Source organism: Lotus japonicus, chromosome 2 (genome assembly GCF_012489685.1).
Source record: "Lotus japonicus ecotype B-129 chromosome 2, LjGifu_v1.2".
NCBI classification, from domain to species: domain Eukaryota; kingdom Viridiplantae; phylum Streptophyta; class Magnoliopsida; order Fabales; family Fabaceae; genus Lotus; species Lotus japonicus.
Genome location: NC_080042.1, coordinates 75,108,142 through 75,172,092, shown reverse-complemented (window position 1 = coordinate 75,172,092; position 63,951 = coordinate 75,108,142). Strand labels below are relative to the sequence as shown.

The 63,951-nt window shown below is 36.7% G+C and overlaps 6 protein-coding genes and 1 long non-coding RNA gene across 21 annotated transcripts in view; 6 read left to right on the top strand and 1 right to left on the bottom strand.

The window, feature by feature from the left end:
* Nucleotides 1-11,335: 11,335 nt before the first annotated feature.
* Nucleotides 11,336-19,625, top strand: LOC130739577 (mediator of RNA polymerase II transcription subunit 25-like). Its single transcript, XM_057591906.1, has 8 exons — nt 11,336-11,422; nt 11,551-11,615; nt 12,753-12,806; nt 13,008-13,036; nt 13,261-13,329; nt 13,435-13,519; nt 18,845-18,931; nt 19,016-19,625. Exons 2-8 carry the CDS (start codon nt 11,553-11,555, stop codon nt 19,388-19,390), a joined length of 762 nt encoding a protein of 253 aa, XP_057447889.1. The 5' UTR covers nt 11,336-11,422; nt 11,551-11,552; the 3' UTR covers nt 19,391-19,625.
* On the bottom strand, nt 13,977-17,810 carry LOC130739579 (probable chromatin-remodeling complex ATPase chain). Of its 11 annotated transcripts, none has more exons than XR_009019901.1 (6): nt 17,213-17,804; nt 16,309-16,381; nt 16,084-16,157; nt 14,982-15,933; nt 14,799-14,876; nt 13,977-14,341 (listed from the first exon to the last, which is right to left on the bottom strand). XR_009019901.1 is itself a non-coding variant. In XM_057591910.1 (5 exons), exons 1-4 carry the CDS (start codon nt 17,234-17,236, stop codon nt 15,806-15,808), a joined length of 345 nt encoding a protein of 114 aa, XP_057447893.1. In that variant the 5' UTR covers nt 17,237-17,810; the 3' UTR covers nt 14,369-14,876; nt 14,982-15,805. The 11 variants fall into 11 exon arrangements, 1 of the variants encoding a protein (XP_057447893.1); XR_009019899.1 differs by lacking the exon at nt 16,309-16,381 and having other exon boundaries at nt 14,982-15,140; nt 15,592-15,979; nt 17,213-17,776; XR_009019903.1 differs by having other exon boundaries at nt 14,982-15,140; nt 17,213-17,766.
* A 5,231-nt stretch (nt 19,626-24,856) lies between the features above and the next one.
* Nucleotides 24,857-28,485, top strand: LOC130739574 (lysine histidine transporter-like 6). Its single transcript, XM_057591900.1, has 8 exons — nt 24,857-25,009; nt 25,128-25,273; nt 25,570-25,953; nt 26,972-27,365; nt 27,566-27,671; nt 27,796-27,887; nt 28,002-28,070; nt 28,162-28,485. The coding sequence occupies exons 1-8, from the start codon at nt 24,968-24,970 to the stop codon at nt 28,258-28,260; spliced, it is 1,332 nt and encodes a 443-aa protein (XP_057447883.1). The 5' UTR covers nt 24,857-24,967; the 3' UTR covers nt 28,261-28,485.
* A 741-nt stretch (nt 28,486-29,226) lies between these two features.
* Nucleotides 29,227-32,760, top strand: LOC130739575 (ATP-dependent Clp protease adapter protein CLPS1, chloroplastic-like). Its single transcript, XM_057591901.1, has 3 exons — nt 29,227-29,383; nt 31,609-31,759; nt 32,246-32,760. The coding sequence occupies exons 1-3, from the start codon at nt 29,326-29,328 to the stop codon at nt 32,505-32,507; spliced, it is 471 nt and encodes a 156-aa protein (XP_057447884.1). The 5' UTR covers nt 29,227-29,325; the 3' UTR covers nt 32,508-32,760.
* Nucleotides 32,761-33,840: 1,080 nt separating this feature from the next.
* On the top strand, nt 33,841-35,840 carry LOC130739573 (protein ASPARTIC PROTEASE IN GUARD CELL 1). Its single transcript, XM_057591899.1, has one exon. The coding sequence runs from the start codon at nt 34,081-34,083 to the stop codon at nt 35,611-35,613; it is 1,533 nt and encodes a 510-aa protein (XP_057447882.1). The 5' UTR covers nt 33,841-34,080; the 3' UTR covers nt 35,614-35,840.
* Nucleotides 35,841-37,053: 1,213 nt separating this feature from the next.
* On the top strand, nt 37,054-40,999 carry LOC130739572 (uncharacterized). Of its 5 annotated transcripts, none has more exons than XR_009019894.1 (9): nt 37,055-37,255; nt 37,586-37,624; nt 37,726-37,798; nt 38,379-38,506; nt 38,630-38,688; nt 38,773-38,814; nt 38,986-39,034; nt 40,526-40,647; nt 40,903-40,999. It is a non-coding gene; the product is annotated as an uncharacterized LOC130739572 (long non-coding RNA). The 5 variants fall into 5 exon arrangements; XR_009019891.1 differs by having other exon boundaries at nt 40,721-40,999; XR_009019890.1 differs by having other exon boundaries at nt 37,056-37,255; nt 40,526-40,999.
* Nucleotides 41,000-62,846: 21,847 nt separating this feature from the next.
* LOC130739571 (neryl diphosphate diphosphatase, chloroplastic-like) overlaps nt 62,847-63,951 on the top strand; it is a 3,165-nt gene continuing 2,060 nt past the window's right edge. The window contains exons 1-3 of the mRNA XM_057591898.1: nt 62,847-63,091; nt 63,190-63,466; nt 63,934-63,951. The exon at nt 63,934-63,951 is cut by the window's right edge and continues 358 nt beyond it. Of these exons, the coding sequence (XP_057447881.1) occupies nt 63,089-63,091; nt 63,190-63,466; nt 63,934-63,951 (298 nt within the window). The 5' untranslated portion in view covers nt 62,847-63,088. The remainder of the gene's footprint in view (nt 63,092-63,189; nt 63,467-63,933) is intronic.

Here is a 63,951-nt window from a genome sequence, read left to right as displayed (position 1 = left end):
CATCAACCAGCTCGACCATGCTATCAAACAGGGAACAGTTGTGCCCCCAAACCCGGCCAAAGAAAAAGGGAAAGATGTGGCTGAGGACGAGGATGAAGACATGCTCGACGATTTCGATGATAGCGATGGGGAAGATCTCAACATCATCTGCATAGTGTCTATCTTACCCGCTGAATTCGACAGGATCTCGGAGGTCACCGAGAATGAAGAAGACTACTACGACGAGGAGGAGCCAGATGACAACCCCTTGTGCTACTACGTGATGCAAAAAGGATCCGTCGAAGCGAAAGAGCTATTTTCCAGAGGCCAACGGAGCAGATGAAAAGCCACTTGAAGCCGTTATTCGTTTGGGCCAAAGTCGACGAAAAAGGAGTCAATAAAGTTCTTGTCGACGGAGGGGCCACGATCAATTTAATGCCTAAGTTTATGCTCAAGAAGCTAGGCAAAACTGAAGCAGACTTAATCCCTCACGACATGGTCCTTTCCGACTATGAAGGGAAGACAGGTTCTTCTTTAGGAGCAATTATGATGAACATAACCGTAGGAACGGTGGCCGTTCCACATTGTTCATCGTGGTGCCCTCAAAAGCCAACTACAACCTGCTATTGGGGAGAGAATGGATCCACGGCGTGGGGGCAGTGCCCTCAACTCTGCACCAACGTATTTCCATTTGGAAAGCAGATGGAGTCGTCGAGAACGTGCAAGCAGATCAGAGCTACTACTTAGCGGAGACAGGTTACGTCAGCAAGAAAAATTTCGAAAAGAGTTTAGCCACAATTGCTCCTCTAGACACAGTGGCCTCTCAATATTTCAACCCGTATTCGGAGTACTCGGTGACGTTGGATCCCATCAGGGGTTTAAACCTTAATGAAGCGTACAAACCTGATGCCATGAGTGGATGGCACAGCGATGAAGAAAAGGATGCCACAACTGAGTGGCAAAATGAGGTTAAAGATGATTAATTCGAGCCTAGCTCGAATTTCGGCTTACGCAGCCGAAAACAGAATAAGGACGGCCTTAGAGGCCGCAAGAATAGCCAAAGAAATGGCTACTGACGAAGCCAAGGCCTCAATTCTTCCTGTCGAAATGACATCTCAGGAGGAGGCAAAAGCACATAAGGATAACACGTGCATAAGGAAAAACGAGCAGAGTGTCGATGAATGCGAATTCGAGGACCTTTGCAATTTGAGGCTATATTGCATCTACGATGACGGCCCATTAGGCTTCGAAAAGCCAGTGGTCGACATGTCCAAGAAAATGGAAGCACAAGACCCTTTAGAAGAAGTGGACCTGGGTGATGGCTCAGAAAAGAGGCCAACATACATCAGTGCTCTTATTGACCCAGAATTAAAGGATAAGATGGTGAAATTACTCAAGGAATTCAAAGACTGTTTCGCTTGGGATTACGATGAAATGCCTGGCCTCAGTCGAGAATTGGTGGAATTGAAGTTACCCATCAAAGAAGACAAGAAACCAGTCAAGCAATTACCCAGGAGGTTCCATCCAGATGTGTTGGTAAAAATCAAGGGAGAAATTGAAAGGCTCCTTAGGTGTAAGTTTATTAGAACGGCTCGATATGTGGACTGGTTAGCCAACGTGGTTCCAGTGATCAAAAAGAACGGCAAGATGAGAGTTTGCATTGATTTTCGAGATCTTAACGCTGCCACTCCAAAAGACGAGTATCACATGCCTATTGCTGAAATGATGGTGGATTCAGCTGCTGGTCATGAATACTTAAGCTTGTTGGATGGTTACTCAGGCTACAATCAAATCTTCATAGCAGAAGAGGATGTGTCGAAAACAGCTTTTCGATGTCCTGGTGCCTTAGGGACATACGAGTGGGTGGTCATGCCATTCGGATTGAAAAACGCTGGCGCGACCTACCAAAGGGTAATGAATACCATTTTTCATGATTTTATTGAAACTTTCATGCAGATTTACATTGATGATATTGTGGTAAAGTCCCCATCAAGGGATGACCATTTATCTCATCTGAGGAAATCCTTTGAGAGGATGAGGAAATATGGCTTAAAGATGAATCCCCTTAAATGTGCTTTTGGTGTTATTGCAGGTGATTTTTTGGGTTTTGTGGTGCACAAAAAGGGCATCGAAATCAACAAAAATAAAGCTAAAGCCATTCTCGACACAAGTCCACCAACCAGCAAGAAGCAACTACAATCGTTATTGGGGAAGATTAACTTCCTAAGGAGATTCATTACCAACCTCAGTGAAAAGACCAAGTCATTTTCTCCGCTTCTTCGACTAAAAAAGGAAGATGTGTTCCGCTGGGAGGCAGAGCACCAAAAGGCATTCGATGAACTCAAGAAGTACTTGTCCAATCCACCTGTAATGGTACCACCCATCAAGGGGAGGCCAGTGAAGCTGTATATTTCTGCCACAGATGAAACCATCGGGAGCATGCTGGCTCAGGAAGATGAAGATGGCAACGAAAGAGCCATATTTTATTTAAGTAGGGTGTTAAATAGCGCAGAAACTCGATACACTATGATCGAGAAATTGTGTCTATGCCTGTACTTCTCTTGTGTAAAGTTGAAATATTATATAAAGCCAATCGATGTAGTGGTTTTTTCTCATTATGATATAATAAAGCACATGTTATCCAAACCAATCTTGCATAGTCGAATTGGTAAATGGGCTTTGGCCCTAACCGAATATTCATTAACTTACACCCCATTAAAAGCGATTAAAGGGCAGGCGGTTGCTGATTTCTTGGCAGATCACACCATGCCTAGAGAGATCATAACCTATGTGGGCATACAGCCTTGGAAGTTATATTTCGACGGTTCCAGCCATAAGAATGGAACTGGAATCGGGATGTTTATCATGTCCCCGCAGGGCATCCCCACTAAATTCAAATTTAGGATCAAGAGTAATTGCTCGAACAATGAGGTCGAGTATGAGGCACTGATATCAGGCCTCGAGAACTTGCTAGCTCTCGGGGCAAAGAATGTTGTCGTGAAAGGGGATTCTGAGTTGATAGTAAAGCAGCTTACCAAAGAATACAAGTGCGTTAGTGAACATCTAGCCAAATATTATGTGAAAGCAAGCAATTTGTTGGCTAAATTCGACGAAGCTGGAATAGGACATGTTCCTAGAATAGAGAACCAAGAAGCCAATGAATTGGGGCAGATTGCTTCTGGGTATATGATAGATAGACTAAAGTTAACAGAGTTAATCAAGATCAAAGAAAAACTGAGTCCTTCAGATCTCGACATTATGGTCATTGATAATCTAACTCCTGACGATTGGAGAAAGCCAATTGTCGAATACCTGCAGAACCCAGTGGGGTCAACTGATAGAAAAGTCAAGTATAGAGCTCTAAGTTACACCATTTTAGGCAACGAGTTGTTTAAAAAGAACGTCGACGGCACACTGTTGAAATGCTTAAGCGAAGACGACGCATTTATAGCAGTATCAGCTGCTCACGATGGCCTGTGTGGTGCTCACCAAGCAGGGGCCAAAATGAAATGGATTCTATTTAGACAAGGTTTGTATTGGCCAACTATCATGAAAAATTGCATCGAGTACGCAAAAGGTTGTCAAGATTGCCAAAAACACTCAGGAATCCAGCATGTGCCAGCTAGTGAATTGCACTCTATTATCAAGCCATGGCCTTTTAGGGGATGGGCAATAGACTTAATTGGCGAAATTCACCCAGCTTCATCAAAGCAGCACAAGTATATCATTGTGACAGTCGACTATTTCACTAAATGGGTCGAAGCCATCCCACTACAAAACGTAACACAGGAAACGGTGATCGAGTTCATACAAAACCACATTGTATATCGATTTGGATTGCCAGAGTCCATTACAACGGACCAAGGCACGGTGTTTGTGGGACGCAAAGTGGCAGCCTTCGCAGAATCTTGGGGCATCAAGCTTTTGACCTCGACCCCTTACTACGCTCAGGCTAATGGCCAAGTAGAAGCAGCCAACAAAGTCCTAATAAGCTTGATCAAGAAGCATGTGGGTCGAAAACCAAAAAGCTGGCATGAATCTTTAAGCCAAGTCCTATGGGCTTACCGGAATTCACCAAGGGAAGCGACAGGAACGACGCCTTTTCGACTGGCCTATGGCCAAGAAGCCGTATTGCCCGCAGAGGTATACTTGCAATCATGTCGAATTCAAAGGCAAGAAGAAATCCCAAGCGACGTTTACTGGAATATGATGCTAGATGAAATGGTCAACCTCGACGAAGAAAGGCTCTTGGCACTAGACGTCTTAACAAGGCAAAAGGATCGCATAGCTAAAGCATACAACAAAAAGGTTAGAGATCGATCTTTTATTACAGGGGATTATGTGTGGAAAGTTATTCTCCCGATGGATAAAAAGGATAGAGTTTATGGAAAATGGACCCCCAGTTGGGAAGGGCCATTTACAGTCGAGAAAACGTTACCCAATAATGCTTACGTGATCAAGGAATTGGGCAATCAGAGTCAATGTGTTACGATAAATGGCAAGTATTTAAAAGCATATGAGCCAATGTTGCACGAATGTAAAATCGAATGAAACATGAACGATAAAATTGCCAAATTATATTCATTAATCGAAAAACGTTACAAGTATGGCAAAATACAAGTAAAACTAGAAACCTAAAAAGGAAAAATGGCTCTGTATCCGTCATATTTAGCTTGCATGGGTGCTAATCGACCCACCAGCGCCACCATCTGGCCCTCAAGTCGAGCCTTCTTTTGACGAGCAACCAGGTCTTCAAGGGAGGCTGCAAGAATCGCGACAACTGACTGAACAAGACCTTCAGGATCTTGCTGATCCAAAGAGGTCTGGAGAAAATCGAATTTATCCCTCCACTCATCTATTTGGTGTTCTTGAAAGAACACCATTACTGAAAGTTCCCGGAACTCTTCAAACAGAGGCTTGGCCTCCAAGAGAAGCCCCTGGAACTCCTGAAGAGGAATTCTAACGCGCGCAACGATTGGCCTATGAAGTAGTTGATCAATGAGCCCTAAAAGCTCATCAAGGCCAGCAGAGGAGTCATACAGGTTCTGGAAAAGGTTCTCTTGGAAAGCCAAGTCCTTGATACGACGAAGAATTAGTCTGCTATCCATGGTGAAGAATGAAAGGTTCTTGGATCGCAGAAAGAAGGGAAGAATGGAAAGAAAAGAGTTGCTGTTGAAAGACGAGTAGAAAACTGCTTCATTTATAGTAGGGAAGTAACAAACAGACGTATTAATGCAAGCATGCAGTTACCAAAGCGTCAGCCAAACACGGCAAGCCACGTCAATAACTACCACAAGTGAAGGAAGTTCTTGAGTCGTTGAACAGAAACGTGATAAAAGCGTTATAAATTATCGTGGTTTTCCAAGAAACTTGGAAGCTGAAAGGTTAGATTAAGCACCAAGTTAAAAGGTGAGGCTTAGCAATTCAATGCAAGGAGTAATGTAGCGAAAGCTGATTCAACGATAAAATGCAAATCGAGAAATAAAGCATGTCGAGCATTGCCAATACAAAGTCATTCATTAATTAGAATCGAATAGAGTTACAAGACGGGAATGATAAAGTTGGCAACAAAGGCCATAATAGATCCATGGCCATTACAATAAAACAACAATTATGAAGCCTAAATTCTCGACTTGAAGGCTTCAAGCTGAACCCCAGCAGCAGCAATCCTACAATCCAAGCTTTGCTTCATACGCTGTTCCGCTGCTACTTCTTTAGAAAGTTGAGATGTCGAGAGCATCACGCTCGTGCACTCAGCAGCCAGCGCATTCAGTCGAGAATTCACAGCTGGGCCTTCATCAATCAACATAGCCTTTTGCTTCTCGAGTCTGGCTACCTCCCTGTGAAGCTCATCCAGTCGAGCATCAACACTCGACAACTCAGCTGCAATGAGAGTCCTCCTAGCAGTCAGCTTGAGAGCCTCTTCTTTTGCGGGCAATAGGCCATTGGTATTGGAAACCACTTGTGCCTTTTTAGTTTCAATAGATTGCTCCACTGCAATGGCTTTGTCAAGCGTGGCCACAACATCGACCACGAGAGTTTGCAATTCGACGAGAGCATCTGCCTGAATTTGATCAAGTTGTTGGCTTAAGAGGAAGGCAAGCAGTTCTTTCACTTCTTGGCCTAATTGAGGAGTGACTCGGACACTGCCAATAAAGCCAGTATCGAAAACCAGCCCTTTTAACTTAACAAGAGCCGCTTCAATCCGGCTATCATCGGGCACTCCACCAGACTGAGCAGTCTCAGCAATTTCAGCTTGGCGCGGCGGAGACTCGAGATCCAAAGTACCATCAAAGAAGCTCTGGAAGATAGAAAGAGGATCCTCGACCAAAAGAGCACTGAGCCTTTCACTAGAAGTATGAGAAGAAGCAGCCGTCTTAGAAGAAGCTGAACCTCCCTTAGCATGAGGTGAGATCAAAGCGGCTCTAGCATCTTGTTGAAATCGCTGAGGAGAAAGTCGAGGCTGTTGAGGGGAAGTTTGAAGCTGTCGAGGAGAAGGTTCAGAATGAGTAGAGGCCAGAACATCAGCCTTGGGTGGGGGCATTACGCCAATCACTTGGTCAGGCTGAATGATTGGATCCTCACCACCCTGCACTTCATCATGCGGCATGCTTTCTTCACGAGCAGGGGAAGGCAGGTTCTGCATATCCTGTGGAGGAAAATTAGAAAGGTTATCTCAACATTCTTTGGTATAATAGGGTTCACAACCAGGATGTTGCCAAGCAATTGGTTTCGAGTTAAAATAGAATGTCAGTTTGTCCCACACAGGGTCTGACTCAGTAGAGTCTAAACTCGAGCTAGAGGACTCTAAACCGCTCGAAGAACTAGATAGGGCAATTGGTGGAGGTTTAGAAGAAAACCACGTGGCCCGAGGTACAGCCATTTTAGACATGCCAACCCTCTGAAGAATCAAAGTAAAAATGATTGAGAAAGAGGAAAAGGAAGCAAATTGAAACAAGATGTGAGCTAATGATTCACCTTAGGGCCAGATGCTCTGAGGGGACTGGAACTGGTTGAACTCTTAGAATGGTGGGAAGAGGAGCTGCCAAATTTGCGACTAGACCTTTTCCCGGAGGTCTTCTTGGCTTGAGCCATCTCGACAGGAATTGGTGTAGTACCTTGAAGCAGAGGATTAGAAGCCTGCTCATCAACACCTTGTTCAACACCTTGCTGCACTTCCTCACGTTGACTAGCTGATTTAGCCGGGGAGGGATTTCCCACAGAAGATTCACCAGCGCCTTTAGCCCTCTTTTGGCTTGCAGAAGTAGTTGGGGTGGCTCCCCGTTTTCGACTCTGAAACAAAAGCAAATGATCACAAAGATATACACGTCGAGTAAAAGTCAGAGTTTCACAAGGTTCAGTATTACCTTAGGAATCTTGAGCTTATCAGCCAAGGCAACATCATCATCATCATCATCCTCCACTTCGACAATCGCAGAGGCCACCCGAGGAGAAGCCTGATGGGTCGGTCGAGGAATTGGTTCAGCTACAAAAAGAAAACAAAGGAGGATTAAGCCATAAATATCGCAAAGATGCCAGGTCGAAATGATTACCTTGACCAATAAGCGATTTTATCGATATGTGGTTGAAGATTTCAACCGGCACATGGAGAGGATAATTCCATAGGTAACGCTTGGTCCAGGTCACCCGCTTTCGAGGGGGCAGTGCACTGTGGTAAAAGTTTTTGATACTTACATGATCAACCCACTTAGGAAGCACTACCGGAAAAGCCAAAGCATACTTACAAGTAGGCAGTGGTGGGAACCTAAAGCCAGTTTTTCGAATAATAAAAGAAAGACCGTCCTCATCAGAAGGAAGGTTCAATCGGGTTTTCTTGGCTTTAGCTTCCCACATTTGCCTGAGAACTTGAGCTGCTTTGGCAACCGTTTCCTGAAGTCGAGGACCCGGAAAGTACACTACACCGAAGAATTGTTGAAAAGCGTTGATCTCAGATGTATGCATACCTTTGGTTTTCTTTGGGGCCTGCCTCTGCAAAAGAAAAACGTTTGTTATGCGCTGGAAGCAATCCTCAATTGGCGTCGAAATATCATGCCAATAAGCAGACCACCACGCCTTAAACGCCTGGGTGACGTAAAAGGATGGAGTGAAACTGAAAGGACTAAGACCAAGTAGCTCCTCATTGTTATAGTAACCAATGGTAGTGTCGAAAACACTACGTTCGGTGATGGTACCAGGATAGAGGATGAGGGATTTGTCGAACAAGGTATTGGGCAAATCTTGACTCAGCCCAAACTGTCGAGACACAAGCTGAGGATTGTAACCGCAAAGAGTAAAATCATTACTGGCGAAGTTGATGGTTAACACCCTGGGAGACAATATAGTCTGCCAAAGCTCGACTTGGTGTTGAGAAAGGTTCTCCGAACCGGGAAGATTAGGATATGAATTCCTTAGCCACCGAGGGCCGTAAGAGGGTTTGTGATACGGTGCAAAGCTCGAGCGGAAACGTTTCAGCTCGAAAAACATGGTGAAATACTTCTTAAAGTCAAACTCGAACGTGGAGGCATCATAAGGAGGGGTGAGAGCTTCAAGCCTGAAAGCGTCGATCCTTGTGTTAGACACCACAGGAGGAGAGTTCTTGGCTGGAAGAGATGGTTCGAAAACCGCATTCATCCAAAGCTGAAGAAGCCAGAAAGGACCAGCTGCATTCAAAGACGCCACTTTAGGATCTCGAATATCGGCGATTGCTTCATTGATCATTTGGTAGAGATTACCGAGCACGAGCCTAGCCATGGCGATAATTCGACCCTCGTGCAACAGATTGGCTAAAGGAAGAAGTTTAGCCGGAATTCTCAAAGATTTGGTGCAGAACACATAGGCAGAAAGCCAATACAGTAGAAACGCGACATGCTCAGCATCGGAGACTTCACCATTCTCGACATAATGATCTTTAATAAACTTACTGAAAGCAATGTTGTCTGTCGGAATGGCGATAGGATCAGTGGGAGCAGCAGAAGAATGATAATCGTCACCCACCACCCAAAGGCCAGTGATGGCAGCAACATCGAGAAGAGTAGGAGAAAGCATCCCAAAGGGGACATGAAAGCTATTGGTGGACCGCTCCCAAAAGAAAAGAGAACTCAGAAGCATGGCAGGGTTGTAAGTAATCGGCGACCTCGACAACTGAATGAGGTCGAAAATGCCAGTCACTTTCCAATGCCCAGACTTACTGGCCTCCACCCTGTTGAGCCATCTCAGATAGGCTCCTTCACCAGCAGATGGGTTAGGAGGCGCAGACCTGAAAGCCCTTTTGGGATCTTTCAGAAAAGGGAAGCGGTAAGAAGGTTGGAATGCAAGAATGAGCTCATCCCCACGAATGCTGGGGTGAAAATGCTCGTAGTCCTCAGGGAGACTGTTAGGCCTGCCCTTCTTCGCCTTCTTCAAAGGGCCCAAAATGGCACGTAAATTGCCATTCACAGAAATAGGAATAAATACCTGGGATTTCCAGATAGCCCGTTTCTCCACGTCATGGAATGGGAGTGCGCTTGGCTTCATTCATCTCACAAGCAGCAGCCAAAGGGATGACATTGTCAGAACCAGAACCAGAAGCCATGGAAATGTTCAGAGAATACACCGGGAAAACAGAAACCAAACGATGGAAGGCGGTCACAAGCAAAATCAGGCAAAAGTTTGAGTGTTCGAAAGCTTGAGGATTTGAAAGCGTGAGTGATTGAAAGAACGGTAAAGCTTGAAGTAGGCCAACAATGGCGTATTTATAGGCAAGCGAATAGTCGGACGTGAAGCTGCATTACAGGGTGATGCATAAAATTTTTGAAATCCAACGGTTATTTTATTATATAACCGCAAACCCTAATGAAAAGGCTAGGAAAAGGCCATGATTACTCTAAAGTAGAGACGGCACACGGCAGACGAGGTCAGACGCTAAAGCCTCTGATTGGAGCAAAAGTCAAACGATTGGATCTCTGATGGGACTTGAAATCAGAAAAGGAAAAGTCGCGAACAGCCGTCAAGCTCCGTCGAAATGCACGGGCAAAAAATGCTTGATCTCTCCAAGGACTGGTAGTCGAGAATCAACATTTTTGGGGGGCATCTGTTGGCCCAATATTTTGGCCCAAGAAAGAAAAATGCATTCAGCCCAAAACTCTCGAGGAAGTCGAATTCTGACTAAAGAAAGGAAGAGGAAGTTGCACCAAGTTAATGGGGCGGCAAAACTCGACAACAACAATTACTGCTAAACACAGGCACATGTAACACGTGCCACACTGACCAAGTCAAATTCCCCCCACGATGGTCGAAAACATGGCCAGGAAACGGTTGGAGCAGTTGAAGCACACGATCTCCACCACCATGCGCAGAACTTCCGGAGCAAGCATCAGATCGTGGGAGAAACCAGACCCACTAACACGCAGAACACGAAACTCTATAAATAGGAGAATCCAATTCAGAAAGTGGGTTCCCAACTCAAACTCTGAAAAATTCACCAGAAAGCTCTAATGTCCGCATCAATGAGACTCAAGGAGCAAAACATGATGATGAAGGAGTACGTTGCAGAACCAACACTTTAGTTTCCCCGCATTTCAGTTTGTTGATTTCCAGTTCTTCTGTGCAGTTTGTTTGTCGAAATCTGCAGTTCATGTAGTTTTCATGTTATTTTAGTTTGTTTGACTGTTTTGTAATCGACTCGTATTCAATAAATTCCAGTTTCATCTGAGCTGCTTGTTATTGTCGAAAACACATTCATGTACACACAACACTTTGGCAAAGCGTTTTCTCAAAAGGACCCTGAAATCTAAACTTCCTTTAGTCGAACTAAGAGGATATTTGTTTACCAAAAATCCGTGTAAACAGTTACTCAACTTTTAGTACGAGAATATCAAATTGCAATTAAATCCTTAGAGTTTAATTCTTTTCAATTAAATCTTTATATTTTTAAAACTTTATAAAAGACCTTAAGGAAAAATAATATTTGATCAGTAATTGTTAAACAGTTAAGATTCATACATATCTCCACATATTTTTTACCTTCATTTTCTATCTATTCATCTTTTCTTTATCAATCAAATCATCTTTCACAATTTTACCTTTTTTTTCATTTCTTTTTATTTGTCTCATTTCCACCTCTTCACACCTCAAAATTAAGAAAAGTGAGGTTTGAATAAAGAATTATTGTTTTTACTTTTTAGACTAAGATAAGATCAAGTCTAGAAGAAACAAATTTCAAATTTCAGTCGAGGAACATTTCCCGGACGCGCTATAATTGTAAGGGTGTGTGTGTTTGACGTAATTACCCTCAAATTCAAAGCGTGGGGCGCTGCTTCTAGGGGTATTTAGGGCATTCGAAAACTAGATCGAACATTTAAAAACCGCTTCGTTCGCGTTCCCATTTCTCTCTCGCTTTACTTCTCTTCTCTCCACCACGAACCACCGTCCACTCTCCGGCGAACTCAATTCCGGCGACTCTCCGGTGAGACTTTTCCCTGTTCTGCTTTCTTCCTCTGTTCTGTTTCGGTTAAACCTTCTTTTTACCTCGTTTTTCATTTTGTGTTTTTGTTCATGAATTTCAAATAATGTTTATGGTGATTTCTACCCCAGCTATGTCTCAAGAAGTAGAATCAAGCGTGAAGCCCGCACAATCCAGTTATGTGAAAATCTGGGAGGTATGTATGTCAATTTCCCCTTCTTTAACCTAAATCAAACTTCACCATTCTAAATTTGGTTAGTAATTCATTTTTTTGGTCACCAATTTGGATTTCATGTAGTAAGAATGACCAATTCTGCTATTTCTTACTAAGCTTAGGTTTCAATTTTGAATTTTTATTTGATGGACATTCAATTTGGATAAACTCAAGACTCATTTCACATATTGCAATTTCTTGTATTCAGTATACTGCTCTTTATATGATGGTTTCCCTATGGCAACATTTTGGCCATTACTCATTTATGTGATCTTAGATTATCACTTTTAAATCTTCTCATAACTCATTTATGTGATCTTTGAAGTCATACAATATACAATATTGTATAGAAATCATCATTTATATGCTGTAAGTGTTATATATTTATAATTATAAATTTATAAAAAATAGTTGGAGGGGCTAGACTGTAGGGATGGCAACGGGTAGGATCGGGCACGAGTTTTACAATTACCAAACCCAAACCCAAATCCTAGAACCCAAACCCAAACCCAAACACAAACCTTATGGGCGATAAAATTAAATCCATGTCCAAATCCATTGGGTTTCGGATTTACCTGAAACCCAAACTCATTAGTTACGTAGCAACTCAATCCAAAACTTACTTTCATATAAAAAAAAAGTGAAATTCATAGAAAGAAAAAAAAAACAAATACTATTCATCATCTTCATCCATCACTAAAGTGAGACAACACTAGTTTAGAGTTTACTTTCTCAAACATACAAAAGTACAATTAATCATCAAAAACACTAAGAACAAAGTTTATAAATATATATATATATATATATATGAGGGTTTTTTTTGTAATTTTATGTTTCGGGTATCTTTGGGTTCGGGTTTGGGCAGTATGAGCACGGATTTAACTAATACCAAACCCAAACCCATAAATGGCTACAGTAACGAGCAAAACCCAAACCCAAACCCAAATCCAGTCAACTCGAATTTTGTCCGTCAAATCGGATCAGGTTCGGGCGGGTACCCATGGGTTTGGGCAAAATTGCCATCCCTAGGCTAGAGTGGTGAGAATTTATTGGATTTGTCTAGCATGCTTATCAGATTATGCATTAGTTTTATAGAGTTAATAACTGAAAAATTTACAGGGAAGCTTATTTGGGCAAAGACAAGGACAGCCGGTATTCATCACCAAACTTGAAGTATGTTCTCAACTGCGTGATAAAAATAACTTTTTACTGATTTTAATTGATTTCAGTTCTGCTTTTCATTTGAGCAGCCTACTGTCATTTCCCAATATGGTCTTTTTAGTCTCGTTCTTTAACAAAGACAATTGATTTAACATTATCGCAACTCGTGAGTTCTTTGATGTGTGATTGTGATACATAATTTCTTTGTGGCAGGGTTACCGTAAATCTTCTGACTCTCAGATGTAAGTTTACTAAATCGATTTAGCTCTACTCAAAAGTCTAGAGAATATTATTTGATTGAAGTTTATAACACTGTTGTCCTGAAATTATTATTACTGTTTTTATTTGCTGTTGATTTGGTTTTGGTCTTTGAACGAGTTTTGTAGTTTCATCAGAGGGTTTGTATTCTCTTATAAATTCCTCTAAGTTTTCTAGATTTACTAACATATACTTCTATTGATCTCAGACTTGCAGCAAATTTGCCCCCTGTAATGCAAATAGTTCGGCTTCTATCTCAAGACCACATGAAACAAAAGTAAGATCTTATTTCAAATTTTGTCTTTGCTAATATATAGTGTCAGTGTATATTATTGGTCTTAACATTTTTCTCTTTACCTGTGTATGTGATCTGTGACATTAGGCAATATGTACAAAAGGCAGATTTCCTTGTTTTTCGGTCAATGGGCCCTCATGTATTTTTGGATCTACTGCGGGAAAAGGAGCTGGTAAGTTATTTGTAAACTTCTAATTTTTTTTATTTCACATAAACTTCCTCTGCTTAGATTTAGAGTAATTTTTCATAGTCTCAACGTCTACACGCTTTCCTGAACTTTAATCTCTTGGTATCTTCTTTCAAGCTTCTACCCCTAAAGAATGATGAAATTAAGGTGCAGTACTATGAGTTTTTCAACTCAACAACTTAATCCCAGCTGGTGTTGAATTAATAATAAAACTAGACAACAACCCGCGCGTTGCGCGGAAGAATATGACTAATTAAATGTGTAGTGTATCTGCGTATAAATATTTCTTATATTATTGGTGGTTGTTAAGACATACAAAGTGGTTAACTATATTTCGTGCATTACTGGAGTTTATGTATTATTGGGTTTTTTTTTTCAATTCACTAATGAGTGGTTATTGTCAAATTTAATGAAACCATTATTTTGAACTAAGAGCATGATGTAATTAAAATAAGCTTTTGATTTTGAAATAAAATAGTCAAATACATGACGTAAATTGTAGGAAATGAAATATAAGCTACACATGGAATTACTCTCTATTTTTTTTGTCTTGTTAATCTTTTTGGCTTCCTTGTGGTGTTTGTATTGCTAACTTTGGTTCTCTTCGATGTGTTTGTCCTCAAGGTTTGAATCAAAATTTGTTCTTCGTCTGCTGAAGTAATGTCATTTGTGCCGTTGATTTCTTATTGATCAAATGATGCACGCTGTCTCGACTTTTCCAATGCTAGCTTTTTTTTTCTTTTTAAACACCAAAGGTTCTTCTTCATCCGATGATATTTGTTGTGAGCAAATATTGAATAGCCAAGCCTGAGCATGTAACACGTCACTCTAACAAAGAACTTTTAATAAACATAAAGAGTAAAAGAAAAAGTTGGAGGTTAGATGTATGTGTATCTCCACACCAAAATTAATGTATGAGTAAGAGTGTGACATGTGCATTAGTTTACTCTTAAATCATAAGGAAGGTTTCAGAAGGATTAATTCAAAGTTACTTTGCTTTTTTTAAGCCCTTTCAATGACTTTTTCCTCAATCGTATACTGTGCAATTACCATGATATGAGATATTGACACAAAATGAAAGCAGGAAATAGGAGGCACCATCACTTTAAAATAGTTGTCAAACACAACGCTTTTTGAATTCCTTCAATACTTAAATCTTTGAATTATATTATTTATGTACAGTGCTTGTATCCATACTTCTAGATAGAATTATAATATTAGAAACATACCTAATAATGAGCAAAATAAGTATAAAATCACACACCTCTGAGCAGAATATGTAAACTTCAACTTCTTTCTTCTGGCGAATCCTATGAGCCTGATCTTGAGCTTATAGGTCAACCTGTTGGTTCTCGTTTTAACACCACCAATTATGAACGAACAATTAGTTGTGTACATAAGGCAATAATCTAAATCGGAAGGGTGCTGACATAAGTGAAATACTCACCAGTCACTGTGATAAAGAATGTCAATGTCAGCAGTAGCAAGATTAATGGCAACAAAAACAGCAATGGAAGCATGACGATGTTCTCCATCAATATTGTCTTCTATGCGGGAATGTTGGTATCCATAAAACATTAAATAATCTTCAAGTATATATAACAGCCTAGTCATATGAAGAAGAGATATACAATAAGCTAGAATTGAAACAAATACAGCAGGAAAAATAAGTTATTGACAGCCATTTGAAAGGATTCTAATTCTTATATAGAACCGACCTGGCCATAGTGCAGGTCGACATATATATTTTGACACTTCTAATGTAGCCACGTGAGGTTGGCTACATGGTTCATGGGGTGCAATAATTCCCTATCATGTACCTCTAAATATCTTAGTTGTTTGACTTATAATTTCTTTTTTATCCCCCTCAACTATTTGTCTATCATATATCTCCTTCATCTGGTCAGCTCTTCTTAATGGTGCTTCTACAAGTTTTTTTCATTGTTAGATTAAGAGATGATTTTCAGAGGAAATGTAGAAGGTGGGATTTGTCATAGGGAGGCAGAGAAATCAGCAAAAAGGAAACTTTTGAATCATCACTGCAATAACAAACTTACTACTAAATTCCTATATTCCTTGATATGTCACAACTCAGATAAATCCTTAAGTTGGTTTTTGTTTCTGGAGTGTTCTCATGGGTTTCTCAAAAAATCCTGGACTTGTCCAGTCTCGGAAGTGTGTAGGTCTGCAGGGCATTTGGTCCCTTACTTCCAATTTGGCCAACAACTCTATCGAATACATGATGCTCAATTCCATACATGCCCAAACCACCTAATTACCCGTGCATGGCACGTGAATGACAATGTCAGCAGTAGCAAGATTAATGGCAACAAAAACAGCCATGGAAGCTTTACGATGTTCTCCATCAGTATTGTCATCAATGCAGGAATATTGGTATCCTTGAAACATTAAATAATCTTCAATTAAATCTAACAGCCTAGTCATCTGTAGAAGAGATATAAAATAAGCTAGAATTGAAACAAATACACCAGGTAAAATAAGTTATTGATATCCATCTGAAAAGATTCTAATTCGTATATAGAACCGACCTGTGTAAATTTAAGTGCCCTGGAATCCCGTTCTTTTAGTTTGGAAAGTAATTTATCCAGTAGAACCATTTTACCTGCAAATAGGATATTTTTAGAAATAGATACAAATTTAAGATGTTATTAATCAGTTTAAAATGACTTCTGATGTATGTATAGATATAAATTAAATTTAGCAGTATTTGTAATGAGATGATCTCATGGTGTAGGGAGGACCAGGTTCAGCACCTTGGAAGAGATATGATTGATTACAACTTGGCATCTGCGCAGCTAAAAGCAAAGGGGGAATGCATTGTTCTGCCTATTATAAATAGTAATATATGATTAAAATCCTGAACCTATGATTATGATGGACATCATATGAAATATTTAATAATAGCATCCAATATCAGTTCAACTTCTAATGAGAAGCATTTTGACCACAATCGGATCAGGGAGCCCTTGATTAGTTGCTATTTTCCATTTGTGAAAAAAACATAGAGAAAGAAATTAATCTTTAGTTCATGCTGGGGTGGTATTAATTGCTCTCAAATGATGTAGAGTGCAAGTAGAGGACCAAATATTTATTAAAAAACAAAAGCTTGAGCTGTGCTAATAGGGAAATGGTGTCATAGGTAAATATCATGCAAAAGACAAATGAAATAGAGCAAGACTTGCAATCTAAATTTCTCAAATGGCAAAGGACACAAATAACATACCAGGTGAGATATAACATAGAAGAAGCTAAGTTTGACCAAAATGTTCAAAGAACTTATAAGGTCCAAAGCATAGTGATTCATATAAAGGCAGAAACATTAATTTCCCAAACCTTTCTCCCATCTTGTAAAAATGTTGTTTCTGCAACCGCAGCAAATATAGTTTTTCAATAATATAGAAAATTTGTATCAATCCTCCTCACTTAAGGTATATCAATCCTCCTCACTGCCTCTTTTAGTCATAGATCAATATTTACTTTTATGTAGATGTAGGTAATGATCGACATAATCCCAATTTACTAAAGGACTTGGATGACTAAAGGGAAAACTGCAATTTTTACAAGTAAAATATGTTCCCTCAATCCAGCAGCTGTATTGTATCCTAGTAAGATGAAACAAAACAAAAATAAGAATTGAAAATGAAGGGGAAAGATTACCTTTGTCGTTTCCATGATATCCATCGAAGTTGGACTCTGATATTGCTCCTGGAGCAATTGGCCATCGAAAATTGAAGGGGACAGGGTGCTGGGCTCAGCGGAGATGAAACTGCACAGCGGGAGGGGAAGCGAAAGAAGAAGGATTGTGTTGGAATTAACTTGTCACCGTTGACATAGTCGCGGGAGAAGGGAGAAGAGTCTGCGTCGCTTCCTCGTCCGTTGTCAGGAAAAGGGGGCAGCCATGGTTGGTTCATGAAGCCTGTATCACGGGAGGAAGAAGTGGTTGTGTCGCCATCGTCGTAGTTGCAGGCTGACGAACCGTGAGGTTCTCGACCAAGAGGATTGGGGAAGATGAAAATAAGGTTTTTACGGGGTTGATCTGTAGTTCTATTTTGTGTCTGTCGATCTTCTATTCTGTGTGTGTGGTTCTCTAGCTCTGTTCCATCCTTCAGAAATTACATTATGACACGTCATTCAAATCGCTGATGTGGGCTCTTTTGTTAGAGGAATAAACGTTGACGTGGCAACGCCACATTGCGCGCTTCAGCATTACTATATTATAATAGACTTGTCAGTCATAGAATTTTAAGTTGCTTGTCATTCTCAGCTGACTCTCAATCGTTTAGCAAGAGACTTGTTAAGATTCAATTAACATAAAGGCTTAAGCTACTAGAAAAAGATTCGAGAATAGTTATTTTTTATATCCAACTCTCCGTTGGGGTTATTGAGGAGAAATAGATTTGTCCCTCTACTTTGGATGACTTTTTAGGCTATGGCAACAACAAGACTAGAAATGTTTGCAGTGTGCATTGATTTGATCACATTCTACACCATCACTCCTGGTCTTGATCAACTCTTATTTTGGTCCTTAAATGTGTCTTTCTTGTATATATTGATAGGATTAGGTCCTTTTATTACTCAGAATAGAGTAAGCTCTCTTGATTACAGACACAATACCAAAACTTAGAGGGTCTGCAAACACCAAGTACGTAAAGGCCTTACACTCTCTTACATGACTAGACATGACCTCCCACTCAATCTCCTCTCCTATTTATAGACAACATATCTTTATTTCTCTGATTAAGTAATTGGTAACCTACATGCTTTCGCTTGATAGTGTTGGAAAATCTGTAGGTTCTGTCTACATTCATTAAAGATGCTTCATAATGTAGCCAACGTTTGGTCTATATTTACAATTTGTTAAGAAATTCAGTAACTTGAATATGTTCAAAATAAAGACGGTTCAAGTTATACTAACAATGCTGGAACCAATGCGATTCATAATCCTTTATCTACTCATAATATGTTCTTGAGATGTGTAGACACTATATAAGGAGTTTTGGATATCATAGCAGTTCATTGGATAGTTTTGTTACCAGACATAGGCGCTAGGCGCCGCAGTACCATTTACATTTCTATTATGAAATTGTAAGTACTTCTAGATTTCTAGGTTACATCTTGGAGTTTGTTAAGTACAAAATTCTGAAGTCACCTATTAGATTTTTGTGACAGTCATCCAAAGAATTACTTGTTTTGGTGAAAGTTAGGTCATACCTCTTTAAATTTGCGTGGCTTAGCATTGATTCATATCAGGAAGATTTGGTGCTCACGAAATTTATTATTTAATTTCAGTATGCAGCTATTCAATTACCATCCCAGACACTGATACTATCTGTTTCTGACAAAGCTTGCCGCTTGATTGGGTTACTTTTTTCGGGGGTAAGTTAATTGACTTTGGATGTTGTTATACTTCTGTTGATCGATTATACATGCCTATTTACTTGGAGCCTTGAATGCAAGCAGGATTTGGCTGCATTTGAGCCATCCAGTCAAGAGCAGCAACTAATGCAACAGCACCAACAGATGCTATCATATTTTCAACCCCAGCAGCAGCTTCTTCCTCACTTGCAGCTACAGCAGCAGCTCCAACAACAGCAACTTGCACAGCTCCAACAACAACTCTCGCAGCTGCAACTTACACTGCTCCAACAGCAGCAACTAACACAGCTCCAACAACAACAACTTGCACAACTCCAACAACAACTGGCGCAGCTGCAACTTACACAACATCAACACACACAACTCCAGCAACAACTCTTGCCGCAGCAGCAGTTTCAACAACTTCCTCAGCATCAACAGATGGTTGGGGAAGGAATGGGTCAAAAAACCTATGTTTAGTATATCACAAGGATCAATGAACATTGGCGGTGAGGGGGCTTCATTATTTAGCTCAAATTTGTATATGGATTTCTCTCAACTGAGGCGGATTATATTTTGTTGATAGGTTCAAATCGCAAATTAACATAGTATGGCCATATAATTTCCTCGGCCATTTAGCCATTAAAAAACTGATAGACCATATTCATAAAGCATGTTAAAAAGTTTTTGATGATAGCTACAAAGTTGTGAAAATCTTGTTTAAGTAGTGGATTTTGATAATGCTAGTTGCCTAAATAATGGTAGCTCTAGACAATAGTGATTAGATTTCAAGGCCACATAGTATGAACAAAAATGCCATAAAATGTGGGGTTTATAGTTTAGTATGAATTAAGGGAAAGTTAGCTTGCCATTGGAGTTAGTAGCCTTGCATATTTATTCATAATATAAGATCTAGGAAGTGAACAAACTTTTTGTGCATATTTATTTTAGGCTTTAACCTAAATAATTGACTAATTTAATAAGACATTTAATAACCTCAAACAAGAGAATATATCCTTTTATGATGTCTCATCCTCGGAAAACTTTCATCCATACGCTCAAAAGAAAAGGTTCAATTCTTAGTGGTTGGTTCACAAAGAAGAATAAAGGTTCAATTCCCTATTAATTTATAGTTTAAGTTGTATTAGTCTCATACAATGGGTCCTATATATTCTTTCTTAATTCCTTACTTCTTTCTAATTTCATGCATAAATTTCTAAGAAGTTTAAGGCTCACTGATATAGTTTTCTGAGTAAAGGAAGAAATAAAAGAAAAGTCTATAGGAATTGTAAGAAATAAGGAGAGTAGTAGAGAAAAACTGTGCGCAATGCTTAAAGGAAATTTTTAGCAAATTCCAGTGCAAATTTTGATAGTCGGTTTTGCCCTGTGATTAACAATTATCGAGATAGAACACTTTGAAGCTCTCAAAGGGGATCGGTTTTTTGAGGGCTGTTTTCTTTGTCTTTGCTACAAAAAATTGGTTTTTTGCCTGATGCGTTGTGGGTAGAAGCAAGGGAGGTAGCGGTTTGATCTTGGCCGCATAAAGCTGATTGCTTTTATAATCTTTATTCCTCCAACTAGTTGGTTCTTGAAGCCTTTGTCTTGGCTTTTTTCATGTTTTATTTTCCCCTTCTTATTTTTGCTTTCTAGCCTCATTGTATTCGGGTTGCACCCTTATGCTAATTGAATGCAATGTCATGGCTTATAAAAAAAATTATGTTTGATTGATTTATAATTCATTAGCAAATAATAGAAGGCAAGAAGGACGGCTAAATATTTGATATGAATGGTCAACCATTGACATGATGGAGCACATAAATGCAAACGAAAACATTTGTTTGATCAAAGACAAATAACAGTTGATGCACATTAAATTGGATTGATAACATATTAATTGTCATTATCGAACAAATTCTTCATTTTGTTATTCGTGACTCCATCTCAAAATAATATAAAAAGTTATTCGTGACTCTAAATTTAGTTCTAAAAAGTTTTGTACGTGCTTCAAGTTTGATCTATATGACATGTGAGTGATAATAGTTGCAATTTCTTATGTAATTACGTACTTATTTTTATCTATAACAAGCTAATTGACATCAATTGAAATAACACGTTGTTGACAATTCATTCATAGAACTATGCAACAAGGTACTCTTGCAACCGATGTTAATCAGAAAACAAATGAAGATAATATTGTTAACTCTTTCTTTTTGCTATGCCAAACTAGATATTCCTATTTTCCTAATACTAGACGTTCATCTTTTAGCGAATAATTATATTATTAAAAGTAAAAGTAAAAATAAAAATACACATCTTTGCTCCAACCATTCAGAGAAAGATAGTACAACTTCACCAACTTTAACATGAACAGCCCGCCATAAACTTTAATCATTGTGGCTTCTTTTTAAGATAAAAGTCAAGAAGCATGATGATTAAATGTTAGATCCTTTTACTCACCACAGAAAAGTTTCAATTGGCCAGTTGCAAAAATTGAACAAATTTTTCAGAGGGGGGTCCTTAGTTTAGGGGAAAATTGACACTTGAACTTGATCATCGTTACATTACGCCTATATGTAATCCTTCACTTACCCCACTAAAAGAAGTGGAAGTTTCTTGCTGCAATGCTTCCCCGTAAGAGCACTATTAATTATGTTTTCTTCTAAAAAATGATTCTCAAAGTTATCTTTTAGCAAAGGTTATCGATATTGCTCTACAAGTTTCCTGTGTAGTTGTAGGTGGCCAGGATTCGAACTAGGTACACAGAAAAACGTTAGCACATATGTGTTTTTCATGGAGGATAATCTTTTTTAAGTCAGCAACACTTATATCAGGCTGAAACTACCTCTTCTAATAAATTATTTTTATTCACAATATTCAAACTTAATACTTTATTTAAGAGAAACAAACATGTTTAATCTAACCCAATCATCTGTAGGAGATTGTTTCAAAAAATATCATCCGTCGGAGAGTACACATATATAATTTTGTTATCGCAATAACAAGTATCTTTCTATTTTTACTATCATTTCACAATATTAATGAATAATTAAATGTATTTTTTTAATATTATTCTTAACAATTCACATTAATTGAGAGAGAAATTAAAGAAAAATGATAAAGAAATTAAAAAATAATTCTTATAAAAATATACTACTAAAATATTAACTTATATATTCCTTGATTAGTTTATGTTACTATGTTAAAGGTCGAATTAATTCAGCGTGAGGGTGTGTAAAATAAGGTGTGAAAAAGACATAAGTTCATGAATGAGTTCACCTCTTTAGTCAAGCTCCTATTGGCAAACCGAGAGAAGTGCACAAGTGGCAAGCATGTAATGTAGGGTTATCATATGTTCATTATTATTAAAATCCAAAGAATCGTTTCTAATATACCAACCGCTTCATATAAATAATTTATTTTATCACATGTATTTTCCATATAAAACAGTCACAGTCGAACCTACAACATTCAAATCTATTTTCAAAAAAAAAAATAAATTCAAATCTTGGTAAATTAATTCTCATAACAGTAACATTTTCATGAGCCTCGAACTCGAGCATTTCAGTAGAACTAACTCTCAAACAATAATATATTTTTATGAGTCCATTCAAAAAAAAATATTTTTATGAGATTCGAAAATGAGATTTCGATCAAAAGAAATCAAGCATATAGGACTAACAACCATATATATTTTAAATATAATAATATAAATTATTTTTGTGACTTTACTCAAAAATTTAAGCTTTGAAATAACTAATTGTTTGATATGGTATCAGAATTTTTATAATTAAGCGGTTTATAATTCGTTTATTGCCCTCCTCAATTCTTCTAATAAAAAATTGAAATCAAAGTATATGGTGAACCTTTGCATTCTTCACACTTCAAACTCAAATGAGCTCTTATGTGACTGAACGTGTTAAAAATAAACAGCACTTTAAGGGCCCGTTTGGTGACCAAGACAAGATAGGATAGGACAGGATAATAATCATATCATGTTGTTATCTGTTGTTTGTTGCGCCAGCAGGATAGGATAACACTATCCTGTCACCTATCCTGTCAATCATGTGTAAAAGTTATCCTGAGAGGGGGAGTTAGGATAGAACAGGATAGGATACCAGTTATATATTTTCTTTCAGTATACTAACTCCAAATTAATTTATTATACTATTATATAATTTATAATAATATTAATTAATAAAAATAAAAATATTAATTTAACTAAAATAAATGGTTCATTTACTATACACAACTTTTTTCTTGTGTAAGGTTGCACAACTCTATAAAATACTTACTATAGCAGGTGCTTCCAGTCTTTTTCATTTAAAAATAAATACAAATGTATTTTCAGATTTAGCCCATATATAACATAAATCATGATTCTCACCTCATACTTCTTTTTTTTTTTTTTGGTTACAAGAGGAAAAGACCTCATACTTCATTAATTCATTCTTTCCCCTATCATTTATAAAATCCACAAATGGCCCTGGACAAATGAGATATAATTTCATAGTTTTTTTTAACACAACAGTTCCTAATCTAAGCTTCATCATACAAAGCATAAGCCAAAATCCATGATTACATTCTATTAGCCAAACAGTGAATCAGTATTGGTCAAATAGCAGCACACACACTAATCTACATTTCCCCTCAATAAATTTTACAAAGCATTTGACAATTGGAAAGCAAAATTGAAACTGGAATTATGACTTAGGGAAATATATAAACTTTGCAATAATCATTTGATCCAGATAGGAAAAGCCAACCCTTTTGACGCTGAATTGGTGGAAATGTCCTTCTTCTTTTTTCCAGAAAAGGACTCGTCGGAGAAGATGGCTGGAGCGGCGGTCGACGGCGGCGATGGTGGTCAGACATCAAATTGGTTGAGGGCTTTTGTCCTTCTCGCAGCGAGGATCATCGTAGTGCCCCTGGTTTCTTCATTGGCGGCAGGATTTGGCCGGAAAACAGTATAGAAGTTGGCGTCGTCGTTCCGTCTCCGTTTCTCGTTGTTTTCCGCTCTGTTCCGTCGTGGTTTGCCAGCGGTGGTGGTTACTGTCTAGTGGAAGGAAGAAGTGATGTGAGGAAGAAGACAAAAAGATGAGGGTGGTTGCTGCTGCAACTAAAAGAAACGAAGAAGAAGAAAGATGGTAGTGAGAAAGAGAGGCTCGGGGTAAAACATGTTAATATCAATAGATTTGGGGAATTCATATAATTTAAATAACTAGTGGGCCAGAACATAATTTTGTAAAATAAAAAAAATCCAAAATGAAATAACCGGAGAGGGTACCTGCAATAGTAAGTATTTCTAGGGTTGTGCAACCTTACACAAGAAAAATGTTGTGCACAGTAAATAAACCCTAAAATAAAAAATAAATAAAATTATTATTCATAAATAGTAAAATAGACTACCCACTTACAAATATTGATTTATTAATAATAATAGACTAATTTAATATTTTCATCTCCTATTATTTAAAAATTATTTATCTACTTATATAATAATTTAATTATAAAGTACTTTTAAAATAATAATATTCTTAATTTAGTTAACATTTATTGTTAATTATCACGTGTCACGACTAATTAAAAACCAATTGGTTAATTGCATAATTTTATTTAAAATATATGCTATCTTCAAAACAATTAAATAGGCTAATTAATAAAATTTAAATTTATTTTATTTATTTTAAAATATAGAATCATTCATGAAAATGTAAAGAAATTAAATTTAGTAGAATGATTAATTTTTAAATGTATTTTTTATTCAAATATAAATCTGATACATTTTTCCTTATCATATCCTGTCTTTATCATGTGCACCTCAAACACAGGATATGATAAGAGTCTATCTTGCTCTGCTCTTATCCCATCCTGTTGCTATCCTGTTCACATATCATATCCTATCATATTATATCCTGATCACCAAACGGGCCCTAAGTGTTTATGACAATTGTTTGCTTGACATATATGATACTTGTAGACTTGTAGTCCTCACAGGTCACAGCACACTTCTCTATAAATCCAAAACTCAAGGGAGCTTCTTGCCTTGCTCTGAATTGTATGTCAGTCAAAATGGTCTCAGCTTCTTCTCCCACTTCCAAGGTAATGGTTTCAATGCACTCTAGTTTATTTTACAGTATATCTTTAACAAACTCTTTGCTTTTCAAGTTTCTTCTTCTAAAATTATAAATTTTTGCTTTTCTTGCTCAACATTATGCAGAACTTGCAGGAAGTTCAGTCAGACCAAAAATGGGTGGACAATGGTTCACGAAATGCCAAATGGTGGTATTCAACTTTCCACACTGTGACAGCCATGATTGGTGCCGGTGTTCTGAGCTTGCCTTATGCCATGGCATATCTAGGATGGTAATTAAACTGCAAAACAATGGCCATCACTTTAAACTTTTAAACTCACCACAAAAGAAGTAACATGGATCCTCTGCAGCCATTTTCTCTGTTGCAAATTCTTGATCTTTGATTTTTACATTAAATGGTTCAAATTGATTCATTAAAATAAAAGTTAAATTGGTCAAAGGTTTAAAACACTTACCATTTTGCCGCAGAGACAGCAGAGAATCCAAATTCTAGAAGAAAAAAAATGTGACAAATTGTGCAACATTTAGCTGAAACTTTAACTTCTTTTTTTTAATTATTCTTTGCAGGGTACCAGGGACCTTGATGCTGTTGTTGTCTTGGTGCCTGACCTTGAACACAATGTGGCAAATGATCCAACTGCATGAGTGTGTTCCAGGGACCCGTTTTGATCGTTATATAGATCTTGGTAGACATGCTTTTGGCCCAAAACTTGGACCTTGGATTGTGCTTCCTCAACAATTAATTGTCCAAGTTGGGTGTAACATTGTCTACATGGTCACTGGAGGGAAGTGTTTGAAGAAGTTCATGGAGATTGCATGCACCAATTGCACACAGCTCAAGCAGTCTTACTGGATTCTGATCTTTGGTGCCATCCATTTCTTTCTGTCTCAGCTTCCCAATTTCAATTCTGTTGCTGGTGTTTCATTAGCAGCAGCTGTGATGTCATTAAGGTTCTTCTTCTTGGGATCCTCACTTGCATGTCCAAATTTTTCTTGAACTTTTAGATAAACATCATTGATTTTATTCATCAGTTTTTGGTATGCTTGCTTAGCAAGCTTGATATTTTACTATTTTAGATCCATGAAAAGTGATCCCTGGGGAAAATTATTATCTGGATTCTTCCCAAAGGAATCTATCCATGTGAAAACTGAAAAGCATAAAGACATGTCCCAAAAACCCCAAAATTTGATAGAAAGGGTAAATTCAGGTCGAAAGATAACAATCAATATACCCTTTTGGTTATTTGTGAACAAGCAGAGTCATGTGGCTTTTAAAGCTGCTGTTGGTAGACAAAATTGTACTTTCAGAAAAAAATCTTTACTTGAACCTAGGTTGAATTAATTAAAGTGAATCATGGTAGATATTTCATATGATAATTGGTGTGTGTTTGGTTTCATGTTTGGAAGTGTTAGAATCAAATCTCATTAACCAGAATCACTTTTTAGGTAATATAGGTGTTTGACAATCAATATTGGGAATTGATTTTTAAACCCAAAATCAGTTATAGAGAGTAGCTTTTTATGTGGGTTTACTCAGTCGTGAGATTTCGTAACTCATTTTCACAACATGACCTATAGATATCACTTTTCTCATCCAAACATAAATTACTTCACTTTCAAAATCTTTAACTCACTTATACCATCATTTTTTTTACCAAAATCAATTCTATCTATAATCAATTTTAAGAATGTCAATTCTAACAGGCACTCATTAGAGTTTACATAATATACAAGGCCTAACATAGTTTATACATATTTCCATATTATATTAAAATACAAATAATTCCAAATTATGCTACTTTGAAGGGCCTCAACAATGAGCCAGAGCCACCACTTCCCTTAATATCCAAAAGGTCATTTATTATTTGCTTTACCATTTTGGGATTAGTGCAAACAATAACATAATGTAAGGAATAGTGATTTATTACTTCAAATACATTACCTTACCCTTATTGTGCTTTGATTGCAGCTATTCAACTATAGCATGGGTGGCTTGCTTGGGAAAAGGCCGGGTTGACAATGTTAGCTATGCACATAAGGCAACAAGTGAAACTGATTTGATATTCAGAGTGTTCAATGCACTTGGTCAAATTTCATTTGCATTTGCTGGCCATGCAGTGGCCCTTGAAATTCAGGCTACAATTCCATCTACCCCTGAAAAACCTTCCAGAATACCAATGTGGAAAGGTGCTCTTGGTGCCTATTTCATCAATGCTATATGCTACTTCCCAGTTGCAATTATAGGATACTGGGCCTTTGGAAGAGATGTGGATGATAATGTGCTCATGGCACTTGAAAGACCTGCATGGCTTATTGCCTCAGCTAACTTGATGGTGTTCATTCACGTCGTTGGTAGCTACCAGGTATGTCTATATTTGGATTCTGGTTAGTACAGTGCAAACAGACGTTAACACTTGTTCCAAATTAAAAAAATTGAACTTTTCTTATAGATTAGGACGAAAACACACACTATGAATGAACACAAAATAAAATAAAGATTTGCTACCTTACATTATCTTATTCCTGTTTCTGACCTGATTCATGTGGAAAAAAAATTATTCAGGTTTATGCTATGCCTGTTTTTGACTTGATTGAGAGGATGATGATCAAAAAATTTAACTTCCGTTCGGGACTAGGACTCAGACTTGTTGCTAGATCTTCCTTTGTAGGTGAGATTTCCAAAACTATCTAGACAAATCACTGCAGAACAATTTTTTTTCTTTTTTCATAGTTGTTAAGAGCAGCTTGAAAAACCTTGAAGTAAGTAACCATAGCTTGTTAAAATTGTTGCAGCTTTTACACTAATAGTTGGGGTTACATTCCCTTTCTTCGGCGATCTTCTTGGTTTCTTTGGTGGATTTGGTTTTGCTCCCACTTCATATTTTGTAAGGCTCTCTTAACATCTCAATTCTATCTTGCTTATACTAAAATTGTCTAAATTTACAAGAATTTATTCAAAACCTTGAAGATCAATAATCTTGTGTATCAATTTGTTTCAGCTTCCTAGTATAATGTGGTTGATAATCAAGAAGCCAAAGAGGTTCAGCATCAACTGGTTCATTAATTGGGTAATGATTAATTCACTTTAGCAATTTTTCTTCTGAAATTAATGGAACAGTCTAATATACAGAGTTATTTCCTGGATGTGTGTTTTTCCAGGCTGCAATATATGTAGGAGTGTGCATTATGTTGGCTTCCACGATTGGTGGCTTCAGGAATATCATTGCTGATTCCTCAACTTATAGTTTCTACACCTAAACTGTATTATGTTATGCTAATGTATGGCACCTGCAGTTAATCAAGTTAATTAGGATGGACTCTCTGATAATCTAGTGTCCGTATTTGCTTTAGCAGCAAACCTTTTACTAGTCTTGCCACTGTCGAAGTTTTATTTTGTCCAATGGAGAAGTTAATGTATTGATAGAATTAGTTGTTTCATAATTATCTAATAACATGTTTGGATCGGTTTTCTTTTCGTCCGAATTAATTGTGAAAGTCAAAAACTACACTTTTCTAAATTAATTCTCAGTTTAAACTTTATAATCAATTATATAAAGATTTTCAATCATTCACGTGAATAAATGTATTAAGTTTGTGAGTAAAAAAAATTAAATGTCCTTTCTTTTTCTTAAAATTGATGCACATCTCTTCCTCTTAAATTTTGTTTTCATAAAGTGACAATTTTTCTTTTTTTTTTTTTGATAATTTAGAGGGTCCGAGACCCAAGTGACAATGTTTTTTAGTTATGATTCATTCATACTCATAACATTTTTCACTTCATTTCCAGTTAAAATGGTTGAGATCTAGGATGAACCAGCTTAATTAGTGGTCCCTGACTTAATAAAAAAATTCAAAGACAAAAGTGCCCTCAATAGATAGATTATTTCTGAAATCATCTTTAATCTCATTTTTCATCTTCTCCAACAACAACAATGAAACAACCATATGAGGTTTCTAGTGCAACGGAGAAAGATGGTGGTGGTTTCCGATGACAACCTTCTGGTGTCTATACGGGCTCCCCTCTTTCCGTGTGGCGGTTTTCCTATGTCATGATGCTCTTGTTTAGCTACTTTATTGTCTTTAAATTTCCATATGTAAAAAAAAATTAAAAACAAACTCTTTGATGCATATTCGAATTATGATAGTCTTATTGAGGTGATGTAAATGTAAAAAAATAAATTTTAATGCAAGTGAATAAATAAAAAAAACAAGTATATAGTAACTCATTATTATTATACATACAAAAAGAGGAGAGAAAGAAAATAGACAGAACGAAGCTGAAACAGAAGAAGAAGAAGAAGAAGACATCACCAACTCAGAAAGATGAAGAGTGCCATTTGTGGCAGAATGGGTCTCTCTCCCAACCACGTCTTCGCACCAGGTTTCTCCTTCACTTTCCTCCTCTCTTTTGATACCTCAACACTACTGCAGTTTAGGGAAAGTGATTCTCTTATAGGGTTTTCATTTTCTTGTTAATCCATCAACCCCACAAAAAAAGTTTCAATTTTTCGTTGAATTAGTTTGAATGTTTCAGCAATTAAAACTCAAAAGTAGTTCACAAGCTGCAATTCATTCATATTGGATAAAGTCACAATCTTTGGGAACTGGATGAAATCTGCTCCAATTTCTCCATTTACCTCATGTTTTACCTTTGCTGGAATTGCGTTTATGTAGTATATACTATATAGTACTCAATTGATCAGATTGATTATGAGTTTCCCTGTTTAACTTAAAGTGGTTCATTTCCAATAGTTGGTGACTAGGGTTATCTTAACACTGTTGAAATGGAAACATTAGAAATTAGAATAACTTTGCTTTCTAGTAATTTGGCAAAAAAATGAAGTTCATGTTGATGTTCCCGGGGGCGGGCTGTCCCATATATTATGTATATTTCCACCAGAAAAATAATGTATTAGGCATTTATGAATAATACATTACTACGTTGATTGATGTCCTCGACTCCTCGTATCAAGCTGATATTAATAAGTATACGTGGCTGATGCCTTTTGTTATGAGTAGGTTTGACTCGGATGAACCCTTTCAAGCAAAAGAGTAATGTTACTGGTTTATCCAAATTGATGGATAGGGAATATAGTAATGTTTTTAACATGATTTTTTTTTGTAATCTTCCATTTACAATGATGAATTGTTGGACAAAATACTTATGCTAGATTTTGTGGTAAATTATTTTGTCTTCATGTTTATTTATTCTTGTCGGCTAGTTGTTTTGTTTAGAATAAGTTTAACACTGAATGACACGAGACCCTTAGATCCATTTTTGTTAAAATCACGATTAGACTCATAAGATTGTGCGGTATACGATTTCTGGTGTGCTCTTCGGTCCTGCTCCTGCTTGAATGCAAAATGGTTGAATCATGTAGGATCACCATGCTCAAAGTGGACCGTAGTGCCTATGCAAGTTTGCACGCCGTGAACAACCCAGTACGGTTTGCGCAACCAGGTTGAAGAAAACCCTAAAATCCGTGTTCAAACAACCCTAAATAAATTCCTCAGCAGATCCTCATCACATAAATACTACTTGTTCTCCTATATTCTGCTCAATCATTTAGCTAGGTTTTGAGTATATTGAGGGATTAGTGGCAATCTTATGCAGTATTACAAAAACAGTGTGACCTTGTGTTATTGTTAAATCAGAACTTAGAGTGAATTAGATCATCAGAAGATAATAAAAAGCATTAGACTGGTTTGTGGTTTGTGGTTTGAGTATGTTAGAACGAAAGAGAAAGTGGTGTTGATTAAATAATGGATTTTGTGGATTGATCTTATTTGGTCTGGTTACAATGTGAATGTACTATCTACGTCTTTTTGGTTCATTTCTATGCTTTCTCTTATATGTTTATTTGATCATTTTCTGTAGGGAAAAATATATTCACACCCACTCGTTAATTCTAGTATCCTTCTTCAACATAATATTTCCAATGAACCCACGAACTACGAGCAATGCATCTATATGCCATTTCATCTGTTATTTAAACACTTGTTTTATCACACAATAATTATGCAATGACGAATACTGCTCTTTTTCACTAATTTGTGCATATGGGTCCCCATGATTCACATGAAAATAAAGATCTAGTACAGTATTTTTATGCATTCACTTCCATTTCTAAAGTATTAAATATGATGTTGAAATCGGGAGTTCAATTGCTTACCAGGCTTTCTGCCTTGCATACCAAATACTTGCAGCTCCTATACTGTTAAAGAAATAAATTCTTAGATCCAAATAAAAGGATTGCAACATTTTTCAAAATTTTAGAGCACATTTGGCAGATTTATAAGTATATGGCTTGTACCTGCATTTGTCCTTAAGTTTAAGGGGGTGTGTATGCTGCACAGTTTTCAAGTACCTATATTTTCATTCACTTTTGTGTGTTGCCTGCATTTGTTCTTTATTACACAACAACTTAGAAATTTTATTCCTAATAAGTGCTTACTAATTCTTATAAGTGGTACAATGCTTTTTCTTTTTCTGAATCATTTGCTTCAAAGTTATTGTGATTAGAAAATTTGTGTCCATGAAACCTTGTCTCATCAGTGCATATGGTCGAGTGCTTCAGGTATACTTATTGAAGATTTGCATTACAGGGGACAAATATTCTTTTTGTGTGGGACCATGTTCCAATGTTTGCATTCCCATGGCTGCATTAGCAACAGGACCTGGTAAAGGGGGAGGTCTGCTGGAAAAGCCAGTTATTGAGAAAGTCTCCCCTGGCCGTGAATCTGAATTTGATTTGAAGTAAGCTGAAGCTTTTGACTGTCGCAAAATTTGCATTACAACTTTGTTTTTCTAAATGTGATAATTCAGATATCCTCATTGCAATGTATAAACCATTGCCTATTAAGAAATTTTCCAATTTGCAATGGGAAATTAGTGAGAACTTTTCTAACGTGGTCTCTGTTTTTCTAAACGCTGTCAGCTTAAAATAGGTAAAAGTATCTTGTGGAATAAGGATGACAATAGTCCAAACCATTTTTTTCTCATCCCCTATTTCTTCAAATAAATTGGTTATTCATTTAGAAAAAATGGATTGAATGTTTGTGCCTTAACCTTCCTGATGAAAAGGAACTAGGAGATCCATTATAGTGATTTACATGCTGTGTTGTTCAGATATGCTGATTGGTTATTTTTCTGGGATACTATACAAATATTTAATTATTTCTGCCTTTGCTTAATAAAGTATAAAAAGAATATACTTGATCCTGGCATTTCTAAGATGTGCAGGAAATCGCGGAAATCATCACCTCCATATCGTGTAATATTACACAATGACAACTTCAATAAACGAGAATATGTTGTTCAAGTGCTGATGAAGGTCATCCCTGGAATGACTCTTGATAATGCAGTTAACATCATGCAAGAAGCACACCACAATGGATTGTCAGTGGTGATTATCTGTGCACAAGCTGATGCTGAAGATCATTGCATGCAACTAAGAGGCAATGGGTTACTCAGTTCAATTGAACCTGCAGGTGGTGGATGCTGATGCTATATTGAGAGATGGTAATTGAAATATTAGGTGTACATAAGCATTAAGCTCCCCTTGTGAAAGCTTAGAGAAACCAGAAAACAAAAAGACATTACTTGTGTAAGTAAAAACTTGTTAGTGTTATGATGGAGACAACAACCTATGATTAAGACATGTGGTAGTTGTGATTTTGAATAATGAATTGCACAACATATGAAACAAACTAATAGCCGTGATTTATGTCACAAACGTACAACTCCTTCCTTGTCAAGTGTTTTGTGAGTATAATAATCATGGGTTTTGAAAGTATATTCTTCAGCATAGCTGTTAATGCAGGTGCTGAATAATTGGTCTTTTGTTGTTTCGTATTGCTGGCAAAGAGAATAAAAGTTGTAATCAATCCATTGCCTTCCAATGTTGCATAATATGCATTGATGGCTCTTAACAATTGAACTTTCAATTTAAAGGTTCAAACAACCATTTTTAACTAATGTTGCATAATATGCATTGTAGGAACAAGCGCTTATTAACTAGCTATTTGAACAACTTATATTAAAGTAAGTCATTAGTTACACTTACATAAATACCATAAGATAAGCTCTTCATCATATTCTGTTTATGTATTGAGAGACCTCTTTGATTTAAGTGCTGCTTAGATGCCTTTACGCCTCTTAATTCATGCTCATAAAGGAGGGGAAAATACACAAAGTACTGCATCTGCTTGAAAAGAAAAAGTAATACATCTACAAGTCAACCGTTATTCTCATAGTTTTGTGGGACTTTCCTGCACAACGCATTCAGCAACCCCCAAAGCAAAATATTGAAGACCTTCCTACAAGATTTGAGATGGCATGATATTTATTTTTTGTTTGTTATTTTTTGTTTTGTTAATTACTGTAAAATTTTAATTTGATTAACTTTGAACTCTTTTAAACAAAAACATTGTCATAGCATTCTTACTTTCAAGATATTTTGCAAATATTTTAGTTATTAATAAAAAAAGTCATTGGCGCTTTACTTTAAAGACAAAACTAGAGAACAAAAACTCAAATCTCAAAAAGTAATTGCTTGGTGATGATAGCAGTTACATGACCTCAAAGATTTTGTCCCACGAATATGCAACATCGCGAGGTGCCTATGTAGTAAGTAGGTCCCAATCCCATGTAAGCAATGAAAAAACAATAATTTCAGCACAATTAAAAATTCAAATTGTGTTTCATAAGTTTCATTATATCAACAAATAATGTGAGATAATTGAAATCCTCCTATAAAGAAACTGAATAAAGGCCACGCTTATCCCAACAAGAGCACCTTTATCCAAGTCCTGCAATCAAGCACCGATAAAAGCTAGAAGCTCTCATCACAAGTCCCTTTCCACTTCCCCAAGAACCAAAGCACTCATCAAATGCAAGATTAAACAAAGATAGCTAGGCAGTGATTCTATTATTACAGAATCAAACATTATACTAATCATAAAATGCAAAGCTTATGTATGACACTATCAAATGTAAATAATGCTATGCTATGACAAAATGCCAAGCTTCCCCATATAATAACACACACAACACAAGCTTGACATGAATCACTGTAAATGCTTCTTGTTCCTATACTTTTGCAAATAAAAACCCCCCAAATCAACTTTCCCAGACTCATTCATTCTTTCACCAGTTTGGAAATGCAGCACACACCAATGACAACAAGAACAACACTCACTTCCCTCATTCTCTTCCTCTTCTGCATTTCCCCATTAACAACAACAGTCCACACTCGAACCACACCTCATACCCCCAAAACGACACTCCTCAACGTCGTTGCATCCATTCAACAAACACACAATGCCGTCACCTCAAACCGCCACCAAATACTGCAACAACCGCAGCAAACTGAATCACCCTCATCACTCTCCCTTCAACTCCATTCTCGAGTCTCCATTCAAAAACCCTCACACGACAACTACAAATCTCTCACCCTATCTCGACTCGACCGTGACTCAGCCCGAGTCACCGCCCTGCAAACTCGCCTGAATCTCGCCACCAACCGCATCTCTCAATCATTCAGCTCCGAGAAACTGAAAGCACCAATCGTCTCCGGAACTAGCCAGGGAAGCGGCGAGTACTTCCTTCGAGTCGGAATCGGAAAACCGCCGACTCCGGCATACGTGGTGGCCGACACCGGGAGTGACGTCAGCTGGATCCAATGCTCGCCGTGTTCTGACTGCTACGAACAATCCGACCCGGTTTTCAACCCGGCTTCTTCCACCTCCTACTCCCAGATCCACTGCGGAACGCCGCAGTGCAAGTCGCTGGACCTCTCCGAGTGCCGCAATGGAACGTGCCTCTACGAGGTTTCCTACGGCGATGGATCCTACACCGTCGGGGAGTTTGTTACAGAAACGGTTACTCTCGGGTCGAGTTCAATTGACAGTGTCGCCATAGGGTGTGGCCACCATAACGAAGGTTTGTTCGTCGGCGCCGCCGGGTTGCTCGGATTAGGCGGCGGGAAACTCTCTTTTCCGGCGCAGATAAACGCCACGTCGTTCTCCTACTGCCTCGTCGACCGTGACTCCGATTCGGCTTCCACGCTGGAGTTTGACTCAGCATTCCCGCGAAACACCGTCACCGCGCCGTTACGGCGGAATCCGGATCTGGACACGTTTTACTACCTTGGCCTGACCGGGCTCAGCGTCGGCGGTGAGGTTCTTCCGATTCCGGAGGCGAGTTTCGAGGTTGACGCTGTCGGTGAAGGAGGAATCATTGTGGATTCCGGCACGGCGGTGACTCGGTTGCGGAGCGAAGTGTACGACGAACTCCGGGACGCGTTTAAGAGGGGGGCGCGGGGGTTGCCGGCGGCGGAGGGTGTGTCGTTGTTTGACACGTGCTACGACTTGTCGTCGAAGACGAGCGTGGAGGTTCCGACGGTGGCGTTACATTTTCCCGATGGGAAGGAGTTACCGTTACCGGCGAAGAATTACCTGATACCGGTTGACTCGGTTGGGACGTTTTGTTTTGCTTTCGCGCCAACGACGTCGTCGCTGTCGATCATTGGGAACGTGCAGCAGCAGGGGACACGTGTCGGTTTCGATATTGCTAACTCTCTCGTTGGATTCTCTGCCAATAGTTGCTAGGAGTGAGTGGTAGATGTAGAACGGTAGGAATAGAATCTCGTGCTTATTTTCATTTAATTAAATGTTTATTTAACTTAATTTGAAATTATTTATTTTTATGCTTTTTTACCCTTGAAGTAAAGGGTTGAATGTTTGTAACCCTGAGTAATGTAAAGTTGGGCTAGTTTCTTAAATGTATCAGAAAAAATTTATTGGTCAGCTTCTACCTATGACGATTAATGTGCTAATGGTGAGATTAAAGATTAGTTTCACAATATGTAACCGGTTATCGGGATACAAAATGTAAAGTTGGATTAGCTGAATAGCTTTATGCAGTTGGGACAAAGAATATGAGATAAGATACGTTAGTAAATGGTAGCAAGGTTAGGGATATTAATGTGGTGATGGTGGATGAAAGGTTGGTGTGCTACTGACCTACTGTTACTAGTCACAACAAGAGTACAAGCTTAAGGATAAGATACACAGGCTCTAGCCAGTTCACGGATTCTCCATTTTTATGGACCAACCAAAACAGCTTCATTAATGACAGATATAAATGTGATGTGAGTGATATGGTAGTGGTACCATGCTTTGGGTTCCCGTGATCACTTGGATTGTCACTTGTTGTGAAAGGGACTTTCGATTGATGCTTCAAAGGTGTTTCAACTGCTCGTAATACGTTGGAGAGTTCTAGCACAATGGTGCTTTCTAAGTGATGACTCAATTGATGTAAGAATTCAGGGTTGTTAGTGCTATATTTAAAATGATCCTAAGAGACCATACAGATATGTAGACTAAATTATAGCATGTTAATTGTCATAGTGAAGAGATTGTGTATCTAACATGGTTGAAAAATCCATGAGAATGCCTTTTGTGTTTTTACTCGAGAGTGGAAGTGAAAAGCATCAGAGAGGGTGGAACGGCTCTCAAGGTCTAATAATAATACGTTTCAGAATAAACTCTCTAATAGGATAACAATTTATATATTACCGATTGAGACCATGTTTTTCATTAGGCAAAGTTAACTAACTTAACTCATAATAAGAAAATTAATAACAAGTCTCTGTTACAATACATGTAAAAGAATTAAATTAAGAATTCAGATAATTCCGTTAAAAAAGAATTCACATAATTGATATTAATAACTAAATAAATATATCATAATTAATTAATTGATAATGTTAATTCACATAATTAAAGGAGATGATTAATTATAAATAAATATAACAGTTAATTTTGAATAGATTAGTGTAAAAATATAGTATTATCAAATCTATCTATCTATCTATCTATAAACTATATAAAGGGAGAGTTTTTGCAGCCTTAGGGGTAATTTTGTCAATCAATAAATAATTTCAAAGCTTATGAAGCTTGACCATGGATAATTTGGTAAAAATGTCTTTTATTTCACTTGGATTGAATCTCAACTGTTTGATTCATAAGGATTTGAGTTTTTAATTGCATCAGTTTCACTCTTCCATTCCATCATCTGATACACGTTACAACTTTCTCACTTCTTCTTCCGTTCCTTTTCTCCTCCACCCAAACGATTTCTTCTTCCTCCTCATCCTCCACCTGAGAGACAACATGGTTGATTCTTACCCCATTACCAATGACTCAGTGAAGATTTCATCTCTCGCTACTGGAGGAGACGCACCTAATGGTAGCTCCTATTTCCTTCACCTGAATCTTGCTTTACGTGCTTCAGTTCGTGCACCCTCTAACATGGTCTCTTGCTGTGTGTTTTTAAATGAACTGATTAGAATTCAATTTTGATACCCACTTTTCCAATTCAAATTTCGAGACAATTTCTATAAAGTATTCGGCCATTTCAATTTGATATGTGCTCCACTTGATCGATCTGTCTTTGAGAAACATTTCAATGAAAACACCTACCAAATCAATACAACTGGAATTTAATAGTAAAATTAATCAATTTCTGTCCAAAGATACAATCTCTTCCTTTTTCTCATTGATTTCACTTTGTTGACAGACACCAAGCCCTAATTGGATCCGCTCTATTTCAACTCAAGTGGGAATGATCAATTTCCCTTCTTTTCTCGATATTTTTCTTAATGTTGTTTTTCTTCTTGGATTGTTCTGTTAGATTTATGGATCTATGAAATGTTGCAGTTCATAACCAGATGAAGAGTGTGAAGGATATCCAAAAAATCACCAAGGAATGAAATTGACATTATTGTTGTTGGTAAGAGCAGAAATCCTTCTCTCATTTGTTTCTATTGTTTGCAATTTCTCCTTGCATCAATTGATCCACTACTCCAGTGAGAAGGAGAGTTCTTTCATATTGGGGCCTTTTATTACCACTTGGATGTGCATGACCCCGAAAGAAGACAAAAGACCTCATCTTTTTCCAAATTCATGCTCCCTGCAGTTTACTGTTGGTCCCTTTTCTTTTGAATGACCTTCATTCATGCAAAATTTACTTTTAGCAAAGTGAAGGGCCTTCCTTGAGTGGTGTCGTGCAGATGAGTGTTAGTGTGAGTGAGAGGGGAAAAAATGAGTTCTTTACTGTCTTTTATTCTTCACACGGATCCTCTTTATAGTTTGCACCAACTTAGAAAACACTGGGCCACCCAAGTTTTTATTTATGATCTATAAGCAAACTTGAATTGTAGTCTCCCCCTTTCAGACTGTAGTGTTTTTTTTTATAAAATGTGATCTATGTACAAAGTCTACTTTTAGATATTTTCTTTATTAGTGGCTGTAATTGTAAATTTTGATTATGAATTGCAGCAAATTGTGTAACATGTCATTGATATTTGTAGGTATTTTTTAAGGGAGTTGTGTTGCTATTGTGGATTCAGGAACATCTTTTCTTGCCGATCCAATTTTACTTGCTTACATTATAGTGGTCAGTAGCGGTGTTTCTCAAATTTATCTAGACCATGCTGAGGTGATTTAGCTTTTCTTCCTTCTCTATGTGGCACTTTAGACATGGAGCACATTGCTCAAAGTGACTAATTTTAAGGCTAATACTGATTTTTATGTAACAACTTTGTTGTCTAATTATGACTAGAAGCATAGATGTGTCAAACAAGAATGATATATGCACCTGACATGTGCAAGCCTTTGAAGGTCTGATATAAACCTGGTGCTTTTTATTGTTATTATATAGTTTGCTTATTTAATTATGTTGGTTGACAAGCACATGTCTTGCAGAACACTAGCGGAGCTTTCTAAATTGGCTTATACCTTAATGAGGTGATTTGCCTTTTTTTTCCTTCTCTATTTGCCACTTTACTGCTCACCTTTGCTCAAAGTGACTAATTTTAAGGTTACATATTCATTTTTCTCACCTTTACCTTTGTTCTCCTTGCTTTTTCACTACTCTGTTCTTACACTATGTGTTGTTTTGTCGACTGTGTTCTGCAGGAATTCGGTCGCATAAGCTTTGTTCTTCTGTTGTGCCTTTTATTTTTTGGTGAGTAGAAAGACTTATTTCATTCTTTGGTCTACATAATCTATGAATCATTGATACATGTGTTTCCTTCATGTATTCATATTCATATAGGATACAAGTTCTGTTCAAGGATGTTAATTAGTTCCTTACTATACATGTATTCATATTTCCTTCATGTTAATTAGTTTTACTATTTCAACACACTTAAAAAGCCTTATTTAGTGTAACGATGGCACTGCCCAATTATTGTCCGGAAAGCTCATGTGGCCAGTGTTACAGTGTAAATTCGAGGCTCATAAATACATATATCTTAAATAATTAGGAGAATCGGCTTGGTTTTCTCTTCTACCGTTAAAAATAGTCCTGATATTTAATCATTTTTCGGCTTCTATTTTGAGCACTATTAAATCACTTAAACAAGAGTTACAGTTAGTAATAATGTTACTTTTAATTAGAAAATAAAGGTTTGACAGTTACAAGAAGTCAGGAACGAATGGTCATGAGTTATTATGCATTAAGGAGTATTAAGTGTGTTTAAGGGTCATCATTATTTGTTAGCTAACCACTAAACATTAGCTTTATGTCTATGAAGTATTTTTAATTGAGATGTTATATATTTATTGGTTAGGAAATACTATTTAATAAATTGAGTATCATGTCATGTAGCATATCCAAATCTTCCTTCTCATGTAGCACGTGCAAATTGAGGAAGTGATAAATTTTCTTCCTGGATTAAATTATGATTCATAAGGGAACATGAAGAACTTCATTTTTGTCTATGTGGCTGTTGGGCTAATGTTCCGCTCTATTTAGCACCAATTAGTTTGGATAGGCTGCTAAAAATGTTGATAGAAGAATGAGACTTGAAACACTTCTCACCACAGGTTGGAAGTAGAAGAAAGCGTTTATTGTTTTGATAACTAAAATCTGTTCTGTGAGCTATTCACCAAAAGAAACCAAAGAACCCTGCCATGTAATCTGCATCCTCTTATAATACAACCATTAGATAGACTAAACAAATATGTTACTGAGGATAAGTCTTATCACAACTTTCTAAATAGAAACTTGAGCCAATTTTTATAATTTGATTCTGAAAGTACCTCATTTGATAGATGAACAGTGTTCAAGCTGAAGAAGTCCAATAGGTTTTAATATTATAATATTAGGAGTAAGGTTGTTGATTCTATTAAAAGTTAAAACGTAACTCTTTTCAAGCTGCTATTACTGTTTTTTCTTGGTAACCTAAAGTTACTTATTGCCCTTTAGATGGCGTAGCTATGGATGATGTACTTTGTGAAAGCTCGAGACATATTAATGACCATGCTAATAATGAACCTGGAATGGCTTATCAGACTACTGGATTTTCTAGAAATATAAATAGCAATTCAAATCTGCCTCCTATTGATGATAACTTGGATAAGCATCAACGATTATCATTTTCCTGTCATTTTTGCTGCTTATCCAATTTTTGTTGTCATCTTTCTTTTAAGAATTATACTGAATCATTTGCAGATTTGGATTGCCTTTGGAATGAGCATCTGCAAGCTTCCCAAATGAATCTATAGGATACTCCTCCATTTTTCAAGGAGCTGCGTACTCGAGTACTGCTATGTACATGTTCTTCCCGCGTTAAGGTAATATTCTGAATTTTCAATATCAACAAATTTGTTTTTTTTTCCTTGAATTTTAATCGTTGTTCTGACGCAGTCTGAAGTAGCAGATCAGAGAGACTTGCGGGACATGCGATTTTAATACAAAACATGCTTTGTTCTAAAAGTTGTTTGATACTTGGATATTATGTATTAGAAATGTTTCACTTTTTTTAATTTGGCCTTTTTGAAGTCTCATCTTGATACTTACATATTCTTACAACTTTCTCTTATCTGTAGAGGGTGAGTTATTAATTGATTGAGGCATCCAGGAACAAAAATATTACTTTGACAATGACATGATATTCATCATTATATTAATCATGATTCTTGATCCTATTTTTTCTTCATGTTTTGGTTGAATGTAAGGTGGAAAAAAAGAGGATTAGTGTGAGGGAGATTAAAGCTTGCGTCATTTGTGATTAACTTTAAAATTTCCATCCATTGACCCTGAAACCTTTGCATGAAAAGAAAATGTTTCACAAAAGAAAATGTTTCACATTTTGCCTAGGTCGTTGGTAGAAAAAGAGCATAGCGCCAAGCGATGTTGAGTGGTTATGATAATTACGTGTATTTCGTTTCTCTAGAATAAGTTCTAAATCATTAATAAGAAAAGTTCGAGTTAATAATTTACATGTGTTTGATGAAATGTGAATTAATTGAAGTTTATATTTAGTTCTATAATTATTAATGACCGAAAAAGTAGACTATAACTAAGTTGAGGAGAACCTCAACAAAAAAGAAACTGAATTTCAAAAAAAAACAAAAAACAAAAAAGAAACTGACTTGAGGAAAATTGGTTTTATAGTGTTAGTTTCAAGTTTTTTGTTTTGTTAAAAGATATGAATTTAATTTCTATGCACTGTTTGTGTAAACTTTCTTTACACAAATATCCAATTGATTTCTGCCACATAGCAATTAAAGACTTAATTTAATTAAAATAAAAAGACACATAACTACTAATCCTACATGGTATACAATAATTAAATGACAGTGTAAAGATTTTTTACACCGTCAACGCATCAAAATTAAACTCAAAAGATAATCATATTTTTTAGTTAAATATTATTTTCTCAACTTTTAAGGTATTTTGAATGGCTTTTTACAAAAAAAAATGTTGCTATAGATGAAAGAGAAGAGAAATTGTCCCAAAATGATTATTCAAGTGGTAAGAGTTAGGAGACATATGGGTTGGTGGGGGAGATCCAGAGATCAATTTCTGGAGAAATATCTGTAAAAAATCATAATTTGACAAACAAAAACCTAAATCTTTTTTAGATAAATGCAAATCACTTTATTTTTTTTTATAAAAAAACTCTAAAAAATAATATCATCTTATTTTACAGTTACAAATTATGATTTAATTGTTAAACACAAAGGTACTCTTATTTAGATATTAAAATATAATTAATTTTGAATTGTGAATATGAAGGAACATTTACTGGGAAATTCTTACCCACTTAACGCAATCTCTGAGCTTTGAAAGATTAATCTCATGATTATCGATTGTTTGATACAACATATAATCCCTCTATCTTTGGTGTCATTAGATAAAAAATATGTTGCCTTTTGGAAAAGTTATTTTACTCATGCCAAGGAAAATATTTAACAAATTTTGTGTGGTTAAACAGTTAAAGTAATTTCTTTAATAATATTAAATTATTTAATAAATAAATATAGTAAAATATTTGAATAAAACTATAATATAGAAAATATCTTAATAAGAAAAATAAATTTAAAAGAGATGTACAATATTAAAATTGCTCATTTGTGTCAAACAAATGAGGAAAAACATAATTACCAGTTTTATTCTCAATTTAATTATGGGGATGAGAAAAAAATATATATATGATGATTACCAATGAATTTTATAAGCTAAAATGTATGTTACTTTGAGTCTTCAATTGTCCCCGAAAGTTAGCTTAAGTGGTAAGAGATAGAAGACATAAGGGTTGAATGGGATGAATGATGAATGGTTCAGAATTCGAAACTGGAGGATGAACTAATTTACTAACATTACTAACAACTAAAATTTGTATATAAAAAAAACCCTTTAAGTCTTCAACTTCTCAATAAACTAATAAATTTTTATATTAAAAAATGTAAATAATGCAAACATTTAGACAAACAAATAAAAAAACTTAAATAAATATAAAATTATTGTGCTTCTAAAAGAAATAAACACATTCATGGAAAAAAAACTTTCAAGTTTATTTTTTTGTATATCTAAAGTTTCTTTTTTTCTTTTTATTTTAAAATTTATTTTAATAAGCATAAAAAGTAATACATTTTAAAAAATTTAAGGCTATCCCACAAAAAATAATATCCCTGTTTGCATGGGTCAACAATGATGAAAACTCGTTGTCCAGAAAAAAACAATGATGAAAATCATAAATAAATTAATAATTTTGCTTCTACAAGACAAAACCAAACACATTCATGCCAAAAAAAAACTTCTGCCAAAAAAAAACTTCAAAACAATGTACCATTTATAAAAAAACACATTTAACACAAAACAAAACTTAAAAATTCACATTTATTATTCTAATACCAAAAATATCTTTTAGAAAATAACACATATGGTAAAAATACACATAATAAACAAAAATGAATATCCCCGTGCATCGCACGGGTCAAAAGTACTAGTGATACATATGTTAAGATGAAATCACACCGTTTGGATAAAATCTCACAATCTCACATGAACTCTTATTTTCACGTGAGACTTGAAATGTTAAGATGAAATCACCATCATGACACTACACTCCTGTATATTCATATTGCCTTCATATATAAACTAACTTATTTTATATGGATATACAACTTAATTGATGTTTGAATTTCTAAGTAGATGTGGAAATAAAAGAGTTCTCAATTGAAATTTACCAAAATTTAAATTGTTAATTAATGATAAATTATTAGCACAAAACATTAAATTATTTGTAAGTTAAGCTAAAGTTGTCTATCTATCTATCTATTTATCTATCTATCTATATTCTATATTCTATACTATATATAAAGAGAGAGTTTTTGCAATTTTGAGGGCAACTTTGTCATTCAATAATTATTACACAATAATCTAATTGTTTACCTGGGTATTTAAGTAAAAATACACATTATTTTATAAAGATGCAATCACAACCGTCCATTCCATTGCAACCTCTCGTCTTCCGTCAGTTTCTTCTATGCCTTGAGAACACTTTATGACTTAACAAGACGAGAACACTTTATGACTTTATATATGTTCTTCTTGGTTCAAAACCAATTCAAGAGGTATGTATTGAGTGATCAAATTTTGAGTCTTTCTTTTCTTTAAATTGTTTCTTTTTATCTGAGGTCAATTGTTGTTGCAGATCCACTCTATAACGCATTATTGCGGATATATTCATTTCCTCTTAATTTTTCTTGAAAAATTCAGTATATGGCTAGGATAAGCTTTTGTAAACATCCTCAAGGGGCTAGCCACACCTGACAAATTGGTTTCTAGCAGCCCAATTATTCATTCATATCACCATTTAACATTTGAATTGTCATTGGATAATATCTACGGGTATTTTTTGTAAGGTGGCATCCATTTCATTTTTTTGCTTTCTTTGTTCAATTGTGATGATTTTTTGTTTCCTTAGGTGTCATCCATACGTTTTATGTCAATTTTTAGTATTCTTTGTCCAATTGAGAATGATTGTTTCTCAACTTATTTCTTCTAAATGAATGAAAGTATTTGCTTTCGGAAAAAAATATGCATATAGATTTTAGACCTATATATGATGAAGGCATTTTTGTATAAAAAATGGATAAAAGGGAAAGAATTAATAATTCTCTATTTTAGAGGGACTAAAATCAATGAAAAATTAAATGGGGATCAAATTCAATAATTGACTATTTTAGGAGACAAAACCCATATTTAACCCAAAAATAAAGAATATACAATTAAAATAAAAATAAAAATAAAAATAAAATAAGTTTTAAAACTTCATTTCGGTTATATATCTATTGATTAACATATTTAAAAATAAAAATATAAACATCAAATTATTTTTTATATATTATACATTAAATCGTATTAGTTATGCAAAACTAGGAAAATTAAAAACCTTAAAGATTTAATTTAAATCACACTTCAAAGTTTATAATTATGGGATAAAAGCCTTTTCATTTCTACAATCTCAATGAGATGTAGACGTGGTTACGATTATATAGAAGTTATAAAATAAAATTACTATCGTTTTATTTTTTAGAAAGGAAAAAAATGTATTAATCACAGCTTTGAGAACAAAGCTTAAGAGGATACAAAATATGCATTTTTAACTTGGTACTTCACTTTATTTGTAAATTAAAAAATAAAAATGTAATTTTAAAATAAACATGTAATTTTAAAATTAAAAAAGGAAAATTGATTAAAATATTACGAAAATAAGTCTTAAAGATAAATATTAATTAACCTATTTAAAATATATATCTATATTTATCTATCTATCATCTATATGTATATCTATATTTATCTGTCTATCTATATCTATATCTATATAAAATTTAAAGTTTAGCAAACTCGAGGGTAAAATAGTCTATCAATAAACAATGTTTCATATATATTTTTCTTACCTATGGAATTTTAAGTAATTATACATATTATTTGGTATGCGATTTTTCAGAACTGTTCGATAATTAACAGACTTTAATCTCAGTCGTTCGATATTTCCCTTGAACTTCTTCCATCAATGTTAGTATATAACTTTCTACTATTAATCTCAAATTTATTTTAAAAGAATTTATTATTATTTAATTTATATGAGTTATGGAATGTCATAGGTCAAAATTAATATTAAATATGATATTAGTTATGAATTCCATAAGACACATTTTATTAGTTTAAATTTAGATTTGTTGAAATATTAATCAACTAATAATTAATATTAATAAAAAAACCATGAAACTTGTCTTCTCCCACTAGTAGAGATCTAGTAAAAAATACACATTGTTGATACAAAATTGAAAATTGCAAATAAAAAATTAAACAAAAACAAAATGATCTTGTAAACAAAAATAAATCTCCCAAATTCATGGAATTTTTGGAGGGATTCACGTTGTGTTTTTTTTTCAACGAACCACGTGATGAAATTGACAAGAGAAATGATTTACGTCACCTTTGGCGAAACAACATTTTGTTCGTGTAACACATTTTTTTTTGGATTTTCAAATGAGTTATGATACATTCACATCTCTTACATCTTTTTCGCCTTTATTTTCTATTTATTTCCTTCTTTTTTATCCATCAAATCATTTATCACATCTTTATTTTCTCTCTTTTTTCTTCTTATCTCTCTCCTCCTCCACCTCTTTTCACCTCTACTTTGAGGCAGGGACGGATGTAAGTAGATGGGGATGAGGACAAATGCTCTCACTTAAATTTGTTAAAATACATTAGAAAAAAATTTGAGTAGTAAAAGTATGTGGATTTTTATGATTTCTTTGATAAAAATTGCCCTCACTAAATTTGAGTAGTAAAAGTATGTGGTTTTTTATGACTCATCTGATAAAAATTGCCCTCACTTATGTGCCACATTGGTTAAAGTTGAAACTTTTGTACTTAGAGTATTTTTTTATTTGGTGTTTCTTGAATCTTGAGTAATGTCCATCAAATATTACATCATTCTTTCACGGCTTAAATACTCTAGGGGTCCCTAAAATTGTACCCCGTATCAAAATAAGTCCCTGAAAATTTTTTTTCCGATTCCGGATCCCTGGAATTGTTTTTTTAATCAGAATAAGTCCCTACGCCGGAGAAGACGGTGGTTGATGTAACACCCCGATTTCCAGGTGTCACTTTAGTAACCAAAAGTAAACTTTACGCGGAAAACAGGACCACAATGTAACACCCCGATTTCCAGGTGTCACTTTAGTAACCAAAAGTAAACTTTACGCGGAAAACAGGTAATTTTTTTTTTCGTTTGATTCCTTTTAAATCAAGCAATAGAGAAATAAAGACATAACCCCAACACTAACTAACCAATATACAAATATATACACATGTACAACCTCAGCTGCACTCTCCCGTCACGCGCACTCGCAGTGACTCCAAAGTAGTGTGCCCGTAGGCAAATAGTTACAGATCCAGATGTGTGAGTGAGAAAATTATAATTACAAACCACTAGGAGGAAGTCGGCCTCAAAATGGCCTAAGGAAAGACTCCTATAGTCCGAATGACTCACTGTGATCCCTCAATAAGAGAACCACACAAAAGCCATGCGTCGGGAACCTACCCCGTCCCAAAAGCAAAACGAATCAGAGCTCTACACAAATATGACGCCTGCCTAACTCTACCAACCCATAACTGCTCACACATCCGAGTCCTCGGCGAACTGAAGACGGCAAGTTGAAGCTCAGCTCCATGCGTCGTAGAACTTCTTTCGTCAGATGTTCACACTCGTCAGTCCGGTCCTCCATGACCCTTCCCCGGTACGTCGCTCGATGACCCACAACATCGATCACCCAAGCGGTGGGGGCATCCCGATCCACAAGCTCATATCTGATCCCCCCCGAGGGAGAGACCATCGAACACCAGTCGGCCATCGACATCTGGCAGCAGGCCGACCGCCCAAACACAAACATACAAACAAAGCCAAGGCGCTAGGGTCAACTTACAGAATACAATAGATATACAATCCACATGCGATAAAAGGGGTATATATATATGTTGTATATATACATATAAGTTATGCACTGCTTACCCTAAGGTTTATACATAGCATGTTATCAAATCTCTTACACAATTCAATCATAATAAGATGCATTGTGTGCCAGTGCAGAATATGCTGACACAAATCCGAATAACGTCACTCTGCTTGGCGACGGGACAAAACAACAACGTCACTCTGCTTGGCGACGGAACAAATCAACAACGTCACTCTGCTTGGCGACGGAACAAATCAACAACGTCACTCTGCTTGGCGACGGAACAAATCAACAACGTCACTCTGCTTGGCGACGGAACAAATCAACGACGTCACTCTGCTTGGCGACGGGACAAACCAACGGTATTGCCACTTATAGGCTGGGCACCTCGAGACGGTCGTAACACTGGCCTCGTGTTTAACCATTTCTGCTCGGGCGTCGCTTATCACCTTTGGCTATAGTCAAGACGGTACAAACTCTACATGGTTTGACCATTTCTGCTTGCTATGCCGAACATCAACAGGCACGATGCAACTCTACATGGATGATCGTTACCTCCTGTTGTGCCAGATATAGTCAGGACCGATTCAACTCTGCATGGCTGATCGTTACTTCCTGTTATACCGAAGTACTCTGCTTGGCACTTCATCGCGTATATGCACGTGTGCAATATGATTATCAAAACCAGAGTCAGTGTCGGTCAATACAACACGACTCGGAGTTAGTGTCGGTCAATACAACACAACTCCCACCACAAACCCCACAAACAAAACCCAGAGTCTGTGCCGGTTAATACAACACGACTCGAACAACACTACCAGGAGTACTAGAGTACTCGGTGACTTTCAATCATCACCATAGCTCACCTCAGTGGCTTTCCCCAATTCCAAACTCTCCAAACCCACAACATAAGTCGACTTTTCCCCGCCTTTCGTAAATATTTTTCCCCTTCAGTTCTCCTATGCTTAAACGTTAATAAAAATTGTTTCAATTCGAATTAGCCAAGTTATGAGTTTATTTCTCAAAGTCTAAGTTTCCCAAGTCTTTATTTTCCGAAAGCTCTATCATTCTAAGTTTCCAAAAGTCAACCACCCAAAATACATTTCCCGGGGAAAGTCTAGGAATTCCAACGAATCCCAACAAATGGCTAAGTCTCAAACCCCACATTTGAACTTGCCTAGGGTTGTTCATCCAACCCGAAATGTCAAAGATCCCCAGATCAATGAACCCCCACTCCGAAGTTGCGTCAAAACGCTCAATTCAACACATCATCAATATCATAAGTTATGAAACAATCATAACAAGAAATCATCATCATATACAACATCAGATAAAGCATAGGTCTAGTTTATCGACGCCTATCATGCAATCATAGCTAAATATAGCAAGTTGCCCTAACCTCGAGCTGTTCCAGCTTCGCAAACAAAGTTCTCCTCAAACAATTGCTCTGAGTCTTCCAAAGTTCCCTCAACTGAACCTCGGAGAAAAACAAAGCAGAATCCAAACAAAATCGATTAGTTCGATCGCAATACAATACATAAACGATAGACAAAGCATTAAAGCTTCAGAATAGGACAATCAGGTACGAAAAGACAAGTTTTCGAAACCGAAAAACTCCCCCCTAAAGGAAATAGTCCACGGCCTCAAAGGAAAAAGGGCTTCGACTCTTTTTCTTTGATCAAATCAATTCACAAGGTAGTTTTAGGGTAAAACTAAGGCAAAGAAACTGTCAGAACAATTTTCGGACAATCGGGCCGGAATACGACTACGCAGGGGCATTTTGGTCCAAAATAAAGGCTCAAAACTTCAAAGTTATCAGTTCTGAAAACAAATTTGACAGCAACGATCCTCATGACATCCGTGACAACAAATCCTAAAGGCACGAAGTCAGATTAAGTCTTTTCGACAATAAAGTTTCGAAATGTGAGACAAAAAGAGTTTTGAGTCAATTTTTCAGATCCTGGACAACTGAATCGCAATCAGAGTTTACTGACAGAGGTTTTAGACTCAGGGGAACATAAGGAACATAACCCAAGCAAGAAATCAGAGAAATCGGACAATTTTAGAAAAAGCTCAAAACTTAGAGCACAGAAACGACTTCAGAAACGCAACAGAAACAACAATCAGAGGTAGGAATCGTGTTAGTTACCTTGATACCTAGAAGTAGGGACGAACTGCACGAAGATTGGTCAAGTTTTCGCGGAAATCCCCTCCCCCCTTGCTCCCCACGAAATCAGCCACAAATGGAAAGAAAATGAGAGGATTTTGCTTTTTCGCGCTATTTATAGGCGGGTGAAATCGCGGGAAAATGAAAATTTCGCGATTCCGATTTTTGCAGCACGATCACCGAGAAATTCTAAGAGAGATTCTGGCGTCAGAAATCCAGAACTCAAAACAAATATCTATGATATGGGAAAAACGATATCGAAAATCTCAAAAGCGGTGTCGGTTAATCTGCCCCGAAAAACTACTTTTTGCTGTGATGCTCAAACGACAAAACTTCCAACTGAAGAAAGATTGGAAACGTCGAAACAAGTCTGGCAACGCGGACGGAATCTTCGTTAGAAGTCCCGAATAGAAAAAGTCTTCATCCATTGCTCGAAAATAGGGTTTCGAAGCAAAGAAATTAGCGTCGGCGGACATCCGAAAAGTGAAACCTATCGTGCGTACAGTCCAGAGTTCCGAAATGAAACGCTGGTCGATGGAAAAATAAAAAGAATCTTTAAATTTTCCGAGAGTTCGAAATCTCACTCAAAACGTTGCTTTAAGAGCGAAATAGCCTATTCTGGACACGCTTGCCATAAGGCAGGTGTGCAGACGACTCGCACTAACTCCGAAAACAGCTACGCAACATTCCTCAAGCAATTCCTGAACTTTCTTCTTCATTAATCTTTCTCAAATGTCAAACTCCTGTCACGCTTACACTATTTCTACGTGTGAGTCGGAAACTTAACTTGTTCTGAAAATCCAGGTCTTACAATACTCCCCTCCAAAAAGAAAGTTTCGTCCTCGAAACTCAGAGCTCTGCAAAAAGTTCGGAATACAGTTCCTTGATCTTATCTTCCAATTCCCATGTAGTAGTGCCTGTGTCATTGTTCCTCAAAATCTTTACTTAAGCAATCTGCCTTCCCCTTAACTGTTTCACTCTTCTATCCCCACTGCTAACTATCGGCGTCTCAAAAGACAAAACATCATTCAACCTCATGTCGTCTGACTCGATTACTTGCGTCGGACCTCTGCTTGAAATGATACCGGTTGGCATTCCGTGCAGTCGCACAACCTTAGCCACTTACTTCTTTACTTTCGGTCGTCCGGAATTCTTCTTAAACTCGGTGCCTCTCTGTCATCTTAAGGTAAATACTATAAACTCGTCCTCGTGATCTTCATCTACAGTCCAAAACTCCACTTGTCCGTTCGATAACTCCTAGACGAAATATTGCGTTGGAATCTAATAGTCCATTAACGTCACATCCAACTTCGTAACTATCATCACTCGCACAATGAAATCAATCTCCTACTTAGTCACCATTCGAATTAAAAATCGACTTATGTCCTTATTTCTTGTCCTTCACTAATCTTATCCCCTTCAACATCAAGTTATCAACAACTTATAAGATAATCCTCTTCTTAATATCTAACAATCCATTATTATCGTCTTCTTCCTTAGAACTTCCCTCACTCAAACCTATTTACACTTACTGAAATCCCTAACACTTCGCACAAATCGAGACTTATCCTCTAGAAGATTAAATCATAACTATACATCGAGGGACTTAACTAGCCATTTTATCATCCGATCCTTCAACATTCTGAGATTTAACTGTTATCGTAGCCGCTAACACCACTAAATCTCTTATGTGTACATGAATCTCAGCTCACTAGGTCAACCTTAGCCCTAGGATTCTCATTCAACTTTAGTAAAATTCACTTGTTACCCGTAATATGCATCATCAAAATCCATAACAAAGTCCCATTGACTCTTATACTCTACGAAACTCGTCAAAATATAACAACCTCAGGTATTCATCTTAATACTAACACCTTCCTTTTTGTGACTCAATCACCATCTCGTCAATCAACTTCTTAATCTCTCAATCAAATTCTGACAACCTTCGAGTCTTACACACCTTAGACAGACATTCATAGATTTAAAACCTAAACCTTCACCAAGTTTGGTCCTCTAGTGACCTTTAATCCTTCAATACTTCTTAAATGAATATCCGTTTCTTAAAAACTATAACTCCTTCACTTACCCAAACGACCTGACCAGTGGCGTCATGCTTTCACATTCACAACTTATTATGCTAACATCATTCAAATCTTGTCACATGGTCATTATGTCCGTAACCTCATAATCAACATCAATCGATCACCAACCTTAACACTCCACACAACCCAGAATTCCTTTACTTCAAGATCTCTCTTATAATATACCTCAATGGTCTTAACCCGAAACTCACCTTCAGGTCTTCAATCTTCTAAGATTCAACTCCTATTGTCACACCTACAACCATAAGATCTCCTACTCGTACGCGATTCTCGACTCTCAAGATTCAATCTTAACCCTAAGATTTCAATCCAACTTAGTATATCTCACTTAGTAATCTCAGCATATTTCTTTGGAATCCATATCAACAACCTCAAGTATTCAACTTATGCTAAAACTTTCTTTCTCCAACTTAATCATTAATTCAACACTTTTCAAGCGAAAATTCATCTCTTAAGACTATAATGTCTCCACATATTAATCCAACGCTTAGCAAAACTTATTCCTCGAACTCGACTATAACAATCTAGTTCAGAGTTAATTCTTCTCACTCTCGCTACCATCAAGCTATCATCTAAAACCTGATTACATTCAACTTATTTAGTCTCTAACAATTCCACTCAGTAATCACATAACCTATGACTTCATAACTTCCGAGAAACTACTTAATACTTTTCCGGCATTAAACCTCTTGACTTAGTCTACCTCTACTTGGAGTAATCACACGAACTAACCAATCAATGTCTATACGACACTCATCGACTTCCAAAGATTTAAATCTTAATCTTTTACAATCAAATGCTTAACACGAACTTTCCTCCCAAATCCGACTAATCCTCAATCAATTCAAATTCATCTTACACATCCTTCTATCAAAGTCCATAACCAGCTGTGATTCCGAATATCACCCCCTCAATATTAGGTTGATCAGGCCTAATACATCGAAGGTGGAAATTTAGAAAAACCCACTGGAACAGTCAATGAGTTCCTATCCTCCAGTAGTCACAAATATCCTGATACTAAATCCTTTAATGATCCCGCTACGGAACTACACACCCTCAACATAACACGTATACTACCTATAAGGAATCTCCCTAAGATTCGTTCTTCAACTACTAGCTTCCTCATAAACGCAACGGTGGAAGACTACTTTCTAGACTTAGTGTGCTATTCCCAACCTCGTGTAACTTCTATAGTTAAATCACGAGCAACCTCGAATAAGGTCCTACATCGTTCCCACGTTCTTCCTCGTTCAACTCCTCAGCTCTTGCCCTCCTTGGCATGAATCCTTTCCTCTGTAGCAAATTGTTTTCCTTTCCCAACATTCCCTGATGATTCGCCCTTGAGTGCCTTGCAATCTTGGGAGAAATGTCCCGGTTGGTTGCAATTAAAGCATAGTTTTCCCTTGATCTTGCACTTACTAGCATAGTGCCCTACTTCCCTGCACCTGTAACACGTCACTGCTCTTCCCGAAGTCTTGTTTCCTGTCCCTTCGGTAGCATCATTCCCTTTCATCTTACTATCAGACGTTTCCTCCTGGGGTGTCTTGCAGTTCACAGCTAGATGCCCCTCTCGGTTACACTTGAAGCATCTCCATCCAGTCACTGAGCACTTGTTAGCAAAATGCCCAAACTTTCCACAATGAGTACATGTCACACCTTTGTCACCAACTGGCTCCCCTCCAGTATCAGCAGTCGTTGGTTTGTAGACTCTTGAGATAAGATCTCTTCCCTTGAAACGCTGATACGGTCCCCACTGATGGTAGCTCTCCCTTCTGTTGTAGCCTTGAGATCCTGACCTTATTGGTCCCCCAGCTCCAGTTCGGTTCATTCCTCTTTGTTGATACATTGCTGTCGCCATCAGTCGTTGATGATGCTCACGTGTAGCCTCCGCCATCCGGTTAAGATCCACCATCCTATATCCCATCGAACGTCCGATTAGTACTAACCATACGGTAGCACTAGACAAACCACTCAATCCGATTGAGTAGTAACGCAAGCAATTAGAGCGAAAATCGCTCTGCAGACAATCAATTTTCACTCTTTGCAGAGTCACACAACCTAGCACAGAAGACCTATTCCCCAAAGACTCCCAAAAGACTCGACTAAGCTCTGATACCACAATGTAACACCCCGATTTCCAGGTGTCACTTTAGTAACCAAAAGTAAACTTTACGCGGAAAACAGGACCACAATGTAACACCCCGATTTCCAGGTGTCACTTTAGTAACCAAAAGTAAACTTTACGCGGAAAACAGGTAATTTTTTTTTTCGTTTGATTCCTTTTAAATCAAGCAATAGAGAAATAAAGACATAACCCCAACACTAACTAACCAATATACAAATATATACACATGTACAACCTCAGCTGCACTCTCCCGTCACGCGCACTCGCAGTGACTCCAAAGTAGTGTGCCCGTAGGCAAATAGTTACAGATCCAGATGTGTGAGTGAGAAAATTATAATTACAAACCACTAGGAGGAAGTCGGCCTCAAAATGGCCTAAGGAAAGACTCCTATAGTCCGAATGACTCACTGTGATCCCTCAATAAGAGAACCACACAAAAGCCATGCGTCGGGAACCTACCCCGTCCCAAAAGCAAAACGAATCAGAGCTCTACACAAATATGACGCCTGCCTAACTCTACCAACCCATAACTGCTCACACATCCGAGTCCTCGGCGAACTGAAGACGGCAAGTTGAAGCTCAGCTCCATGCGTCGTAGAACTTCTTTCGTCAGATGTTCACACTCGTCAGTCCGGTCCTCCATGACCCTTCCCCGGTACGTCGCTCGATGACCCACAACATCGATCACCCAAGCGGTGGGGGCATCCCGATCCACAAGCTCATATCTGATCCCCCCCGAGGGAGAGACCATCGAACACCAGTCGGCCATCGACATCTGGCAGCAGGCCGACCGCCCAAACACAAACATACAAACAAAGCCAAGGCGCTAGGGTCAACTTACAGAATACAATAGATATACAATCCACATGCGATAAAAGGGGTATATATATATGTTGTATATATACATATAAGTTATGCACTGCTTACCCTAAGGTTTATACATAGCATGTTATCAAATCTCTTACACAATTCAATCATAATAAGATGCATTGTGTGCCAGTGCAGAATATGCTGACACAAATCCGAATAACGTCACTCTGCTTGGCGACGGGACAAAACAACAACGTCACTCTGCTTGGCGACGGAACAAATCAACAACGTCACTCTGCTTGGCGACGGAACAAATCAACAACGTCACTCTGCTTGGCGACGGAACAAATCAACAACGTCACTCTGCTTGGCGACGGAACAAATCAACGACGTCACTCTGCTTGGCGACGGGACAAACCAACGGTATTGCCACTTATAGGCTGGGCACCTCGAGACGGTCGTAACACTGGCCTCGTGTTTAACCATTTCTGCTCGGGCGTCGCTTATCACCTTTGGCTATAGTCAAGACGGTACAAACTCTACATGGTTTGACCATTTCTGCTTGCTATGCCGAACATCAACAGGCACGATGCAACTCTACATGGATGATCGTTACCTCCTGTTGTGCCAGATATAGTCAGGACCGATTCAACTCTGCATGGCTGATCGTTACTTCCTGTTATACCGAAGTACTCTGCTTGGCACTTCATCGCGTATATGCACGTGTGCAATATGATTATCAAAACCAGAGTCAGTGTCGGTCAATACAACACGACTCGGAGTTAGTGTCGGTCAATACAACACAACTCCCACCACAAACCCCACAAACAAAACCCAGAGTCTGTGCCGGTTAATACAACACGACTCGAACAACACTACCAGGAGTACTAGAGTACTCGGTGACTTTCAATCATCACCATAGCTCACCTCAGTGGCTTTCCCCAATTCCAAACTCTCCAAACCCACAACATAAGTCGACTTTTCCCCGCCTTTCGTAAATATTTTTCCCCTTCAGTTCTCCTATGCTTAAACGTTAATAAAAATTGTTTCAATTCGAATTAGCCAAGTTATGAGTTTATTTCTCAAAGTCTAAGTTTCCCAAGTCTTTATTTTCCGAAAGCTCTATCATTCTAAGTTTCCAAAAGTCAACCACCCAAAATACATTTCCCGGGGAAAGTCTAGGAATTCCAACGAATCCCAACAAATGGCTAAGTCTCAAACCCCACATTTGAACTTGCCTAGGGTTGTTCATCCAACCCGAAATGTCAAAGATCCCCAGATCAATGAACCCCCACTCCGAAGTTGCGTCAAAACGCTCAATTCAACACATCATCAATATCATAAGTTATGAAACAATCATAACAAGAAATCATCATCATATACAACATCAGATAAAGCATAGGTCTAGTTTATCGACGCCTATCATGCAATCATAGCTAAATATAGCAAGTTGCCCTAACCTCGAGCTGTTCCAGCTTCGCAAACAAAGTTCTCCTCAAACAATTGCTCTGAGTCTTCCAAAGTTCCCTCAACTGAACCTCGGAGAAAAACAAAGCAGAATCCAAACAAAATCGATTAGTTCGATCGCAATACAATACATAAACGATAGACAAAGCATTAAAGCTTCAGAATAGGACAATCAGGTACGAAAAGACAAGTTTTCGAAACCGAAAAACTCCCCCCTAAAGGAAATAGTCCACGGCCTCAAAGGAAAAAGGGCTTCGACTCTTTTTCTTTGATCAAATCAATTCACAAGGTAGTTTTAGGGTAAAACTAAGGCAAAGAAACTGTCAGAACAATTTTCGGACAATCGGGCCGGAATACGACTACGCAGGGGCATTTTGGTCCAAAATAAAGGCTCAAAACTTCAAAGTTATCAGTTCTGAAAACAAATTTGACAGCAACGATCCTCATGACATCCGTGACAACAAATCCTAAAGGCACGAAGTCAGATTAAGTCTTTTCGACAATAAAGTTTCGAAATGTGAGACAAAAAGAGTTTTGAGTCAATTTTTCAGATCCTGGACAACTGAATCGCAATCAGAGTTTACTGACAGAGGTTTTAGACTCAGGGGAACATAAGGAACATAACCCAAGCAAGAAATCAGAGAAATCGGACAATTTTAGAAAAAGCTCAAAACTTAGAGCACAGAAACGACTTCAGAAACGCAACAGAAACAACAATCAGAGGTAGGAATCGTGTTAGTTACCTTGATACCTAGAAGTAGGGACGAACTGCACGAAGATTGGTCAAGTTTTCGCGGAAATCCCCTCCCCCCTTGCTCCCCACGAAATCAGCCACAAATGGAAAGAAAATGAGAGGATTTTGCTTTTTCGCGCTATTTATAGGCGGGTGAAATCGCGGGAAAATGAAAATTTCGCGATTCCGATTTTTGCAGCACGATCACCGAGAAATTCTAAGAGAGATTCTGGCGTCAGAAATCCAGAACTCAAAACAAATATCTATGATATGGGAAAAACGATATCGAAAATCTCAAAAGCGGTGTCGGTTAATCTGCCCCGAAAAACTACTTTTTGCTGTGATGCTCAAACGACAAAACTTCCAACTGAAGAAAGATTGGAAACGTCGAAACAAGTCTGGCAACGCGGACGGAATCTTCGTTAGAAGTCCCGAATAGAAAAAGTCTTCATCCATTGCTCGAAAATAGGGTTTCGAAGCAAAGAAATTAGCGTCGGCGGACATCCGAAAAGTGAAACCTATCGTGCGTACAGTCCAGAGTTCCGAAATGAAACGCTGGTCGATGGAAAAATAAAAAGAATCTTTAAATTTTCCGAGAGTTCGAAATCTCACTCAAAACGTTGCTTTAAGAGCGAAATAGCCTATTCTGGACACGCTTGCCATAAGGCAGGTGTGCAGACGACTCGCACTAACTCCGAAAACAGCTACGCAACATTCCTCAAGCAATTCCTGAACTTTCTTCTTCATTAATCTTTCTCAAATGTCAAACTCCTGTCACGCTTACACTATTTCTACGTGTGAGTCGGAAACTTAACTTGTTCTGAAAATCCAGGTCTTACAGTTGACGACGGCGGTCATGGCGGCGCTACGACCAGGGTGTTGGGCCGGCTTCGTCTCGTCCTCAGGAACTCAGTGGTGGTGGTCTCGTGGGCTGGGTCGTCACAGTTGAAGAGAAAAGGCCAGTCGCAAGTTGATTTCTTCTCGCCGGAATTTATGGAGCTTCTCGGTTTCTTCGTTTTAGCTTTGTTTCTTGCGATTTTTTCGCCCAGATCAGATATATGAAGGTCTAGGAGTGTTTTAAACATGTTATTTCATGGTTTGTGGAAACAATGAGGAGGCAACCACTGTCTTCTCCGGCGTAGGGACTTATTTTGATCAAACAAATTTTTCTAGGGACCCGGAATCGGAAAAAAAAATTTCAGGGACTTATTTTGATACGGGGTACAATTTCAGGGACCTACAGAGTATTTAAGCTTTCTTTCACTCTCATTTCTTTTGTCCAATGGTTATACCATGGCTCTCAAAATAACCCAAATCTTCAACCATTTTCCTTATTTCATTCAACACTCGACAACATACAACAAACTGAACAAAGTAGAGAAAGAAGGAACTCTAACATTTTCTTTTTTTCTTCCACTCATCCATCAATTAGAGGTATTGAGCTTCTACTTCTATTTATATTTGATGAATAACTGGATAACAGTTGAAAGAGTTTTCTCCGCTATGAATATCATCAAGAATCGGATAGAAAATTGTATGGGAGATGAATGACTAAATGATTGTTTAATTACTTATATAGAGAAATATGTATTTGATACTGTTGAGAACAGTGACGGACCCACGTTAGTGGGCATGGGGTCAAATGACCCCACGTCACTTTTAGTTTTCCTTCATACCATCCTCTATGCATTTTAATATAAAATATTATATTGTCCCCACACACTTAATAATTGCCCCCATAACTTGATAATTTTACCTTTGTGCCACTAAGAGACCAACTTTTACTTTCTTTTTCTATTTAACAAGATGAATATCCATTGTGTAAATTTAAGAAAAGCTTGTAAACCGTGAACTTTGTTGGCTTGGGCACTGGTTTATGCCTTATATTTATAGTATTTGATATTTTTGTTTGTCTTTTAGTGTTTCTTAGGTGTCCTTTATCTTTAGTGCTTCCGTCTAAATTGAAGTGATTAACATATTCTAATATTTATATGAAATTTAATTTATATGTACCATTAAGGTAAAATCTACATAAAAATAACATTTTAATTTAATTAAAATAAAAAATGAAACTATTTTTTATATGTGGTATTAAGTGATTGAATTTCAATGTAAGAAGTTTTATAATGATAGTGCATCAAAATTAAACTTATTTCTATATGGCCGCATAGCAAAATTTTATGTGATATTCTAAAACTTATTTAAAGTAATTTTATGCACATCACAACACAACATTTTCATAGTAATATACTATATTTTGACTACTTGAAATTTGTATGTATTTTTGCCCCCACGATACAAAATTTCTGGATCCGTCACTGGTTGAGAATGAAAAAATGATGCAGAGTTTTTTTGAAAATTCGTAGGGAACAATTATGATGTGCTTTAAAACTTTTAATAGTATATGTTAATTTTTTTTGTTATGTATTTATATGTATATACTGCCCTCACAAGATCAAATTTCTGGATCCGTTACTGCTTTGAGGTGTGAACCAAACATTATTCATTTTCAAATGAATTTAGGCGAAGTTTGAGTAAATTGTTTTAGTTTCAGGTGAATCAATAATATTTAAGATTCTAAAAATATTATCGGTCTATGTCTCACTTGCTAAATGTCCTCACTTATGTCTCACATTGCTAAATGTCCTCACTTGTGTCCTACATTGCTAAACATTTTAACTTGAGTAGTAAAAGTATGTGATTTTTTATAGCCCCTTTAGTAAAAATACTGTCACTTATGTCCCTTTTGGTAAAAAAAATTCATCACTTCTAATTGTATGTGTTAATGTTTTTTATTATGAATTTATATGTATATATTGCCCCACTGCATCAAATTTATGGATCCGTCCCTGTCCGAGACCGAATTTCATCCCTAATTCAATATGTGGTAGTTGCTCACAATGTTCCTTAATTAGAGAGTTTAGGATTCAGTTTTCACTATGTAAATATAACAAATTTTATGAATAATCATTAATTATCACTTAATGTAAAAATCTGCAGCGTGAAGATTTGTCACTACTATTGTTGTTGACGGTAAATATTGTGGACTTAACCCCCCCCCCCCCCCCCCAATTATATTATTGACAAGTTCTCCTAAAGCAAGTACTAAAGTGTCATTTAAAAAAAATAAAAGTACTAAAAGTGAAGGCTAAGAACAACATCTATCTATATATATTAGAAAAGAACAACTTCTAGCATGACGTGTCGCTCCCACAGGTCGAGTTAGTGACGTGTCGCTCCCAGATTAATTCTCATAAAATTATTCCACGTGTCAATTTGTTAGAGGATATAATTTTCAATTGATATATATTTTAATTTTATATATTCTAACCTAATTAATTGATATTATTTTAAAAGATATAATTTTCAATTGATATATGTTTTAATTTTATATATTCTAAAATAATTGATTGATATTATAACATTTAGAGTATAAATGAATTTTTATGGTATTTTTATTGAATTTTCATATTTTTATTTAATTCAGGATTTTATGAGTTTTTTATTGTGATTTGCTAGATTTTGGTAGTTTTTATCTATCTTTATTTAGTACCTTTTTAAAGTTTAGATTTGATTAGGATTTAGGTTGTTTATTTCTTGATTTTATCTTAATTTATCTTATTATTTATTTAATGCTAATTCTAAGAAAAGGGAGTTGATTTGGTGCTGAGGGTCCACAAAGCTACCATGGACACGCAGAGATTTGATAGCTGCTATTTCTACCTCTGCCACATGTCGCGATCACGACAGAGGTATGTCGTAAGATGGTGTTACGTGAAGAAGAGTTTATCATGTTGTGATTGATGGTTTGTGCTATTTCAGTTTATCCTTTGTTCGTAATTCAATCCTGGATTCTTAAATTTCACATATTTTGTGTGTTTTGATCCAAAAGTTTACAAATTTTTGCATAGACCCTTTAACAAATCATTGTTGAAGACGTAATGTTTTTTCTATTGTTCTACTTCCGCTTTTGTATTTTTTTAAACCAGATTTTAGTATAGTTTGTAGAAATCCATGCGTTTGAAGCAATTCTAAACCAGATTTTGGTATAATTTATAGAAATTTACGAAACTTAGGATAGCCTGAATTTATATTCATTTCTCAAATTTTGCACGTTTTTATTCATCATGTTTGAGCTGTATGTATAAGCATACTATTTGCACTGTATGTGAATGATGCACAACTTACTAATTTTTTTTAATGATGCACAGGTCAGTCAAATTGATGAAAGCATATGAAGAGCTCACATTTAATCTTCATGAGTATGGTTAGCTCATTCTTAAGGTTGGTTCATGTTTTCCTCAAACTCATTAGTTTTGCATATACTCATGTTTTAGTATGCCAATTGGGTGACTTATCTTACTTTACTCTATATATTTCCTTAAGTTCAATTTAAATTGAATGTTAGTATAAGTTTATTGGTGAAGTAACCACAATTATTTTGGGTGAGAGAATTATTTTGTTTTTTTCTTACATATATAGATAATTTGCTGGGGTGCGCACATATGGGGCAATACGTCATTTTTTGTTTCTCTTGACTGAAATGTTCCTTTGATTTTTTTTTTTTCACAAGGGCTCTACCCCAAGATTCACAAATACACTAAATACAATTCTTTCACCACAATCCTTTCAAATTGGTGAAAGAGAGTATTTTGTTCTTCAAGACTTCATTTTGGGTTTCTGTTTGAATCTTCTTCATGAATTGATTTTGTTCTTCAACTAATTGTAAGATGTCATATGCTTTAAGGATTTCTGCTTTTATCTTCTTAATCAAAAGCAAAAGGATTGAGGAAAAGAAAATCTTCTAGGGTGCAGAATATTCACTAATTGGAAAAAAAAAATAACACGTGTCATTTTCAGATTAATTCTCATAAAAAAATACATTTTAAAATTTTAGATTTGATTAGGATTTATGTTGTTTATTTCTTGATTTTATCTTAATTTATTTTTGATTTATTTTTAGAGTAAAAAAAATACATTTTTAAATTTTAGATTTGATTAGGATTTAGGTGGTTTATTTCTTGATTTTATCTTAATTTATTTATTATTTATTTTTAGAGTATTAATTAATATATCCAAAATTTTTTTTAAAAAGAGTGAGTTTGAAAGCTATAGCTTAAGTTAATTTGTTAATATATTCCCAAATAATAATAATAATAATAATAATAATAATAATAATAATAATAATAATAATGATAACATGTGTGTGCGGATATGGGCCGGTTGGGTACTATAGTACCCATACCCGCACCCATACCCTCTATTTTTTGCGGGTAATTATCTATACTCAACCTCATACCCATTTAGCGGTTTTTTACCCTACCCATAGTGGATATTTTTTGCGGGCACCCTATGATTTTGAGACCCATTGTCATTCATAGATTTAGATTTTGGCAAAGATTGATAGCTTCCTATAATGACATTGAATTGTCTAAAGGTGGAGCTTCAAGTTGCTACCCACGTGAGTATGGAGACGGCTACATGCAATTTTTAAAAACGCGGGTTTGGAGATGGTACTATAGTACCTACCCATTGTCATCCCTACTTAGTTGGAATAAACACAATAATATCACATTAATTTTTTTTTAAGATTAATATGTTGATAATTCCTTATATCTATGATTTGTGTTATCGTCTTCATATTTACAAAGAATGTGAAACGAGTTCCTCTTGGTCTCAATCGGGCTTAGAAGAGAAGTCTTTATGTCCACTTTACTCATCAATTCTGACTTTTCTATTTCATTCGTTGTTTAATATATTTTTAATAATCAAAGTATTAATTAATGTATCAAATACAATAGACATATTTCCCGTGCAACGCGCGGGTAAAAAACACGTTAGAGTGAATATGGCTGACTCATGTTATTTTAGGTCTTTAATATTAGTTGTATCTTGGCGTTTCCACATCTTTTACACGTTTTAATTGTCATTGAGTGATATAATGATTGTCATGGACTTCTATCCACATGTTCGGTCGGGCCATTTTGTGTGTCCACCTTTAAGCCAAACTATCAAACCCTCAATTCCACTTATTTTAAGAGATGGAGAATTATTGAACCACAACTCAAATACATTTGATTTATTTAACGCAATCTAAGTAACATAGAACATAGGAAAAAAAAAGCCACCTACGCGGCAAGAACATTTATACATTGTACGTGCATTCGGCCAAGAAAAGAAGTATGTTCCATGTGATACATGCACTGAATTTCATCACTAGCTCACTGAAAAAGGCAAGCTTATGTTATAAATAGCTCCACATATCGTCCCTTCAACTTAAACTGCCAACTTCTAAAGCTAGCTAGCACGGAAGAACCAAAGTCTGTTTTATTTACACCATAAATTCCAGCATGGTTAGTGTTTTCTTACTTTTTAAGTACAAATAAAATGTTTAATGTGTATACTTAGCTTTTCTTAATCTTCAATTTCTGAATCTCCTTTACAATTTCAGGATGTTGTCTATGTCAAACAAGAACTGATTTTGAAGGAAGCAAAGGATGTGTACAAGAATCTTATCAGGGAGGATCCGATGGAAGGTCTGTATATGACTGACATTATCCAAAGGCTTGGCATTGAACACCTCTTTGAAGAGGAAATTGAAGCAGCTCTTAGAAATCAACATTTGATATTGAGCAGCCATCCCAGTGATTTTGTCACTAGCCATGATCTGTATGAAGTTGCCCTTACATTCCGCTTGCTCAGACAAGGAGGCCATTACTGCAATGAAGGTTAATGAATGATTTTATATTAGTATATTACTAACACGTATCTTGAGTGCACAAGTCGACCTACCTTTATACTAAAATTAAACTTTTTTTAAAATAATGAGGTAACAAAAATGAACCTTAAATAGTTAAATCACTTGATTGTAAATCTTTACTACCATGTCACTTGAAGTTCAAATGGTTTGGATGAAGACATTAGGGACGAACTCAAAAAGGGGTAAAATGAGGTGGTCGCCATATTGTTGTTTTTTCCCTCTAAAATTTTTATATTGCCTCTTTCAACTAGCAATAATAAACTTTGCTGAATGTGTTAAATTTTCGTTCTTCTTGTGCAATCTTTATGATTCCATCTCTAGAAAACACATGAATGGTTTATCATATATTTCTACCCTTGGAAAATCATTATACACACAAAATAGCTTAGTTCTGAAGGAGTTAGTCACTAATCACCAAGTGTATTGGGAGTGCAGATATGTTTGATAGCTTGA

What these genes read in the sequence shown, in the direction of transcription:
- LOC130739577 (XM_057591906.1), top strand. Translation starts at nt 11,553, where the DNA reads ATGTCTCAAGAAGTAGAATCAAGCGTGAAGCCCGCACAATCCAGTTAT. An exon ending in GTTATGTGAAAATCTGGGAG is followed by an intron (nt 11,616 to 12,752) that starts GTATGTATGTCA and finishes AAAAATTTACAG; the next exon opens with GGAAGCTTATTTGGGCAAAG. An exon ending in TACTGCGGGAAAAGGAGCTG is followed by an intron (nt 13,520 to 18,844) that starts GTAAGTTATTTG and finishes ATTTAATTTCAG; the next exon opens with TATGCAGCTATTCAATTACC.
- LOC130739579 (XM_057591910.1), bottom strand. Translation starts at nt 17,236, where the DNA reads ATGGATATCATGGAAACGACAAAG. An exon ending in ATATCATGGAAACGACAAAG is followed by an intron (nt 16,382 to 17,212) that starts GTAATCTTTCCC and finishes TATTTATAATAG; the next exon opens with GCAGAACAATGCATTCCCCC. An exon ending in GGGCACTTAAATTTACACAG is followed by an intron (nt 15,980 to 16,083) that starts GTCGGTTCTATA and finishes TCTCTTCTACAG; the next exon opens with ATGACTAGGCTGTTAGATTT.
- LOC130739574 (XM_057591900.1), top strand. Translation starts at nt 24,968, where the DNA reads ATGTCAGTCAAAATGGTCTCAGCTTCTTCTCCCACTTCCAAG. An exon ending in GCAGCTGTGATGTCATTAAG is followed by an intron (nt 25,954 to 26,971) that starts GTTCTTCTTCTT and finishes CTTTGATTGCAG; the next exon opens with CTATTCAACTATAGCATGGG. An exon ending in TTGCTCCCACTTCATATTTT is followed by an intron (nt 27,888 to 28,001) that starts GTAAGGCTCTCT and finishes AATTTGTTTCAG; the next exon opens with CTTCCTAGTATAATGTGGTT.
- LOC130739575 (XM_057591901.1), top strand. Translation starts at nt 29,326, where the DNA reads ATGAAGAGTGCCATTTGTGGCAGAATGGGTCTCTCTCCCAACCACGTC. An exon ending in CAACCACGTCTTCGCACCAG is followed by an intron (nt 29,384 to 31,608) that starts GTTTCTCCTTCA and finishes TTTGCATTACAG; the next exon opens with GGGACAAATATTCTTTTTGT. An exon ending in GAATCTGAATTTGATTTGAA is followed by an intron (nt 31,760 to 32,245) that starts GTAAGCTGAAGC and finishes TAAGATGTGCAG; the next exon opens with GAAATCGCGGAAATCATCAC.
- LOC130739573 (XM_057591899.1), top strand. Translation starts at nt 34,081, where the DNA reads ATGCTTCTTGTTCCTATACTTTTGCAAATAAAAACCCCCCAAATCAAC.